General features: G+C 36.8%; 1 pseudogene; it reads right to left on the bottom strand.

Annotated features, from left to right (window-relative positions):
- Positions 1–27,017: 27,017 nt before the first annotated feature.
- LOC141419504 (thymosin beta-15A pseudogene) lies at positions 27,018–60,970 on the bottom strand (annotated as a pseudogene).
- Positions 60,971–72,089: the final 11,119 nt, after the last annotated feature.

Genomic DNA, 72,089 nt, shown 5'->3' with positions numbered 1-72,089 from the left:
CTTTTTTAGTGTTTTTCCTAGTTCTTCTTGCTTCATTTTTCACATTGACTCTGTAAATAAAAAGTAATTATTAGTATTTTATGAGGATTATATTAAGTGTATAGAGTGTTGTAGGACAATTGATATATTTATAATGCTGAGACTTCCTTTCCAAGAACATGGTATAACTTTCCATTTCCTAAGCCTGTCTCTTCACATTATTTCAAAGTTCTTCTCATATAGGTTTTGCACATTTCTTAAGTTTATTTCCAGGCATTTTATTCTCTTTGCTGCCCTTGTATACAGATTCTTATCTTCCATTATATTGGTTTTTGGTTGTTGTTTATTTGCAGAATGACTATTGGCTTCCATGTATTAATTTTTATACTCTCTTTTTTCTATTTGTTTTCCAGTGGATTCTTTTAGGTTATTCAGGTATACTATCATATCAACTGCTAATAGGGACAATTTTGCCTTTCTTTTCTAGTGTTTGTACCTCAAATATCTTTCTGATATCTACTTTCATTGTTTAATGGATAATTTAAATTTGTATAAATATGATAATGCCTAGAACTAAGTTGTGAATCAAAAGTTTTCAATTTCAGATTTTTCTTTTTAATACCATAGTGAGGCTCTAAATGACAGAGATTTTAAGTGCCATGTTGCTGGGTTTAGATTCAGATTTAGGCTTGAGGTCTACTTAAGGAACTTGGGAACTTTGGGCTGGTGGGAGAATAGAGGGACTCTCAAGGCAGGATGAATGTCAGAGACCCTGAAATGAGGCAGGGATGAATTTGGAGCCCTGCCTGGGCAGGCAAGGCACAGGCAGAATTACAGTGCTCTTAGGATCACATTTCTCTCTGACTTATTCCAGCTATTTGCATTATTCTGTTGAATATAACTCTCTTTTTTTCTTCTTATTTTTGCCCTTCTGCTTGCCTCTTTTCCTCCTCCTTTTCTTTCTTATTTTGTAATTAACAAAGTTTATGGAGGGTTTCTGACATTGAGAGTAGACTTAAATCTTATGCCATTTTGAGGAACATTTAAAGTAAGCACCTTTAAAGGGAAACCCATAAGATAGTGGGGGAAAGTTTTTAAAACTACAAATTTTAAATACAGGTGTCATAACACCCAGTATATGACCCATGAGCATGAAGCCTTCATATTGGACCTAGGTCAGGAAGTTACTTTTCCTTGGATAAAACCAGAACCACAACACATCCCTCCCACAGTGGGATGCCAGGTACAATACTGAGGATGTGGAAGTTAGAGGACCCAGGGGGAAACCATGATGGGCAAGGTGGTGAGGATTTATTAATTAGTGAGTAGACATTTTTGCAGAGTACATTGAAGGTGTATGACTGGTAAAAATTCAGTACTTTAAGTGATCTTTGTGCAACCCTAGATAGAGATCAAGTACACTTGCAATTCTTACTGCAGGTCCACATAGAACAAAATCTCATTACAGTGAAGACTTGTCTGGGAACAGAAGTATACAAGCTACACAGAAAGAGGTCCACATAACCTAGACTACATGGGAAAGATTAAGGCAGAGACAATTTCTGGAGACTTGGCTCAAGAAGTAGAGCACTTGGCCCTGGATTAAATCCCTAGTACTCCCTACCCCTCCAAAAAAGGACAATTTTCCCAACTATATTTGCTTATGCTTTTGGAGGAGTGAAAGTGAAATAATAAGTATGATAAATTCTACTTGTGGTTGTTACATAATTTTGCTTGATCAACTGATTTTTTTTTGGTGGGGATACTGAGGTTTGAACTCAGGGCTTCATGCTTGCTAGACAGGTGCTCTACTACTTGAGCCACTCCTCCAGCCCTTTCTTGTATTGGGTATTTTCAAGATAGGGTCTTGTGAGCTATTTACCTGGGCTGGCCTTAAGCAGTGATCCTCCTGATTTCTGCCACCTGAGTAGCTAGGATTACAGGCATGAGTCACCAACACCCAGCTGATCACTGATTATTGATCAATTGTTTTATTCCATAGTGGAGGTCCAGCTTTTGTTGTTTCCAACAAAATGCTGCTTCATCAAGTCCCCCATAAATGTTTTAAGTAGTCATTGAGACTAGGTTGAATAACAGACTACATAAGCTGGGATATCTGGGCCTCAAATAGATAAAAATAGGCAGCAAGGACACTCTGCCTTACAGATTGTTGCTTTAGTAGGTTCACAGTAGTTCCCCTTTATCCATGAGAGATATATTCCATTTCCCCAGTGAATGCCTGAAACCATGAATAGTACTGAATGTTGTATGTACATACATACCTATGATAGTTTAATTTATAAAAGGCACAGTAAAACTTTAACAATAACTAATAAAATGGGCAATTATGCTATGCTGTAACAAGTTATTTAAAACTTATGAATCATTTATTTCTGGAATTTTCCATTTAATATTTTTGGACTAAAGTTGATCATAGGTAACTGAAACCACAGAAAGCAAAAGCATGGATAAAGGGACTGCTTACTTAATTGTTATGGTCTTATACCCTTTCATTTGTAAAAAAGAAATAGTAACATATATCTCCTAGGAATTTTATGAAGGAAGAGATAAATGATGCATGCAGAAGATTTAGCCAAATGCATCTAAAACACACTAAATGTTCTATAAGTGGTAATTAGTATTATTATTGCATCTGCATTTTAAAATTATTCATTTATTCACATATGCATACATTGTTTCAGTCATTTCTCCCCTCTGCCCCCCTCCTCCACCCTCTTCCTCCTCCCCCCTCAGTTCCTGGCAGAACCTGTTCTACCCTTATCTCTAATTTTGTTGATGAAAAGACATAAACATAATAAGGAAGACAAAGCGTTTTTGCTAGTTGAGTTAAGGATAGCTATACAGAAATATTCCTAGCATTGCTTTCGTGTACACATGTTATGACCCATGTTGATTCATCTCTAACTGATCTTTACCCTAGTGACTGATCCCCTTCTCATGTTAACCTCTGTTGCTTTAAGGTTTCTGTATTAGTTCCTCTGGAGTGGGGACATCGAACACTTTCATGTTTTGCATTTACAGTAAAATTTGCCTTTATTTTTCTCAATCATTTAGACTAAGACCTGGAGAACAGTTAATTACAAGCCTAGGTTTCTCAAATTCCTACAGGATTTCAGAACAAAACTGCAATATCAAACTTCTTGAGCTACTCCTGTTTGGGTGTTTAACATTGTGGGATAGCCTTTCTGCCTGGGCCTAAATTGAAGGAAGAGTAATTGTCATTGTCTTTTCTTGCAGCTGTGAAACCTGTAGATTGTAGTCTTGCCTGTGAGAATTTTAAAATATGGCAGTTTTGGGATGTCCTTGTCTTTTTTTGGTAGCACTGGGGTTTGAACTCAAGGCTTCATGCTTACTAGGCAGGAGCTCTACTGCTTGAGTCACTCCACCAGCAAGAATATGGCAATTTTGGGGACAGAGGAATCCTTATAAAGCTCACATTATGATGAAACCAACTCATTCTCTTAAATGTGCTCTTTCTCTCTGTGTTATGTTTTGCTGATTTTCCACCCCCTCCTTCAGGCTGTTTAGAGCTGAGAACTCTTTACCCAACTGGTTAGGGTATTCTTTTCTCTAGAGAGCTGATAGTTGAGACTTTTAACCCTAAGACATAATTACCTAACCTATTAATTATTTTTCTTCTTACTCATTTTATGTAGCCCTCTATTTTCTTGGTCCCTAGTTCTGTTATCAGAAATCTATGATTCTTGGTTTTCTTCTTCTCGCAACAGCATTAGAAGCCATAAAGTACACTGTCTTCAGGGTGATTAATTTAGTGGGAGATTCTTCAGATCAATTTAATCAGCATTGAGCAGGAAGAAGCAAAACTTTCCTGATGTTTCTACTGGTACCACATAAATTAAATTAGAAATAGTTAAACAACTATGTAAATATATTCTCTCATCTCACTGACTTTTAGCAAAATTTACAACATATAATATCTGCTCTCTTTGCCTGAGTAAATCAAATTTACCCTCTTTTATCTTCAAGTTTATCAATAGAAAGTAGAGGAAAAGTAACAAGCAATTAAAATACTTCAAGCTCCTTGCCTCAAGGCTAATCAGACACCTAATCTATACTCTTATAATAATACCTTGTAATTTGGTGACTAGAAACCTTTTATTATATGCCTTTAGTCACTTGTAATATGACTATATTGAGTTTCATTTATCAAAAAAGGTTAAAGATCTAATTTACTTTAGGTAATTTCTTAACTCAAAAAAGAACTCTCACTATTTTAAAATGTTTTTATTATTTGTTCATGTAGTTTTGAGATTTTTAAAAATGAATTTTAGATGACCTTGATGACAGTGGAGCAAATAATGATGGCAAAATTGGCCTCAATAAATCCTGATTCTGATGGAAGTTACTCAATGAAAAAATAACAATAGTTAGCATTTGGTTTCTACTATGTTTCACATGCTGTTCTAAATGCTTTATATTCTTTAACACTTAATTGTGCCCTTATGACTATACATTTATGTCCTTAATTTGCACAAAAATAAATGGAGGCTCAGAATAAGTGACTCATCAAGGTCTCACTGGAATTAAGTGCTAGAGCTGTGATGTGAATTCATGCCTAACTTCCCATCCTATCTTCTTTCAAATACACTTATCTACTTGTGCAGAATCTAGCAGATTAGAATGATTTTGATGTTGAATTGAAAATGTTATTTTTAAAATGTAACTCATAAAAGTAGTCATATAATTGAATTGAAAACTGATTTAGTCTAGGTGCAGTTTGGTTTATATTTCTAAAATGTCACCACTTTTGTTTTGGTAAAATTAGTACTTATTCATTATAAAGAATTTAATCCATAAAGAAAGGAAAAGAAACCACCCTAAATCTCACAACTTAAAAATAATCAATATTGACATTAATAACCTTTGTTCAACATTTTATAGCCAAAAGAATAAAGGATACTACTACACAAATAGGATTTTCTGTAAAATAGCATTATACTTTAGAAATAGGGTTTACTATACAAGCTATTTTATTAATGATTTTAATTTCACCTAAATAAAACCTAAAATAATTGTTATAATTTAAACCAGTGTTTCTTCATCACCAGAGTGGTTATACCCTAAACATGATACATGTTTTGATTGAATAGATTGTATACTCAAGTCTGGTTCTCAATGACGGGCTTATATGTTTTATAGTCCCAGAGTTTTGCATGGTTGGGAATGTCTGCCTACTGCCTTTTTAAGTTCCTTGAGACAGGGTTTCACTGTGTATCCCATGTTGGCCTCAAAGTTGGGATCCTCTTACCTCAACCTCACAAGTGTTAGGATTATATATGTGTGTTATCATGCTCATTTATTGCTTTTTTTTGAATATCATCATGACTAGGTATAATGTTCTTGAACAGACTTTCCTTTAGAATGTTGCCCACATGTTTGCATCATCATATCATTTAATCTTATTGTGACCAATCACAGCCCACACTTCCCCACTCACCCCACCATCCACTATGCCAATTTACTTTTTTCCTCTCTAAATGCCTGAAGAATTTTTTCCTTATCTGTGAAGCTGCATAACTAAACCACAATATATTGAGTGTTCTACAACAGTTTTTCTTGGACCTGTGTGCTTTTTTATTTTGCATGTCCATGTTTTTCTTAACTTTAGGAATTTTTTTCTTTTATTATATCTTTGAATACCTTTTGCTTTATTTGAGTTTTCTGCATTAGCGGTATTGTCTTTCCATTAAATTGTTTTTGTCTTTCCTTCATTACTATATCTTTTCCAGATAACTTTGATTGTTATTTGTGATCACTATGAGTATTTCAAGTTTAATTTTTCACTGTCTCTTATGATGAATCATTTCTGTGCCTTCCTCTTCATTTTATTTGTTAATTCTCTGTTGGCCTAGTTTTTATTTTTTATTTTATCCATATGTGCCTAAAATGTTTGGGTCATTTCTCTCCCCTTGCCCCCATCCTCCCCCCTCCCCACTCCCTCCTTTATGCCCACTTACCCCTCGATACCTGGCAGAAACTATTTTGCCCTTATCTCTAATTTTGTTGAAGAGAGAGTATAAGCAGTAATAGGAAGGACCAAGGGTTTTTGCTAGTTGAGATAAGGATAGCTATACAGCGAGTTGACTCACATTAATTTCCTGTACATGTGTGTTACCTTCTAAGATAATTCTTCTCGAACTAACCTTTTCTCTAGTTCCTGGTCCCCTTCTCCTATTGGCCTCAGTTGCTTTAAAGTATCTGCTTTAGTTTCTCTGCATTGAGGACAGCAAATACTATCTAGTTTTTTGGGTGTCTTACCTATCCTCATACCTCCCTTGTGTGCTCTTGTTTTATCATGTGATCAAAGTCCAATCACCTTGTTGTGTTTACCCTTGATCTAATGTCCACATATGAGGGAGAACATACAATTTTTGGTCTTTTGGGCAAGGCTAACCTCACTCAGAATAATGTTCTCCAATTCCCTCCATTTACCTGCGATAGATAACATTTCATTCTTCTTCATGGCTGCATAAAATTCCATTGTGTATAGATACCACATTTTCTTGATCCATTCGTCAGTAGTGGGGCATCTTGGCTGTTTCCATATCTACGCTATTGTGAATAGTGCTGCAATAAACATGGGTGTGCAGGTGCCTCTGGAGTAACCTGTATCACAGTCTTTTGGGTATATCCCCAAGAGTGGTATTGCTGAATCATATGGTAGATCAATGTTTAGATTTTCAAGTAGCCTCCAAAATTTTTCCAGAGTGGTTATACTAGTTTACATTCCCACCAACAGTGTAAGAGGGTTCCTTTTTTCCCGCATCCTCACCAACACCTGTTGTTGGTGGTGTTGCTAATGATGGCTATTCTAATAGGGGTGAGGTGGAATCTTTGTGTGGTTTTAATTTGCATTTCCTTTATTGCTAGAGATGGTGAGCATTTTTTCATGTGTTTTTTGGCCATTTGAATTTCTTCTTTTGAGAAAGTTCTGTTTAGTTCACTTGCCCATTTCTTTATTGGTTCATTAATTTTGGGAGAATTTATTATTTTGAGTTCCCTATATATTCTGGTTATAAGTCCTGTGTCTGATGTGTAGCTGGCAAATATTTTCTCCCACTCTGTGGATGGTCTCCTCAGTTTAGAGACCATTTCTTTTGTTGAGCAGAAGCTTTTTAGTTTTATGAAGTCCCGTTTATCTATGCTATCCGTTAGTTGCTGAGCTGCTGGGATTCCATTGAGAAAGTTCTTTCCTATACCTATTAATTCCAGAGTATTTCCTACTATTTCCTGTACCAACTTTAGAGTTTGTGGTCTGATACTAAAATCTTTGATCTATTTTGAGTTAATGTTGGTATAGGGTGATAAACATGGATCTAGTTTCAGTTTTTTTGCAGACTGCTAACCAGATTTCCCAGCAGTTTTTGTTGAAGAGGCTGTCTTTTCTCCATCGTATATTTTGAGTGCCTTTGTCAAAGACAAGTTGGTTATAGTTGTGTGGCTTCATATCTGAGTCCTCTATTCCGTTCCACTGGTCTTCACGTCTGTTTTTGTGCCAGTACCATGCAGTTTTTATTGTTATTGCCTTGTAATATAGTTTGAAGTCGTGTATCGTGATACCTCCAGCATTGTTCTTTTTTTTTTGGCTTATTTATTTATTTATTGATATGTGTATACAATGTTTGGGTCATTTCTCCCCCCTCCCCTCACCCCCTCCCTTACACTCCCTGCACCCTCCCTCTCCCCCCCACCCCGTTGATACCTGGCAGAAACTATTCTGCCCTAGAAGAGAGAGTATAAGCAGTAATAGGAAGGACCAAGGGTTTTTGCTAGTTGAGGTAAGGATAGCTATACAGAGAGTTGACTCACATTGATTTCCTGTGCATGTGTGTTACCTTCTAGGTTTATTCTTCTTGATCTAACCTTTTCTCTAGTTTCTGGTCCCCTTCTCCTATTGTCCTCAGTTGCTTTAAAGTATCTGCTTTAGTTTCTCTGCATTGAGTGCAACAAATGCTATCTAGTTTTTGAGGTATCTTACCTATATTCATACCTCCCTTGTGTGCTCTCACTTTATCATGTGATCTAAGTGGGACTGGCACTTTTACATGTCTATTCAGTGAGGTTGATTATTAGCACCTGTATATATCCTTAACATTATGGTCTTGGGTGCTCGAGGCCTACACACAAGCTCTTAAAAATAGTATCTACCTGTTTATTGGACTGTTGTAAGAGGCAAGTGCTTGCTTTCAGAAAGGAGATGTCTAGAATTCATTAAAACAAATGCATATATCCTTTTAGCATATATTCTTTTTTTTGTTTTAGTTTACACCCCCCATTTTAAATTTTTTATTTATTTTTTAATTTTTAATTTTTTTATTCATATGTGCATACAATGTTTGGGTCATTTCTCCCCCCTCCCCCCACGCCCTCCCTTACCATCCACCCTTCCCCCTCCCTCTCCCCCCCACCCCCTCAATACCCAGCAGAAACTATTTTGCCCTTATCTCTAATTTTGTTGAAGAGAGAGTATAAGCAATAATAAGAAGGAACAAGGGTTTTTGCTAGTTGAGATAAGGATAGCTATACAGGGAGTTGACTCACATTGATTTCCTGTGCATGTGTGTTACCTTCAAGGTTAATTCTTCTTGATCTAACCTTTTGTCTAGTTCCTGGTCCCCTTTTCCTATTGGCCTCAGTTGCTTTAAAATATCTGCTTTAGTTTCTCTGCATTGAGGGCAACAAATGCTATCTAGTTTTTTAGGTGTCTTACCTATCCTCATATCTCCCTTGTGTGCTCTCGCTTTTATCTTGTAATCAAAGTCCAATCCCCTTGTTCGGCTTGCCCTTGATCTAATGTCCGCATATGAGGGAGAACATACGATTTATGTTCTTTTGGGCCAGGCTAACCTCACTCAGAATGATGTTCTCCAATTCCATCCATTTACCAGCGAATGATAACATTTCGTTCTTCTTCATGGCTGCATAAAATTCCATTGTGTATAGATACCACATTTTTTCATGTGTTTTTTGGCCATTTGAATTTCTTCTTTTGAGAAAGTTCTGTTTAGTTCACTTGCCCATTTCCTTATTGCTTCATTAATTTTGGGAGAATTTAGTTTATAAAGTTCCCTATATATTCTGGTTATCAGTCCTTAGTCTGATGGGTAGCTGGCAAATATTTTCTCCCACTCTGTGGGTGTTCTCTTCAGTTTAGAGACCATTTCTTTTGTTGAGCAGAAGCTTTTAAGTTTTATGAAGTCCCATTTATCTATGCTATCTCTTAGTTGCTGTGCTGCTGGGGTTCCATTGGGAAAGTTCTTACCTAAACCTACTAATTGCAGAGTATTTGCTACTCTTTCCTGTATCAACTTTAGAGTTTGGGGTCTGATATTAAGATCCTTGATTTATTTTGAGTCAATATTGGTATAGGGTGATATACATGGATCTAGTTTCAGTTTTTTGCAGACTGCTAACCAGTTTTCCCAGCAGTTTTTGTTGAAGAGGCTGTCTTTTCTCCATAGTATATTTTGAGCGCCTTTGTCAAAGACAAGTTGGTTATAGTTGTGTGGCTTCATATCCGGGTCCTCTATTCTGTTCCACTGGTCTTCATGTCTGTTTTTGTGCCAGTACCATGCTGTTTTTATTGTTATTGCTTTGTAATATAGTTTGAAGTTGTGTATCGTGATACCTCCAACATTGTTCTTTATACTGAGTATTGCCTTGGCTATTCATGGCCTCTTGTATTTCCATATAAATTTAATGGTAGAGTTTTCAATCTCTTTAATTAATGCCATTGGAATTTTGATGGGAATTGCATTAAACATGTAGATTACTTTTGGGAGTATAGACATTTTTACTATGTTGATTCTACCAATCCGTGAGCATGGGAGATCTCTCCACTTTCTATAGTCTTCCTCAATCTCTTTCTTCAGAAGTGTATAGTTTCCTTGTAGAGGTCATTCACATCCCTTTAAGGTTTCACCTAGGTATTTGATTTTTTTGAGGCTATTGTAAATGGAATTGTTTTCATATATTCTTTTTCAGTTTGTTCATTATTACTGTATAGAAATGCTAATGATTTCTCTATGTTGATTTTATATCCTGCTACCTTGCTATAGCTATTGATGGTGTCTAGAAGCTTCTGAGTAGAGTTTTTTGGGTCTTTAAGGTATAGGATCATATCGTCTGCAAATAGGGATATTTTGACAGTTTCTTTACCTATTTGTATTCCTTTTATTCCTTCTTCTTGCCTAATTGCTCTGGCTAGGAATTCCAGTACTATGTTGAATAGGAGTGGAGATAGTGGGCATCCTTGTCTCATTCCTGATTTTAGAGGGAATGGTTTCAGTTTTTCTCCGTTAAGTATAATGCTGGCTATAAGTTTGTCATATATAACCTTTACAATGTTGAGGTACATTCTTTCTTCTCCTAGTTTTCTTAGACCTTTTATCATGAAGTGATATTGAATCTTATCAAAGGCATTTTCTGCATCTATTGAGATGATCAAGTGGTTTTTGTCTTTGCTTCTGTTAATGTGGTTTATTACATTTATTGCATCCTGCATTCCTGGGATGAATCCTACTTGGTTGTGGTGAATAATCTTTTTGATGCGTTGTTGAATTTGGTTTGCCATTATTTTGTTGAGGATTTTTGTGTCAATGTTCACTAAGGAGATTGGCCTATAGTTCTCCTTTGTGGAGGTGTCTTTGCCTGGTTTTGGGATAAGTGTAATACTGGCTTCATAAAATGTGTTAGGCAGTTTTCCTTCCCTTTCTATTTCATGGGACAGTTTAAGGAGGGTTGGTATGAGTTCTTCTTTAAAGGTCTGATAGAATTCAGCAGAGAATCTATCAGGTCCTGGACTTTTCTGTTTGGGGAGACTCTTTATTGCTGCTTCAATTTCATTTTGAGTTGTAGATCTATTCAGGTAATTAATATCCTCTTGGTTCAATTTTGGGTTGTCATAAGTTCTAGAAATCTTTCCATTTCTTTAAGATTTTCAAATTTATTTGAAAATAAGTTTTTGAAGTAGTCTCTGATGATTTCTCGGACTTCGATGGTGTTTGTTGTTATCTCCCCTTTTGCATTCCTGATTCTACTAATTTGGGTTTTTTTCTTTCCTCCTTTTAGTCAGGTTTGCTAGGGCTCTGTTGATCTTGTTTATTTTTTCAAAGAACCAACTTTTTGTTTCATTAATTCTTTGTATTTTTTTTTTGTTTCTATTTCATTGATTTCAGCTCTTATTTTTATTATTTCTCTGCTTCTATTTGTTTTGGGATTTGCTTGTTCTTGTTTTTCTAGGAGTTTGAGATGTATCATTAGGTCATTGATTTGGGATCTTTCAGTCTTTATAATATATGCACTCATGGCTATAAACTTTCCTCTCAGGACTGCCTTTGCTGTGTCCCATAGGTTCTGGTAGGTTGTGTTTTCATTTTCATTGACTTCTAGGAACTTTTTAATTTCCTCTTTTATTTCATCAATGACCCATTGTTCATTAAGCAATGAGTTACTCAGTTTCCAGCTGTTTGCATGTTTTTGTCTTTAGTTTTGTTGTTGAGTTCTTGTTTTATTGCATTGTGATCAGATAGAATGCATGGTATAATTTCTATTTTCTTATTGTGCAGTGGCTTGCTTTGTGCCCTAGGATATGATCTATTTTGGACCAGGTTCCGTGTGCTGCTGAGAAGAATGTATATTGTGTAGAAGTTGGATGAAATGTTCTGTAGACATCAAGTAGGTCCATTTGGTCTATGGTATATTTTAGATCTAGGATGTCTTTATTGCTTTTGTTTGAATGAACTATCTATTGATGATAGTGTGGTGTTAAAGTCTCCCATGACTACTGTGTTAGAGTTAATGTATGCTTTTAGGTCCTTCAGGGTATGTTTGATGTATTCGGGTACATTGACATTGGGTGCATATAGGTTGATAATTGTTATTTCCTTTTGGTCTATTTCCCCTCTTATTAGTATGGAATGTCCTTCTTTATCTTGTTTGATCAATGTAGGTTTGAAGTCTACTTTGTCAGAGATAAGTATTGCTACTCCTGCCTGTTTTGGGGGGCCTTTGTCTTGGTGAATTTTCTTCCAGACTTTTATACTAAGCCTATGCTTATTTCTATTGGTGAGATGGGTCTCCTGTAAGCAACAAATTGTTGGGTTTTCCTTTTTAATCCAGTTCATCAAATGGTGATGAATTTTGATGGGGTATTAAGTCCATTAACATTAAGTGTTAGTACTGATAGGTATGTGGTGATTCATGTCATTTAGTTGTCTTAGTTGTTTGAAGGTTTGATTGTGTGTACCTATGTTGAGGTTACTCTCTACTTTCTTGCTTTTTATTTTCCTGTAGTTTGGTGCTGCCTGCCCTTTCATGGTTATGTTGGGTTTCACTTTCTGTGTACAGAATCCCTTGGAGAATCTTTTGTAGTGGTGTCTTTGTGGTCACATATTGTTTTAGTTTCTGTTTATCATGGAAGACTTTTATTCCTCCATCTATCTTGAATGATAGTTTTGCGGGTAGAGTATCCTAGGGTTGAAGTTATTTTCATTCTGTGTGTTGGCCTGGTTTTGATCCTCAGTTTTTCTTATATCTGAAGTACACTTTTGAGATTCTGTTCTTTTTTGTTACCCAGTTATTTTATATTTAGTTTAAAAAATAGTGCAATTATATAGTTCAAAATTAAGGAAAAGCTGTATGTGAAAATATACTCATCTTCTATCCATACAGATCACCTTTCCCATACATAACCAGTGGTGTTAGTGAGTTCTTTTCCATTTTGGAGCTCATAAATATTTAAATGAAGCAAGTCTTTAAAAAGGTTTTGTTAAGTGGGACCCATATTATTTTTATATAGATTGTTAGTAGTTTTATAGTTATTATTTTTTATTATATTATATAATATAACATACATTATCTTTGTATTTTAGTTTCACATATAATTATTATTTGTGAGGTAATTTCTGTTCCTTAATGTGTTTGCTTGGATTTCTTTCTTTGTCTTTTCCTTTCTTTCCTTTTCTCTGACTTTTTGCTGTGATGTGATTACATATTTTCCTTGATATTTTTAATGTTCTTATACTTTACTTGGACAGCTGTATCTATTTGGATTTTTCTCGTATGTTAAAGACAACTATCTTATCATTTCTCACTTTATCTGAGGTCAATGTTATTTGTAATGTAAGCCACAGTTGAAAATTGGACATTTAATGCTTCACTTGTTTTTATGAACTGTGAATGTAGCAGGAGATAGTGCTTCAGTTAAGGGAATATACATTTTAGATAAAATCTCTAGGCTTCTGCTACTCTGTTAAGGGCCTGAGCCAGGTTTGTTATACCTAGATAGGAATTATATCCCATTTTCATGGTGGCAGTTGGGCAAGAAGGAGTGATGCTATAGGCTTTGGGCCTATTGCCCAATTCATCAAAAAGTTAACCTCTTTTTCTTATTTTAATTCACTACAGCAGCCATTGCATTGTGCCCCTGTTAAAAGTGAGGAAATTTACTAGCTTAATTAGATACTCTACAAGCTTGTAGATATGTATAAAAATTCCCATTGTGGCTTTTGATGGGAAACTTAAGTGGAAAGCCATGCCACACCATGCTGATTGGTTTCAGAATTCTAACTCTTTCCTGTGTTATCAGTTTATAAAGTTCATGGCATTGAAATGTAATATTTTCATCAATTTTTGTTATGTAGTAGAGAAATAATTTCCCTGAAATTTTTATTTTATGGGAAGATATTTTGCTTATGTAACTGAATTTCCCTACCTGTAACTGAATTTCAACATTACATGGAGACAATTGTCATAATATTTGCAAAATAAATTCCCTTAAGATAAGGAAATATGAGGAAGTATTACTTTGTTTAAATCTAGCCTGCTTATTTTAATTTGAATTTAAAATTTTTGTTAGGTTGAGATGATAGTTTGAAATTTCCTTCGGTCTAAGGCTGTTCTAGAGTAGTAAAGTCTTCAAAATAATCAAATCCATCAATTGAACTATGTTTCTCAGTGTGTTGTTTGTGTGGTCCATCACTCAAAATGGTCAGGGCCAAGTAGAAACTAAAATATATGGTAAAAGTCCTGCTTGGAGGATGGAGAGAATGTTTTTTTAAAAGACCACACAATGTCATGTCATTTCAAACAGCCCTGTCTACTTTAGCTGCAGAAAGGACTGCCTGAATTCTCAGCTTTAATTTTTCCCCAGTCATGGCTGCAGCTGCCATATACCCATTATTTACAGAGGAACAAGCTGTTGCTGCTGCTGAGATGAAGCCAGGGTGGTTGACAGAAGATGGATAAACAACCAATAGCCAGTGGAGTGAGAATTGGAAGCATTGTGGAAAGGGATTGGAGGAATGCAGGGCTTTTCCCAGAGTCCTTCCAAGCCATCTGCTGCTGCAGGCCCCACTGCAGACTGCTGTTATATGCCAAATTTTACCAACTATGAAATTAATATTTCTATATCATATAACTTTTTCCCTCAGGAGGATTATTATAATAAATATAAGTTCTACAAACTCCCTAAACAAATCCAACTGAGCTAGAGGTTCATAGTGTTTCGGGCCAGTATTTAAACATTTTCGGTTTTATGTGCCAGGTGCAGTATTGGAGAAGTAGATTGAAATTCCCTCTTCCTCTTTTTTCAGTTCCTGAATTTTGCTGGCAGAAGTTTGAATGTTGTTATTCAGCATGTGAGGCTCTTCACACCCAAATCAAATAAGCTTTCCCTGTGTGATGAATTTGAAAGCTCCTCTAATGTTCCTGTCCACAGATAAAGTGGACCTTATTGAATTTAGGTACTATTCCACTGTGATAGGGTTACCAAGGGTGCATAGCTAATAAGGTTTACTGTAGATAGAACTTGGGAGTGATGGTAACTGCTGTTCATCTTTTCCTCTTCCCTTGGAAATTAAGATGACTTAAGGGGTTAAATCATAAAAGGAATAACATATTCTAGAATAGTTATGCAGAAACTCCCCAAAGGAATAGAGTGTTGCCTTTTCACCTAAGCTGGACATTATCCCATCTAACGAAAAACTGGAATAGAGAGTGTGGAGAGCTAATAGCTCACATAGCATAGAAACAGAGAGATATAATGACTGTGCATCTCTAGCATGATACCAAAGAGAAGTTGCTCTGGCTCACTTACTTCTGTGAGAAATGGGTATATCTCAATTTTATAATATTGATTTGTCTTGTTGTGAATAATGGTTTATCATCCAAACTAGAACATTATTACAGAGAATGAAATGGGGTGATATTAATCATTCAGGATATCAGTGCAGGCCTGTTCTGGGCAAACCCTAACCTAATTCCCCTCTCATGATGTGTTTACTAAGCAAGTTTTTGATTACAATTGACCATCCTAAAGAGTTTGTCTATAGAGAGAATGCAATGATAGTTCATGAACATATTGACTATAACAAGCTACTAAAAAGACCACAAGAAAACATTCTATCATATCATTCATATCATTCTATGTACTGATATGAAATAACCTCTAGCATATATTAAGTGAAGAAAGCAAGATATGAAATGTGTTTGTAGCATGCTCTGTAAGGAAGGAAAGTCTTCACCCATCTATAGGTCCATAGCTAAGGTACCTATAACAAAAGACAGATTAACAAGAGAAAAGCATGCACATTTATTTAGGTTTCACATGACATGGAGCCACCACAGAGAAATGATAACCAAAGAAATAAGTAAAATTGTGTATTTCATGATTTTTAATAGTTTCACCAAATTCCATCATTGGACCAAAATTTGTTAGTTGTTATCCATTAATGAATGTTTAGATATTTATACTGTTATTAGTCATTTTGCAGTTGCAAACAATGTTATAGTGAATAGTCTGTATGTATATATGCTAATTAGCACAATGGGAGCATCAATAAGGGCTTGAACTAAGGAAGTGGTAACCTGAAGGAAGTGGTGGAGATTAGAGGACCTGAGAGAACAAACATGCAATGCAATGAGGCAGAATTTATAAAATTGTGTACCATAGGTGAGAGAGAGGAAGAAGTTTGTATTGCTGTGTTTTTCCAGTCCCTAGCAGGGTGCATGTGCTCAACAAATATTTTCTGGATGCAACCACAATAATTGCCTACATTTTTCTAATATAAATTATGAGTTCTAGTAAATAAACCATTCTCACATCATACTTGTTTTGGTTTTCCTGACTTTTCTCCCTTTGCATTTCCAGAGGACTTTGGCTTGACGGTTTATAGACAAGTAGTCAATGATGCTTACTGAGCTGACCATTCTGTGACTCCAGGCTTTTTTCATATTGTAGATTGTGAGCAGTACAGTGGTTAATAAATAATTGCAAATGTGATTGTGGCATGGCAGTGCTCTTAAGAAGAGTGTTTTATGAATCACAACAAACATAATATTTAGGTTTCCAGTTAATTTTAAGGTTAATGATATTTAACAAAGTTGAAATTTATAGTAGGTGGTGCTTTTAATTAATGGTTAGAAGACTTGCTGCTTTCATCATCTCTTTACACCGTGGCATATTTCTTTGTCTTGTTTCCCTTTAGAAGCTTAAATTTGTCTCTGCTCAGAAGTCTCTGGAAATCTCCTTTCCTCCTTAATTAAACTATGATTTAAAGGTATGATAAGAGTATAGTTAAACTGGTTTTGATCCCCCATGTAATAAGCACTCAGAATCTGAGTATATTCCTTATTTATGATATGGTTTCACTACATTAGTGATACAATCAAATCATCATGCTACCACATATGTGTTTAAGAAAATTTGTAACTACAAACTCAAAAATTGTGGAGACACTATTTAATTTTTATTTGTGATTCTTCATACTTTATATTGGTAGTCAGAAACAATTTTGATTAGTGCTTGGTTGATGTTAACTTGTCTGTTAGAATCTAAATCTATCAATTGATCAATCTATCATCTCTTTCTATATATATGTATATATATGTGCTTATACACACATGTGTGTGTATATATATATGTATATATAAAATCATCTTCTTTTAGCAACAAAGTATAAAACTTCTACTTGTGTAGTTTTTGTTAAACTTACCTAGGCCTTTTGAAATTTTTTGATGTAGATATGGTGATCCAGATTCAGTCTTATGAAAAATTGTCCTACAGCAATCTAGCAATACTTTGGCTGCTTTGTAAGTAGAAATGTACATGTTAGAGATTTTATAGGCAAAACATATGTTTCAGGAGATTTCCTGTTAAAACTTTTTTATTTCCATGTTATATTTTTTTCCTTTATTATTGTGCTAAGTGGGGGTACATTGTAGCATTTACAAAGGTTCTTAAAATGTATCAAATATGTCATCCTTGAATTCAGTCCCTCCACTGCTCTCCTTCACCCCCCTGCATTCCTGCAATAGTTTCAACAGATATCATTTTTGCATTTAAATACATGTGTACACATTATTTGCACTGTATTCATCCTCATATCCCTTTTCCTCACCACGTCCACCCTCCTGACAGTGCCAAACCTTCCCCCCACCAGAACCTATTCCACCCTTCTGTTCTCCAATTTTGTAGAAGAAAAAAAACATAAAGAATATGTTCTACATAGTAGGACCCTCTGTCAATGGCTCCTCCAAAGGAAAAAAACCCTTGAAAAAAGAATGAATGAAGAAATAGGAAAAGAAAGAAAGAAAAGAAACAAAAAGATTGGGGTGTAGTTCGGTGGTAGAGCACTTGCCTAGCAATTTCAAGGCCCTGGGTATGATCCCCAGCACTAACAAAACATATGATTGCCTTACCTCCTGTCATATTGACCAGAAAATTAAGCATTTGATGTGCCCAAAAGCCTTTATGAGAAGCTCAAACAGTTCCTCAGGAAACTTTATCAAAATCCCTAGTTAACTGACTCAGGCTACTTCCCACCTTTCTTTTCTCATTTCCCTTAAATAGGCATCATCAAGTTCTTACATAAATTATAGAAACTTATAGCCCTCCCTGCAGTTTAAGAGTTGTTACTCCACTGTCCCAGCAACACATGGCCCTGTCACTGTTTCAGTTGCTTTTCTGAACCTTCCTTTGCTTAATTATGTGTTTCCTGAAGTCTGGAGATGAGCTCTTCATGATTATTCTGGCATAGACAAGTAGTCATGGAACCATCTTAAATGTACTGAATGAAGTTGGAGAAGGAAGATAAGAAAGTTTTTAAACATTATGTTATATAATATATGCAGATATATTTTATTATAAAAAATTAGAACATTCTTGTACAACACCACTCTGTTTTGTTCTACTTTATCTTTTTTGCGACAATTACTTTAGATCCTTTTTTAGAAGTGAACTATTACATGCAGATTTGAAGCAGCCTCTGTACTCTTCCTGACATCATTTACCTTCCTCTTTCTTCAAAAACATTATTTCCAAGCATAGTTGTACTTCTACAGTAAATGTTACTGTTTTGTGTATTTCAATGACACTGAATTTTCCTCAGTATCACATGTTTGAGATTTATTCACACTGATATGTCATTTATTTTATTGCCTTATAGTTTTATACAAATATATCATAATTTGATTATACATTGTCCTGTGGACATACATTTAATTTGTTGCCAGCTTGTTACTAATGCACACAATGTCATGATGAATGTCCCCTAGTAATGCATCTCTCTTTCAACTTGGATAAGAATATATGTAATTTGAAGAGTTACTGCATCCATCTAGGGATATTCTTGGGTCATAGGGAAAGCAGCTCTAAGAGGGTAGTATGGTATAGGAAACAGTTTAGTGCTCCTGGAACAAAAAGATTCTTACTATTTCTGGGTGTGAATGATGCAGATAGGAAGACCATATAATGAGTTTAGACAGGTATATTGGAAGCTTAGAGTGATTTTAAGAGAGGAGTTATTTGATCATTTTTTCACTTTGAAAATATTGCTCTGGTGAGTTATGTGATGGATATCTGGCATTTTATGCTACAAGTAGAATATGGTGATTCCTATGCTTCTGGCCTGAGTGATTGATTGTTGATGATACCATCAAATATGTTAGGGATTATAAGAGAAGGAATTAAAGGATGTGTGTGTGTGTGGGGGGGTAGATAAAGAGATCAGATGTAAATATCTTGAATTTGATTGCATAGGAGCCATACAAGTGGAAATATACAATTGGAAGATGGCTGTACAAGTCTGGTTTCATGAACAGAGGTCAGGAATAGACGTATTTGAAAATCATCCATTATTAGATGGTTGATTCTTTGGGAGTAATGTTTGCTTAAAAGCATTACCTGGCACTTACCTTAAAGCCCATCTGCCTCTTTTCTGCTGCCCACTCCTTCAATCAGATGACATTTTTAGGCAGTTTATCCCCAACTGGTTTGACAGCTCAGTACTTGGAACAGCTAAATTTATTCTTCAAATCTGAAGATGTCTTTGTCTCACAGATTGTTTATAAAAATGTCAAAATAATATCAGTGCTACATGATGGCTAGGGGATTCCATTGTTAGCATGACTCCAACTAGATAAGTGCTTTATAATCACTGCCTTTGATTGCCTGTCTTTAATTCAGCTCTCTAAGCTTGACAAAACAATTAAGATTTTAAACAAATTATCTGCGGGTTGCCCCTTATTCATATGCTTATTTATGTTAGCTGTGTATGCTTTTTCCTTAGAGAAATTATGTTCCCATTCTTTTAAAAAGTTGTAAGTGGTAGTATTTCCTATGATCCTAGATTAGCAATTGAGTTCAAGAACTTTCTGTGTAGGAAATGGGACTCACAGTTGTTAGGGTTATCTCTACTGCACTTGCTATGTCAATGTCCTTCTTGTGTACTGAGAAAACTCTATCAGAAAGAGGAAATACTGTTGCTTTTTTGGCCTTGGCAAATATTTGCTTTGGAAGTAAAGAACTACAGTGTATTTTGAAGACATGTTCTTCTATTTATTGCATGGATTCTTAGGGTTAAAAGAGATCTTGGAGATTAATCCCCTGTTCACTGGGGTAACCCTTCTTATAACCTGTCAAATAACCCTGTAGATTCTTTCAGTATGGGGCCTCTCAATACTTTTCTGGGAAGATTGCGCCCTGAATGAAACAATAAGGTTATTTGATTGGTTGAGCTCAAATCTGCCTGTTTCTAATTCTACTCATTAGTTCTACAGTTGCAGATGTTAGTCCTTTTGTATTCTTGTATTTTAGCCTTAGGGAGATGGCTGGCAAATGTATGGGAATATAGATAATATAGGTAACTGGCTATACGTGTAACTATACCTTTGGATAATTCAAGAAAGTATCAAACTGCAAATGAAAGAGTAGCTTGGTAACAGTGACCCCTTTCTGGTTTGTATAAAAGTAAGTCATTTGCAAATGTCCATACTTTAATCATTGTAAGTAACAAATTATGTGTCATCCATCTCCAGAGTAAACACAAGAATCTGTCAAATGTTTGGAGATAGTTGTAATATTCTACCCTTAGTCTTCTCACCATGGGCCACCCATGTCCTTTTATCACACCTATTTCTTGTAAACTATGATTTCTGGACCCTTCCTGTTCTGGTCACTCTTCTGTGTACAAATGATTACTTGTCAATGTCTTCTTAAATTGTAACATGTCTAGAAATTGCTATTATATTCCATGTATGGTCTGTAAAATGTATTGTATTGTATATTGCTTAGTGGGAACAGTATATACTAAAGTACTAGAAGAAAGGGGAATAAGATGGTGGAAATAAATATATTTTCTCCCAGTCCCTTGCAATCATAGGATGCTGTCATCCCATGATTGCCTTTGTCAATGTGGCAAGGTTTTTTTAGTCTGTTTCTCTTCACTTATTAATGAGGTTAAACTCTTTTTCATGTGCCTGTTGGCCATTTGTGTTTATTTTGTAAACTGTTTATTTTTAAAACTCTTTTGTTCATTCTCTACCATGACATTTTATCATTTCCTTGATGTTTTGTAAGGAATTTTTTCTTTCTATGTTACAGATAAAATAATGATTTTTTTCTGACAACTTAGCTGCTAATGTTTCTCAAATTTACACTTAAAAGGGTTTAAATATATGGAAGTTTCCAGTGTTACATTTTGTGATGGCACTGGGGTTTGAACTCAGGGCCTTGAGATCAGTAGGCAGTACTCTACCACTTGAGGTGTCCCAAGCCCCTCAAATGTTATATTTCTGAAAATATTTCCTACCTATAGTATCTTATTTGCTGTATGTTCACTGTGGGTGGATATAAATTGGTTAAACATGTGGTGAGAGGAAAAAGGACACTGAAGCCCTAGAAAATGGCATATGAATGGAAAACCATGAGTCCTGCTTGAAAGCAGAAAGGAATAAGGGTGACGAGGGCAAAGGGAAAGGTGAAGGAGGAGAACGTAAGGGATAGAGGAACCAAATTACAACTAGCCTTATGTGGTTTTATTCTTTTTTAGTTTTTAAAATTATTATATATTAATTGTTCAAAACAATTGGCTTCATTGTGACATTTTCATACATGTACATCATGTACTTTGATGTTTTAGCTTTATTGTCTTAAGTTCAAAATGTGGTTCTTGGACTACCTGCAAAAGAATTACTTAGGAATGGTAGAGGTGTGTATGTTAAAATGCTGATTCCTAGGCTCTAGCCTAGATCTCCTAGTGGAGGTTTTGTTGAAAAGATTCTAGGACTGAACTTCACAAGGACAGCTATCCAAACAACTCCTACCAATGCCAGTTGTGTGTTACCCACAAGGAAGAAGAATTCAGAGCAGTGCTTCTCAATTTTGTCTGCATATTGGAAGTATAATCATTGGGGATGGATTAATAAATACCGATGCTTGTACCCCATCCCAAATGATTTGCTTTAATTGTTCTGGAGTGTCACCTAGAAATTGGAATTTAAAATTCTTTGATGTTCAGCAGTGTTGAGAATTACTGCTGTAGACTAGTGGTGGTTTTGTAAGCATGAGCCTCAGACCAACAACATCATCATTACCTGCAAAGTTGTTAGAGATGTAAATTCTAATACACAGAAGTGCTGAATTAGAAGTTGGGGTGGAATAGCCATCAGTGCTTAAGAAGCCCTTCAGGAGGTTCTGATATATGCTACACAGTTTGAGGACCACTGCTTTAGAGTGATCGAGAATGTCACTTCGTGGTCCCTCAGTTTTTTTTTTTTTTTTTAACCACATGCCTACTATTGTTCCTTTGGCTAGTGTGGCCCTATGAGTTGGAGGAAACTGGGCAATATGGATACCATTCACCAAGCTCTCCTTTTGTTTGCCTGATGATGCTTGCCTGTATGTGATCACTGATGGGATACCAGCTTATATATGGTGTGGTTGCATTGAATTAAAATAATTTAAAGTCTTTAGCTTTAAATTATGAGTTAGATTGATATTTTTACCAGGTGGTTTTTAAGGAGTGACACAAAGTTAATTTTAAGACTGAAAACTGTCTTAAAACTTGTCCTCAGTGGAAGGATCACTGGGGACAAAAGACCCTTGCCCATTCCTTCTCCATTGGATCATTTCCTCTTGACCTATGAATGTGCCCCCCATATGTTTTCTTTAAGTATTTCCCCTCTTTTTTTCCTTTCCCAATCAATGACCTTTAAAACATAGTGTACTTACCTACAGGTTATGGGGGTGGCAGACCTGGAGGCTCACTGTAGAGATTGGGTTGAACACAGCTGTCATTATTATATCTAAGGGCTTTAGTAAATCAAAGTCAAATTAGGGTACCTGACAGGTAGCAATTAGGGGTCATTTGTTAACAGGATCACAAAGTGCAACAGCTTAAATTCAGGTTATTCAGGAAAATGTGAGAGGAATGTAATTTGTAATCCATAAACACACCAAGGAATAGAAAAGGAGCAACCCACAACAATTTGCTTGCATGGATACTCCTCTGAAGCTTTCTGGATTGCTTGCTGGAGGTGTCACTTGCCTTAAAGGCAAAGTGCACTGCCTTGGTTTTCAAAACTCTGACTTTCACCACCAACTACTGAACATTAATATCTACTTCCTAACTATCAAGTCCAAGGAACATTTTTCAGTCTTCATGTTACCTAAACTCTCTAATTATATCTGCTACTTGTAACCACTCATTTATTCTGGAACTATTTCTCTTGCCTTCAGAGATACTCCCTTTTTCTGGATCACATTTCTCCTACCTGTTTCGTGATTTCACTCCTTTTCCTTGTAGTCTAGGAAGGGTGGAATTTTAATAGGCTAAATTTATTCAGGATTCTTCACAACATTGAAAATATACCTTTTAAACCAAATTTAATAATCTCCAAGTTGTTACTAGGCCCCCATTATGCATACAACACTGTAAGGAATCACACAATTTTTTTGTTTTGGCAGTACTGGGGTTTGAACTCAAAGCCTTGAACTTGGCACTCTACCACTTGAATCATGCCCCCAGCCCTTTTTGCATTAGTTTATTTTTCAAGTAGGGTTTTGCTTTTGCCCAGGGCCAACCTCAGACTAGGATCCTCCTACTTCTGCCTTCTGTGTAGCTAGGATTACAAGTGTGTATCACCATGCCCAATTTAGTTTTGGAGATATGGTCTTGGTATCACTAAGATATTTGCCCAGGCTAGCCTTGAATCATGATCCTCCCATCTCTGCCTCCCACATAGCTGGGAATCCAGGTGTGGCCACCATATCTGGCCTTGGAAGCATAACTTTAACAATGCTACATTTTACTGCTTCAACATAGTTTGTGTAACATGTATCTTACCTCTGCTTTTTTCACAGTAGGCTTAACGCTTGCTTATCTTTCAAAGCCTTATGTGACCTTTCTCTCTTTCATAGACTTTGAATTGAAAGGGACCTTAGAAATCATTTAGATTTAGTTCAACTTTGTCTCTTTTTCCAGAAAATCTTATAGAAGTCCTTTCTACAATTATTCCAGTAAATGATCTTTCTTTTTTTTTTCTTTTATTATTCATATGTGCATACAAGGCTTGGGTCATTTCTCCCCCCTGCCCCCACCCCCTCCCTTACCACCTACTCCGCCCCCCTCCCTCTCCCCCCACCCCCTCAATACCCAGCAGAAACTATTTTGCCCTTATTTCTAATTTTGTTGTAGAGAGAGTATAAGCAATAATAGGAAGGAACAAGGGTTTTTGCTGGTTGAGATAAGGATAGCTATACAGGGCATTGACTCACATTGATTTCCTGTGCGTGTGTGTTACCTTCTAGGTTAATTCTTTTTGATCTCACCTTTTCTCTAGTTCCTGGTCTCCTTTTCCTATTGGCCTCAGTTGCTTTTAAGGTATCTGCTTTAGTTTCTCTGCATTGAGGGCAACAAATGCTAGCTAGTTTTTTAGGTGTCTTACCTATCCTCACCCCTCCCTTGTGTGCTCTTGCTTTTATCATGTGCTCAAAGTCCAATCCCATTGTTGTGTTTGCCCTTGATCTAATGTCCACATATGAGGGAGAACAAACGATTTTTGGTCTTTTGGGCCAGGCTAACCTCACTCAGAATGATGTTCTCCAATTCCATCCATTTACCAGCGAATGATAACATTTTGTTCTTCTTCATGGCTGCATAAAATTCCATTGTGTATAGATACCACATTTTCTTAATCCATTCGTCAGTGGTGGGGCATCTTGGCTGTTTCCATAACTTGGCTATTGTGAATAGTGCTGCAGTAAACATGGGTGTGCAGGTTCCTCTGGAATAACCTGTGTCACAGTCTTTTGGGTATATCCCCAAGAGTGGTATTGCTGGATCAAATGGTAGATCAATGTCTAGCTTTTTAAGTAGCCTCCAAATTTTTTTCCAGAGTGGTTGTACTAGTTTACAAGTAAATGATCTTTCATACTAAGTTTAATCTCTCTTTCCTAGTCAACCTGCCTGATGTTTGGGCAATTCTAAATGTTAGGTTTTATTCACTGTAACTTCCATGGAACCTTGTTCTGACCTCTAAAGAAATATAGAACAAATTTATTATCTCTACAGGGTATAACTTTTCTATTATTTGAAGATAACTTAATATCCTTTTTCCCACGTTAAACATCTCAATTTCCTCAAATTCCCTAACAGGCTAGAGTTTTCAGACTTCCACCTACCTTCTAGTAGGCCAAGTCCTATGTAAGCTGGCTATAATACTACTGTTATTGTCTGACCATATAAGAGTACACTGTAACTATTCCCTTTCTTGATATCATATTCTCAGATTCTATTAACTTTATGAGCAGTCATACAACCCAGATGAACTTTGTGACAGTTATCAATTTATTGACTCTCAATTCTGAATCCTTTCTTTGCCTACTTCATAAAAAATTAGATTTTTTCTTTTTTATTAGTATATATGATTTGTACAAAATAGTAGCTTTCATTGTGACATTTTCATTCATGATTATAACATATTGTGATCATATAGACCATTTCATAGAGCAGTTTTAGGTTTATAGAAAAACTGAACAGAAAGTGGAGATTTCCTATGTATTCTTCCTCCACCACAGTTTCCCCTATGATTATTGTTGTTTCTCATTGGTGGATATATTTGCTATAATAAATGTACCAATGTTGAAATACTACTAACTAAAGTCCATGGTTTACATTTGGGTTCACTCTTGGTGTTGTGCAATTAATTGGATTTTGACAAATGCATAATATCATATATCCACCATTACAGTTTCATACAAAATAATTTTGTTGCCCTAAAAATTCCCTGTTGTCCTACTATTCATCCATCCTTCTTTTCCCCTCTTGCTTGTACTCTGGACAACCACTGCTTTAAAAAAATTATTTGCTGTTTTTATGGTTTTGCCTTTTCTAGAACTTCATATATTTGGAATCATAATATATAACCTTTCAGACTGCCTTCTTTGCCTACTTAGTGATATGCATCAAAGTTTCTCTATGTCTAGAGCTAGGAATATAGCTCAGAGGCAGAGTGCTTGCCTAGCATGTATGCGGCCCTGAGTTCAATTCCCAGTGCTGCAAAAAGGCTTCATGGCTTCATATTTCATTTTTTTAAATTACTGAAGAATATTTCATTGCATGGATATACCACAGTTTGTTTATACATTCACCTAGCAGAAGAATATTGGTTGCTTCCAAATTTTGACAGTTGTTAATAAAGCTGCTATAAACATTTATGTGCAGGTGTTTATATAGACACAAGTTTTTGAACAATGAGCGTGATTGCCAGATCATGCAGTAAGATTGTTTACCTTTGTAAGAAACTGCCACACTGTTTTCCAAAGTGACTGCATTATTTTTCATTCCCACTAGCAATGAATTTGAATTCCTTTTCCTTCACATCCTTGTCAGTATTTGGTTTTGTCAGCGTTCTGAATTTTAGCCATTCTAATAGGTATGTACTGGTATCTCATTTGAACATAATTCCTTAATGATATGTGATATTGAACACCCTTTCATATGATTTTTTGCCATTTATATATCATTTTAGTTAGGAGTCTGTTCAGATATTTTGTCCATGTAAATATTGGGCTATTTGTTTTCTTGCTGTTGAGTTTAAGAGTTATTTGCATATTATATATGCATATATATTATTTGCATATAATATATTTGCATATTATATATATCTTTGTCACATTATATGTATACTTGTATAAACACACATACATAGATATCCTTGTCGGATATGTATGTTGTAAGCATTCCCTCACAGTCTATGACTTATCTTTTCATTCTCATCACAGTATCTTTTGCCGAGGTTTAAAAAATTTTCAAGATAATGACTATGTATTTGTTATTTTATTGCTACATTAGAAATGAGAATAAACTGTGAGAAGTTGCAAAAGCATGCAACTTCATAAAGATTATGAAACAATGGAGGCACCCATTGCAGTAAAAACTGGCTTGCTCTGTAGGGGACAATAGGACCAGGCAGACAATGGTCATCAGTGGGGAGCTTATGGACAGCATTTGCCATCTGGAATTTATGCACCAATGGGAGGTTTAAAAATGAATTTTAAGGGAACATTGGCTTCTGCTGACCTCTGAGACTGAGAGTTTAGGTGAGAAGCCATTAGTAGATGGCTCAAGTCTCTACCAACACATTGTCTTATAAAAACAAGCCCAAAACCATGACTTTTAGGCAGCACTGAATTTTGCTCTTGATTGATCTCCATTTTAGGATGTTTGAATGTACTCTTTCTCCTGCTAGATGGTTTCCTTGTAGGAAGAGTATTTTTCTTCAGTATTAATTTTCTTCAGATTTGATCTGTCAAATTTCCACACTTCTGATAAGTCTGGATTATCACTCACCTTGGCTGAAAGGACATTTGAAGGCTTATGTAAAGCTGTCACTGGACAGAGACTGCTACTCACTCTTGACCAGGTTGGACTTAAATTTTAATGAAGTCTAACTTACCAATTTTTTCTTTCATGAATCATACTTTTAGTATTGTATTTAAAACTCTTTTCCAAACCCAAGGTCACCTAGATTTTTAAATATATTATCTTCTAGAAATTTAACTCTTTTTTTATTTTGTAATTTAGGGCTATGATCCATTTTGAGTTAATTTTTGAAAGGTGTAAAGTCAGGATATAGATTTATTTTCTTGCATGTGTAAATCTAATTGTTTTAGCACTGTTGATTGGGAACAGGACTATCTTTTCTCCATTGAATAACCTTTTCTCCTTTGCCACAGATCAGTTGACTATACTTGTATAGGTGTATTTCTCTAGTTCAATAGTCCAATCTTCTGATTTCTATCTGTTCTTTCACCAATATCAGACAATATTGCTGTAGATTTACAGTAACTGTTGAAGTAGGGTTGTGTCAGTACTCCAACTTCCTTTTTCTTCAATATTTCATGAGCTCTTCTGTTTCTTTTGCTTCTCTATATAAATGTTAGAATCAGTTTACCAGTATCTACCAAGTAACTTGCTGGGATTTTGATTTGGTTGGTGTTGAATCTGTAGATTAAGTTGGGCAGAACAGACATCTGGACGATAGTGAGTCTTTCTATCCATGAACATGGAATATCTCTATTTATTTACATTGTCCTTGACTTGGTTCATCAGAGTTTTATAGTTTGCCTTATTTGGATCCCATATATATTTTGTTAGACTTAAGCCTAAGTATTTAATTTTTAGGTACTAATATAAATGCTCTTATGTTTTGAATTTCAAATTCCAATTTTTTATTGTGATATAGAGGAAAGAAATTGTTTTTTCCATATTAATGTGGTAACTTGCACCTTCATATAATTTTCCAGGAGGTTTTTTTTTGGGAGGGATGTTGCTTTTGAGTTGATATTTTGGGGTTTTCTACATAGAAAAATATGTCATATGAGAACAAAGACTTTTATTTTTTGCCCCAATATGTATGCATTTTATTTACTTATTATCTAGGACATTTGATGTGGTATTGAATAGGAGTAGTGAGAAGGTATACCCTTTTTTTGATCTTGTAAACATTTCTTTCCCCAGATGGCACAATATTAAACATTGTCAGTAGAGGGCACTGTAGGTATATTTCAAGGTGTAACAGAGGCAGGAGATTGTCTTGCTGGTTGTTGGGGTGCTTACTTTTTGTTGTCCTCATATTGTTGCCAGTGGTGTATGAGAGACTCAATGGTCCTCATTTTCCAGGGTGTTTCTCCAGGGTGCTAGTGAGTGGGTTCTAACTCACAGCCTGTGAACCAGTTCTGCCTATGACACCCCTGTGATTTCTCCACTATCCAGTGGGCTACTGTCAAAACTTCTCTGAAGGGAACAAAAGTTCAGTCTTGGATAATCACCTACAGACCTAGAGGGAATATCTGGTCCCTACATTTACTATTCCTGTATTCCTTAGAGTTTTATTTTGTCACTTTAGTAATAATCTTTTGCTAGTTAACAATATTTGATATTACATTTTCCATTGTTCAAAATTACTGATTTGGTTTCTGTCCTGAGTAAAATGATACTGTTTCTTTTGAGTTTATGACTAACTTTAATTCTTGAGTAAATTTTTGTTCCCCACTTTAACTGATATGATTGAGTTAGAGGAGAGGAGGAGCAGAGTATAGGAAAGGGAGGCCTAGCCATGCTGTGGGGTAAAGTGGTTTATGAATCTGTGAGAGGTCCAGGTGTTTTCACTGGCTAGGGAGGTGAGATGTGGGCAAGAATAACTGGAATAGGGAGTGACTGAGACCTGGTAGTCTTAAAAATCCATCCTTTTGGACTCTATTTTAGAGACATGGCTGGGGTAGACAGTTTGTTGCACTATTTGAGATGTTGTGGGCTAGAAGTAATCAATGAAGAACAGTCTATTTAATTACTGTCTCAAACAAAATAGAACAGATTAGTGAATCCAAGCTGAGTTGGGTGCCTCTGGTTAAATCCTAGAAGCAGGCAGAGAAACCCTGATATTCCATCTGCTTTGGCCTTTAAGCCACTGGTAGCCAGAAAAAGAGAAGCTCCTAAAGAAATTTTATCCTTCTGCTGAACATACAAGGTAAAGATATTTATATAATATTGGCTAAATATTGTAATAAAATACAATGTGTTAAGAAATGGTTTGCCTAAACTCTACATATTGATTTGAGTATAAATATTTGCATTATGAATTTGTTTTCCTTGGTATGTATTCTCTCTCATCCCTGGGGATGTGGATGAGCAAAGTGTTATGTTACACTGCCTCATTGCTGCTGGAAGTGGCACAGGTGCAGAACTGTGGGCATGATGAATTAAATGCCAATTGCATCACTGCCGCCTGTGCTCAGCTCGGATTGCCGTCAGTGGAGGAAATAGAATTCATTAGTTTTCTTTCAGGGCACATGCAAACACATGGGTTTCAAAGAATGTGTAATGGCAGCAAGGAGAAATGGGCAAGCCCAGCCTTTTCCTTTTCCTGAGCAGTTCCTGTAACAGATGAATTGATGAGCATTTGGAAGCACTCTCTTTGCTAGTAGATATTTGGGAAGACAATATCACTGTGACAGAAGGCTCTGTTGATAACTGATCACATTTTTTATTCTCTCCTAGGGCTATTGAGAAAATAATATTGATTTGTTAAGGAATCCTAAAGGCTCTAAATGCTTACAGGAAATATTACCAAATACTCAAACAACCATTTTAAGGGACTCAGATAAAAATAAAATGTGTAAACATCACTTTCCTGACATATGTGATGAATTTTCTAGTGTGATGAGCTCAGTGTCTCTGTTCATATCTATTTTCCTTTTGGCATTGGCTGTGTTGATACCATTTGACAAGTTTGGGGCTCTGGTGTTTGGAGAAAAATACAGGCTCTTAAAAAACCCTGAATTTCTCAGGGTTTTTGAGGTTGATAGGGGCTAGGAGCAAGCTTGAGGCAGGTCATAGCTTCATATTTCCCAAAAGAGATTGATCTTAGAGGTTCCAATTGGAATTCTGTGATGAGAGTCAGGAATATGTGTTTTTAGCAAGTACCCAAGTTGTAAACTTGATTCTGCCAGTTTGGAAAGCATCACTCTTGTGTATGTATTCAAAAGTGAAATTTATTTTTAATACACTTAGATTTCCCATATGTCCACCTAGATCAGATCAGGATGACATGACACGGAAATACAAATGTCAGCATTTGGAACAAAACAAAAAACAAAAGCTGTATGTGTTGAATTGAATTGAGCAACTGACAGGCAACACTTAGCTTTTTTCTTTCCGGTTATGCTGCTTGGGCTGGTAGACTGGGATAAAAAAGTATTCACATAAAAATAATCTTCTTGCTCCTTCCTAATGTATATCTCTTTTTTCACCCTTTAAAAATATAACATTTATTCTTTTTTTAACTACAAAATAACTCACACTTAATGCCAAAAATCCCAAGAAAAAAACAAAACAAAGTCTATAATTTCACCACCCAGAGATAACCTTGCTATGTGTTTTCTAAAGATGCAGTGATATGTGGTTCTCAAGACTTATAATTACAATATATCATGACTGCTTGGTAAGAAAAAGTAATTATAAGTTAAAAAAGGATTCATTAAAGGTAACCTATACAAACTAGAAATTCACTCCTGCTATATTTTTATATCTTAAGAAATACTGATATATCAAACTACCTTTAGAATTGAGAGAATCCATACTTTTAGAATTTATAGATACTGTCTTCTAAAGTTGTCATACCTTAGTTATATAATGTTTTTATTCTTTAAAGAGTTTAAACTTTCATCATTTTAACTCCTGTACAGTTGTTGAGCATTTATTATGAGGATGTAGTATCTAATAAGTCCAATTGGATCCCTGCTTCCAGTGACCTTATTTTCTGGGACAGGGGCTGAAACAAGGAAGTAAACAAATTGACAGGACATTTTGAGTGGACTGGGTAGTAAAGGAAGTATACTTTTGAGGATTTAACATCAGGATTGACACATAAAAGACTAAAAGGATCCTAGCCTTGGGAAGATGAGGTCTGTTTCTTACAATTTCATCAATAGTATACACTACTAAGTTGTTTTGTTTTTGAATAGCAAATTTACCCTTGCAGTTAAAAAATTTGTAATGATAGTTCGACTAGGATATATCTTGGAGTTGATCATTCTGGGTCAATTTTCCATGGTACCCATGAACCCTTTCAGTGGTACTTTTAGCATTGTGTTCGTTGCCTTCTTTTGCAAGCTTGTATTTTTGTTTTTTCATTCTTAAGTTCTATTTATTTCCCTTCTAGGCTATAGATCTTGGCATCTACTTTCATGACATTGGTGTCAGCTTCTTTCATTCCATTCTGAGTGGGCAATCTGACCTGTTCTGTCAGGCTGGCTCTGTGTGTGGGCAGAACAGGCAACTGCACAGGCAGAGTGATCCAAAGGTTCCCCAGGAACCCTGATTGCTGTACCTCCCCAACCCATCTTGTAGACAACCAAAATCCCATTGTTTAAATTTTTTTCTTTAATCCTGAAGATGTTTCTGTTTTAAAAATCTTATTGCAAATGCAAATAGCACTGAAAACAGTAATTTGGTGTCATCATTGGTATGAAATTCAATGAAGAGAGGAGGCTAAGCAGGGAGTGGGAAGCTGGCATAGTAGGAGGGAAAACTGAAATGAAAAAAGAAGAGGTGTCTCACTTCACTTGCTTGAAATCTGTCTTGAGTGGCTGATGTTGTATTTTGGTTCCAGGATACCATTTTTCAGCCTGACCCAATCTTCATCAGTCTTTCATCAAGGGGAAAGTCATCCCATATTCAATGCTACAAACTCATAATGTTTAGACAGAGTAAAGTATCCTTAATTATTGGTTATTCTTCCTTATTATCCTAGTCCAAACAGGGCAAAGATATCTTTATGAGAATAACTTGGATAATAGTATTACTTCTATTCCTGTTTCCTTTAAGTAATATTGATGATATAGCTGTTCACATAAAGATCATTATAAAGAAATATAGAACCTTTAGATCCAAAGAATGATCAAACTAGTTTTGTTACTAACTCATATCCCCAAGTTTCACAAACAATTGTTTAAGGTAAAAGTAACAATATTTTGGAGTAGAAATTATTACTGTTGACACATATGTGTTTTTAAATAAGTGAAAACATTTGTAGATTTACTTTCTAAATAATGGCTGAATGTTCTGACCCTGGCCCCAAATTAAAACCTCATAATGATAAAAACTACAACAATCAAGATAAAGAGTCCCTGGAAATTCTACAGTAATTAATATACTCTGTGTCTTGGTTCAAGCTTAACTCAATAATGGATTGTCTGTCATTCTAGGAAAACAGTAACCATGTAATGATATGATTATAAAAATAATCCTTTCTACCAGGAACACATTTAAGATGTTTGAGAAAAAAATCCAAACAATGAGTTAGCTAGCTGTAGATAGTACTTCAAAATCTGAAATTAATAATTTTCAGTTTGGTTTGGGAAGGGAAAGTAAGGAGCTAATTATTGAGTGCTTACTAGAATAGGAATTTACAATACAGATTAGTTCAAGTCTCACAATATACTCATTAGATAGAACATATTAATTCTTATGGATGAAAAAAATTATTGTTCAGAGAAATTACATAAGTTACTCCTTGTCACATAGCTTGTGGACACAGTCACTCAGATCTGTCAGCTTTCAAAGTTTGAGCCCATTCTGCCAGCAAGCTTGTATTTTTAAGAGAGAATTTTCATCAGTTAAAATATTTTGGCTTGAATCTGAATTGCTTCTTAATATCTTTGAACAGATGAAACTACTTGTGTACATTTTACATACATAGTTCATGGTCAGGTTTGCCAGTGTGAAGCAATTTACAAGGTTCATGGTTTAAGAGTGCCCTCATCTCTCAGTATAGGAAAATGCAGTTTATTTAATGGATAGCTTTTTGGGGGAGGTTGGCAAGGATTTTGTGCCATTTTCAGTTTTTTGTCCTGCAGAATTCTGAATTTGACTTTTTTTTAAACCTCTTCTTCAAAGGATATTTCTCATTTCAGTTTTACTCTTCTCTCCTAGAAGCATTGACTTTCTGAGACAACAACCTTATGTCCCATGAATTTTTCAGTCCCTTACCTGCAGGCACTGTTATAACCCATGTGGTGTCTCTCTCTCGATCTTTCTCTGGTTCTCTCTTATAATTTGGTGAACTTTATCTTTCTGAGAATGATTTTTGCTCAATATTAAGTCCTTTATTTTTTTCTTCTCTCTTCTCCATGGGTTTTCTGGATCACCCTGCTTTCTGAAAATGCTTGTTGGGGAAGCTTGGAAGATGGCTTTGCTGGAAATTAGTGCTATTGTTGCTTTACATACAGGTAATTTGAAATCTAAACTAATTTCTCACCTAATTATAATTACAGTATAACATTTTTGTGGTTTTCTGTTTTCTTCTTGCTGATCTGTGTAGTTTTTGGAGGATATGTAACCAAATTCTAGTAAAGGCAGTTAACATTATCTCATAGTATTGCCATTTTTTTCTTTTATTATTCATATGTGCATACAAGGCTTGGTTCATTTCTCCCCCCTGCCCCCACCCCCTCCCTTACCACCCACTCCACACCCTCCCTCTCCCCCCCTCAATACCCAGCAGAAACTATTTTGCCCTTATCTCTAATTTTGTTGTAGAGAGAGTATAAGCAATAATAGGAAGGAACAAGGGGTTTTGCTGGTTGAGATAAGGATAGCTATACAGGGCATTGACTCACATTGATTTCCTGTGCGTGGGTGTTACCTTCTAGGTTAATTCTTTTTGATCTAACCTTTTCTCTAGTTCCTGGTCCCCTTTTCCTATTGGCCTCAGTTGCTTTTAAGATATCTGCTTAGGTTTCTCTGCATTAAGGGCAACAAATGCTAGGTAGTTTTTTAGGTGTCTTACCTATCCTCACCCCTTCCTTGTGTGCTCCCGTTTTTATCATGTGCTCATAGTCCAATCCCCTTGTTGTGTTTGCCCTTGATCTAATGTCCACATATGAGGGAGAACATACGATTTTTGGTCTTTTGGGCCAGGCTAACCTCACTCAGAATGATGTTCTCCAATTCCATCCATTTACCTGCGAATAATAACATTTCGTTCTTCTTCATGGCTGCATAAAATTCCATTGTGTATAGGTACCACATTTTCTTAATCCATTCGTCAGTGGTGGGGCATCTTGGCTGTTTCCATAACTTGGCTATTGTGAATAGTGCCGCAATAAACATGGATGTGCAGGTGCCTCTGGAGTAACAGTCTTTTGGGTATATCCCCAAGAGTGGTATTGCTGGATCAAATGGTAGATCAATGTCTAGCTTTTTAAGTAGCCTCCAAATTTTTTTTCAGAGTGGTTGTACTAGTTTACATTCCCACCAACAGTGTAAGAGGGTTCCTTTTTCCCCGCATCCTCGCCAACACCTGTTGGTGGTGGTGTTGCTGATGATGGCTATTCTAACAGGGGTGAGGTGGAATCTTAGCATGATTTTAATTTGCATTTCCTTTATTGCTAGGGATGGTGAGCATTTTTTCATGTCTTTTTTGGCCATTTGAATTTCTTCTTTTGAGAAAGTTCTGTTTAGTTCACTTGCCCATTTCTTTATTGGTTCATTAGTTTTGGGAGAATTTAGTTTTTTAAGTTCCCTATATATTCTGGTTATCAGTCCTTTGTCTGATGTGTAGTTGGCAAATATTTTCTCCCACTCTGTGGGTGTTCTCTTCAGTTTAGGGACCATTTCTTTTGATGAACAGAAGCTTTTTAGCTTTATGAGGTCCCATTTATCTATGCTATCTCTTAGTTGCTGTGCTGCTGGGGTTTCATTGAGAAAGTTCTTACCTACACCTACTAACTCCAAAGTATTTCCTACTGTTTCCTGTATCAACTTTAGAGTTTGTGGTCTGATATTAATATCCTTGATCCATTTTGACTTAATCTTGGTATAGGGTGATATACATGGATCTAGTTTCAGTTTTTTGCAGACTGCTAACCAGTTTTCCCAGCAGTTTTTGTTGAAGAGGCTGCTATTTCTCCATCGTATATTTTTAGCTCCTTTGTCTAGGACAAGTTGGTTATAGTTGTGTGGCTTCATATCTGGGTCCTCTATTCTGTTCCTCTGGTCTTCATGTCTGTTTTTGTGCCAGTACCATGCTGTTTTTATTGTTATTGCTTTGTAATATAGTTTGAAGTCAGGTATCGTGATACCTCCTGCATTGTTCTTTTGACTGAGTATTGCCTTGGCTATTCGTGGCCTCTTGTGTTTCCATATAAATTTAACAGTAGATTTTTCAATGTCTTTAATGAATGTCATTGGAATTTTGATGGGAATTGCATTAAACATGTAGATTACTTTTTGGAGTATCGACATTTTTACTATGTTGATTCTACCAATCCATGAGCATGGGAGATCTCTCCACTTTCTATAGTCTTCCTCAATCTCTTTCTTCAGAAGTGTATAGTTTTCCTTGTAGAGGTCTTTCACATCTTTTGTTAGGTTTACACCTAGGTATTTGATTTTGTTTGAGGCTATTGTAAATGGAATTGTTTTCATACATTCTTTTTCAGTTTGCCCATTGTTAGTGTGGAGAAATGCTAATGATTTTTCTATGTTGATTTTATATCCTGTTACCTTGCTATAGCTATTGATGATGTCTAGAAGCTTCTGAGTAGAGTTTTTTGCGTCTTTAAGATATAGGATCATGTCGTCTGCAAATAGGGATATTTTGACAGTTTCTTTACCTATTTGTATTCCTTTTATTCCTTCTTCTTGCCTAATTGCTCTGGGTAGGAATTCCAGTACTATGTTGAATAGGAGTGGAGATAGTGGGCATCCTTGTCTGGTTCCTGATTTTAGAGGGAATGGTTTCAGTTTTTCTCCATTAAGTATAATGCTGGCTGTAGGTTTGTCATATATAGCTTTTATAATGTTGAGGTACTTTCCTTCTATTCCTAGTTTTCTTAGAGCTTTTATCATGAAATGATGTTGGATCTTATCAAAGGCTTTTTCTTCATCTATTGAGATGATCAAATGGTTTTTGTCTTTGCTTCTGTTAATGTGGTTTATTACATTTATTGATTTTCATATGTTGAACCACCCCTGCATCCCTGGGATGAAGGCTACTTGGTCGTGGTGAATGATCTTTTTGATGTGCTGTTGAATTCGGTTTGCCATTATTTTGTTGAGGATTTTTGCGTCAATGTTCATAAAGGAGATTGGCCTATAGTTCTCTTTTTTGGAGGTGTCTTTGCCTGGTTTTGGGATAAGTGTAATACTGGCTTCATAAAATGTGTTTGGCAGTTTTCCTTCCCTTATTATTTAGTGGAACAGTTTAAGGAGGGTTGGTATCAGTTCTTCTTTAAAGGTCTGATAGAATTCAGCAGAGAATCCATCAGGTCCTGGACTTTTCTTTTTGGGGAGACTCTTGATTGCTGCTTCAATTTCATTTTGTGTTATAGGTCTATTCAGGTGATTAATTTCCTCTGGTTCAGTTTTGGATGATCATATGTATCTAGAAATCTGTCCATTTCTTTAAAATTTTCAAATTATTTTGAATATAGGTTCTCAAAGTAGTCTCTGATGATTTCCTGGACTTCCATGGTGTTTGTTGTTATTTCCCCTTTTGCATTCCTGATTCTACTAATTTGGGTTTTTTCTCTCCTCATTTTAGTCAGGTTTGCCAGGGGTCTGTCGATCTTGTTTATTTTTTCAAAGAACCAACTTTTTGTTTCATTAATTCTTTTTTTTTTTTTTTTAAATTCTTTTTTTTTTTTTTTTTCATTTTTCTTTTATTATTCATATGTGCATACAAGGCTTGGTTCATTTCTCCCCCCTGCCCCCACCCCCTCCCTTACCACCCACTCCACCCCCTCCCGCTCCCCCCCTCAATACCCAGCAGAAACTATTTTGCCCTTATCTCTAATTTTGTTGTAGAGAGAGTATAAGCAATAATAGGAAGGAACAAGGGGTTTTGCTGGTTGAGATAAGGATAGCTATACAGGGCGTTGACTCACATTGATTTCCTGTGTGTGGGTGTTACCTTCTAGGTTAATTCTTTTTGATCTAACCTTTTCTCTAGTTCCTGGTCCCCTTTTCCTATTGGCCTCAGTTGCTTTAAGGTATCTGCTTTAGTTTCTCTGCGTTAAGGGCAACAAATGCTAGCTAGTTTTTTAGGTGTCTTACCTATCCTCACCCCTCCCTTGTGTGCTCTCGCTTTTATCATGTGCTCATAGTCCAATCCCCTTGTTGTGTTTGCCCTTGATCTAATGTCCACATATGAGGGAGAACATACGATTTTTGGTCTTTTGAGCCAGGCTAACCTCACTCAGAATGATGTTCTCCAATTCCATCCATTTACCAGCGAATGATAACATTTCGTTCTTCTTCATGGCTGCATAAAATTCCATTGTGTATAGATACCACATTTTCTTAATCCATTCGTCAGTGCTGGGACATCTTGGCTGTTTCCATAACTTGGCTATTGTGAATAGTGCCGCAATAAACATGGATGTGCAGGTGCCTCTGGAGTAACAGTCTTTTGGGTATATCCCCAAGAGTGGTATTGCTGGATCAAATGGTAGATCGATGTCCATCTTTTTAAGTAGCCTCCAAATTTTTTTCCAGAGTGGTTGTACTAGTCTACATTCCCACCAACAGTGTAAAAGGGTTCCTTTTTCCCCGCATCCTCGCCAACACCTGTTGTTGGTGGTGTTGCTGATGATGGCTATTCTAACAGGGGTGAGGTGGAATCTTAGTGTGGTTTTAATTTGCATTTCCTTTATTGCTAGAGATGGTGAGCATTTTTTCATGTGTTTTCTGGCCATTTGAATTTCTTCTTTTGAGAAAGTTCTGTTTAGTTCACATGCCCATTTCTTTATTGGTTCATTAGTTTTGGGAGAATTTAGTTTTTTAAGTTCCCTGTATATTCTGGTTATCAGTCCTTTGTCTGATGTATAATTGGCAAATATTTTCTCCCACTCTGTGGTTGTTCTCTTCAGTTTAGAGACCATTTCTTTTGATGAACAGAAGCTTTTTAGTTTTATGAGGTCCCATTTATCTATGCTATCTCTTAGTTGCTGTGCTGCTGGGGTTTCATTGAGAAAGTTCTTACCTATACCTACTAACTCCAGAGTATTTCCTACTCTTTCTTGTATCAACTTAAGAGTTTGGGGTCTGATATTAAGATCCTCAAACCATTTTGAGTTAATCTTGGTATAGGGTGATATACATGGATCTAGTTTCAGTTTTTTGCAGACTGCTAACCAGTTTTCCCAGCAGTTTTTGTTGAAGAGGCTGCTATTTCTCCATCGTATATTTTTAGCTCCTTTGTCAAAGATAAGTTGCTCATAGTTGTGTGGCTTCATATCTGGATCCTCTATTCTGTTCCACTGGTCTTCATGTCTGTTTTTGTGCCAGTACCATGCTGTTTTTATTGTTATTGCTTTGTAATATAGTTTGAAGTCAGGTATTGTGATACCTCCTGCATTGTTCTTTTGACTGAGTATTGCCTTGGCTATTCGTGGCCTCTTGTGTTTCCATATAAATTTCACAGTAGATTTTTCAATCTCTTTAATGAATGTCATTGGAATTTTGATGGGAATTGCATTAAACATGTAGATTACTTTGGGGAGTATCGACATTTTTACTATGTTGATTCTACCAATCCATGAGCATGGGAGATCTCTCCACTTTCTATAGTCTTCCTCAATCTCTTTCTTCAGAAGTGTATAGTTTTCCTTGTAGAGGTCTTTCACATCTTTTGTTAGGTTTACACCTAGGTATTTGATTTTTTTTGAGGCTATTGTAAATGGAATTGTTTTCATACATTCTTTTTCCGTTTGCTCATTGTTAGTGTATAGAAATGCTAATGATTTTTCTATGTTGATTTTATATCCTGCTACTTTGCTATAGCTATTGATGATGTCTAGAAGCTTCTGAGTAGAGTTTTTTGGGTCTTTAAGGTATAGGATCATGTCGTCTGCAAATAGGGATATTTTGACAGTTTCTTTACCTATTTGTATTCCTTTTATTCCTTCTTCTTGCCTAATTGCTCTGGCTAGGAATTCCAGTACTATGTTGAATAGGAGTGGAGATAGTGGGCATCCTTGTCTGGTTCCTGATTTTAGAGGGTACGGTTTTAATTTTTCTCCGTTAAGTATAATGCTGGCTGTAGGTTTGTCATATATAGCTTTTATAATGTTGAGGAACTTTCCTTTTATTCCTAGTTTTCTTAGAGCTTTTATCATGAAATGATGTTGGATCTTATCAAAGGCTTTTTCTGCATCTATTGAGATGATCAAGTGGTTTTTGTCTTTGCTTCTGTTAATGTGGTTTATTACATTTATTGATTTTCGTATGTTGAACCACCCCTGCATCCCTGGGATGAAGCCTACCTGGTCGTGGTGGATAATCTTTTTGATGTGTTGCTGAATTCGGTTTGCCATTATTTTGTTGAGGATTTTTGCATCAATGTTCATTAAGGAGATTGGCCTATAGTTCTCCTTTTTGGAGGTGTCTTTGCCTGGTTTTGGGATAAGTGTAATACTGGCTTCATAAAATGTGTTTGGCAGTTTTCCTTCCCTTTCTATTTCATGGAACAGTTTAAGGAGGGTTGGTATCAGTTCTTCTTTAAAGGTCTGATAGAATTCAGCAGAGAATCCATCAGGTCCTGGGCTTTTCTTTTTGGGGAGACTCTTGATTGCTGCTTCAATTTCATTTTGTGTTATAGGTCTATTCAGGTGATTAATTTCCTCTTGGTTCAGTTTTGGATGATCATATGTATCTAGAAATCTGTCCATTTCTTTTAGATTTTCAAATTTATTTGAATATAGGTTCTCAAAGTAGTCTCTGATGATTTCCTGGACTTCCATGGTGTTTGTTGTTATCTCCCCTTTTGCATTCCTGATTCTACTAATTTGGGTTTTTTCTCTCCTCATTTTAGTCAGGTTTGCCAGGGGTCTATCGATCTTGTTTATTTTTTCAAAGAACCAACTTTTTGTTTCATTAATTCTTTGTATGGTTTTTTTGGTTTCTATTTCGTTGATTTCAGCTCTTATTTTTATTATTTCTCTCCTTCTATTTGTTTTGGGATTTGCTTGTTCTTGTTTTTCTAGGAGTTTGAGATGTATCATTAGGTCATTGATTTGGGATCTTTCAATCTTTTTAATATATGCACTCATGGCTATAAACTTTCCTCTCAAGACTGCCTTAGCTGTGTCCCATAGGTTCCGGTAGGTTGTGTTTTCATTTTCATTGACTTCTAGGAACTTTTTAATTTCCTCTTTTATTGCATCGATGATCCATTCTTCATTAAGTAATGAGTTATTTAGTTTCCAGCTGTTTGCATGTTTTTTGTCTTTACTTTTGTTGTTGAGTTCTACTTTTACTGCATTGTGGTCAGATAGTATGCACGGTATTATTTCTATTTTCTTATATTTGCTGAGGCTTGCTTTGTGCCCTAGGATATGATCTATTTTGGAGAAGGTTCCATGGGCTGCTGAGAAGAATGTATATTGTGTAGAGGTTGGATGAAATGTTCTATAGACATCTACTAGGTCCACTTGATCTATTGCATATTTTAGATCTTGGATTTCTTTATTGAGTTTTTGTTTGGATGACCTATCTATTGATGATAATGGAGTGTTAAAGTCTCCCACAACCACTGTGTTGGCGTTTATATATGCTTTTAGGTCTTTCAGGGTATGTTTGATGAAATTGGGTGCGTTGACATTGGGTGCGTACAGATTGATGATTATTATTTCCTTTTGGTCTATTTCCCCTTTTATTAGTATGGAATGTCCTTCTTTGTCTCGTTTGATCAATGTAGGTTTGAAGTCTACTTTGTCAGAGATAAGTATTGCTACTCCTGCTTGTTTTCGGGGGCCATTAGCTTGGTAAATCTTCTTCCAGCCTTTCATCCTAAGCATATGCTTATTTCTGTCGGTGAGATGAGTCTCCTGTAAGCAACAAATTGTTGGATCTTCTTTTTTAATCCATTTTGTCAAACGGTGTCTTTTGATGGGTGAATTAAGTCCATTGACATTAAGTGTTAGTACTGATAGGTATGTGGTGATTCCTGCCATTTAGTTATCTTAGTTGTTTGAAGGTTTGATTGTGTGTACCTAACTTGATGTTACTCTCTACTGTCTTGCTTTTTCTTATCCTGTGGTTTGGTGCTGCCTGCCTTTTCATGGTTAAGTTGGGTGTCACTTTCTGTGTGCAGGATCCCTTGCAGAATCTTTTGTAATGGTGGCTTTGTGGTCACATATTGTTTTAGTTTCTGCTTATCATGGAAGACTTTTATTGCTCCATCTATTTTGAATGATAGCTTTGCTGGGTAGAGTATCCTGGGGTTGAAGTTATTTTCATTCAGTGCCCGGAAGATCTCACCCCACGCTCTTCTTGCTTTTAATGTTTCTGTTGAGAAGTCTGCTGTGATTTTGATGGGTTTACCTTTGTATGTTACTTGTTTTTTCTCTCTTGCAGCCTTCAATATTCTTTCCTTAGTTTCTGAACTTGTTGTTTTAATGATGATATGTCGTGGAGTAGTTCTATTTTGATCTGGTCTGTTTGGTGTCCTGGAGGCCTCTTGCATTTGTATGGGAATATCTTTCTCTAGATTTGGGAAATTTTCCATTATTATTTTGTTGAATATATTACGCATTCCCTTCGCTTGCACCTCTTCTCCTTCTTCGATGCCCATGATTCTCAAGTTTGGTCTTTTGATGGAGTCGGTGAGTTCTTGCATTTTCTTTTCACAGGTCTTGAGTTGTTTAATTAATAGTTCTTCGGTTTTTCCTTTAATTACCATTTCATCTTCAAGTTCTGAGATTCTGTCTTCTGTTTGTTCTATTCTGCTGGATTGGCTTTCCGTTTTGTTTTGCAGTTCTGTTTCGTTCTTTTTTCTGAGGTTTTCCATATCCTGGCTGTTTTCTTCTTTATTGTTGTCTATTTTTGTCCTGAGTTCATTTATCCATTTATTCATTGTGTTCTCTCTTTCACTTTGGTGTTTATACAGTGCTTCTATGGTTTCCTTTATTTCTTCTTTTGCTTTTTCAAATTCTCTATTTTTATTGTCTTGGAATTTCTTGAGTGTCTCCTGTACATTTTGGTTGACCCTATCCAGTATCATCTCTATAAAATTCTCATTGAGTACTTGTAGTATGTCTTCTTTTAAATTATTCTTGTAGGCTTCATTGGGTCCTTTGGCATAGTTTATCTTCATTTTGTTGGAGTCTGGCTCTGAGTTTCTATTCTCTTCATTCCCCTCTGGTTCCTGTACTAATTTTTTGCTGTGGGGAAACTGGTTTCCTTGTTTTTTCTGTCTTCCTGTCATTGTCCTTGGTGTTGTTACTGTCCCTGTACTGTGTGTAATTAAGTATTTTCTAGCTTGTAATAATAACAATGGTAATATTGAGAACGGAAGAGTGAGCTGAGATGGAAAGCAAGAAGTTAAAGAAAAGGGGAAAACAAATATACAGACAAGAGGGAGAAAGCAGAACAAGGTATCAGAGAAGAGAGTTTCAAAGGTATAAACAGGGAGTGTTAGTGTACTAATCGACAGTAAGCTGAACAGACAATAGAGTGACAGAGAGAGGATTGAAAATCAAAGATAAAAAAAATAAAAAATAAGTATATGAAAGTAATATCTATTTATAAAAATGAATTAAAATAAAATGGAAAATAGGAAATTAAAAAAAAAAAAAAAAACCAAAAAACTTCCAAGTTTATATGCAATGCAATTTCAGTCTTAATAATTTGGATGTCCGTCTTAATCTCCAGTCCTGGAGTTGGTGCCTCAGATGTTGTTCTGTAGTTGTCTCATCAAAGGGGATGCATAAAGTAGAACAAAACTACACTCACACACACACAGAAGAAAAAATATAAAAAAAAAGCCCCACCAAGTGTCCCCAGTTCAAATGCAATAGTTTCAGTAAGTTTTTCGGCTTGCAGGTGTAATTCGGTTGTTCTCTCATCAAAGGTAGGGAGAAAAAGAAAAAAAAGCGTCTGGAGGCAGTTCTGAGAGTGGTATCTGCAACTGTGTCTTGCCTGCCTGCTGCTCTCAGCCTGTAGCTGGCGGCGTTATTTATGCAGATCTCTGGGGTGAGCTTAGCACTCACCTGGTCCCACAGGCTTTGTTTGCTCAGAGTTCTCCTGTGCGGGGGAGGGGGGCCTCTGCTACAGGCTTTTCCCTTTCCAAGCACTGGGAAAGGCGACACTGCCCCGCGTTGTCAGGCCTGCGTGTTTATTTACAGTTCACGTGGGAAGTGGGTCTTCCCTCCTCTCACAAGCGTCCCCGCTCCTGGTTGCTGGGCGCCCCGCTCCTGCCAGAGCCTCTCCGGCCCGCCCGGCTCGTTTCTTTACAGTCCCGGGAAGGATTCCCTTCCCCCAATCTTCAGCGCTCAGGGCGCCCCACCCTCTTTCCAGCGTGTCTTAACTGTTCTTATTGCTTGGTACTCAGTTTCTCTTTTTTTCCCGGGTGGAGGTCAGTCTGTCCAGGGGGCTATGCTGCTCTGGCCCAGGCTTGTCTGTGGGGGAACCGCGGTACCGCGAAGCTCACCTGGTCCGCGTCTTCCCGAGCCGTATGGGCGCCGGCCACTGGCGGCCCGGGGGCCTCCTCGGTTCTCCGTTTAACGTGAAGTGGAGATTCTCTGCGCTGGCTGGAGATGTGGAGGAGTCAAAGTTATGCCTTTTCTCGGTGATTATGCCTGCAAAGTGTGTCTCCAGCGTCTCTCCAAGATTTCACTATAGGAGGCTCGCTTTCTGCTTCCTACCTCTAGCCGCCATCTTGGAATCTTCATTAATTCTTTGTATGGTTTTTTTGGCTTCTATTTCATTGATTTCAGCTCTTATTTTTATTATTTCTCTCCTTCTATTTGTTTTGGGATTTGCTTGTTCTTGTTTTTCTAGGAGTTTGAGATGTATCATTAGGTCATTTATTTGGGATCTTTCAGTCTTTTTAATATATGCACTCATGGCTATAAACTTTCCTCTAAGGACTGCCTTAGCTGTGTCCCATAGGTTCCGGTAGGTTGTGTTTTCATTTTCATTAACTTCTAGGAACTTTTTAATTTCCTCTTTTATTTCATCAATGATCCATTCTTCATTAAGTAATGAGTTATTTAGTTTCCAGCTGTTTGCATGTTTTTTGTCTTTACTTTTGTTGTTGAGTTCTACTTTTACTGCATTGTGATCACATAGTATGCACGGTATAATTTCTATTTTCTTATTTTTGCTGAGACTTGCTTTGTGCCCTAGGATATGATCTATTTTGCAGAAGGTTCCATGGGCTGCTGAGAAGAATGTATATTGTGTAGAGGTTGGATGAAATGTTCTGTAGACATCAACTAGGTCCATTTGATCTATTGCATATCTTAGATCTTGGATTTCTTTATTGATTTTTTGTTTGGATGACCTATCTATTGATGATAATGGGGTGTTAAAGTCTCCCACAACCACTGTGTTGGCGTTTATATATGCTTTTAGGTCTTTCAGGGTATGTTTGATGAAATTGGGTGCGTTGACATTGGGTGCATACAGATTGATGATTATTATTTCCTTTTGGTCTATTTCCCCTTTTATTAGTATGGAATGTCCTTCTTTATCTTGTTTGATCAATGTAGGTTTGAAGTCTACTTTGTCAGAGATAAATATTGCTACTCCTGCCTGTTTTCGGGGGCCATTGGCTTGGTAAATCTTCTTCCAGCCTTTCATCCTAAGCCTATGCTTATTTCTGTCAGTGAGATGAGTCTCCTGTAAGCAACAAATTGTTGGATCTTCCTTTTTAATCCATTTCATCAAGCGGTGCCTTTTGATGGGTGAATTAAGTCCGTTAACATTAAGCATTAGTACTGATAGGTATGTGGTGATTTCTGTCATTTAGTTGTCTTAGTTGTTTGAAGGTTTGATTGTGTATACCTAAGTTGAGGTTACTCTCTACTGTCTTGCTTTTTCTTTTCCTGTGGTTTGGTGCTGCCTGTCTTTTCATGGTTAAGTTGGGTTTCACTTTCTGTGTGCAGGATCCCTTGAAGAATCTTTTGTAGTGGTGGCTTTGTGGTTACATATTGTTTTAGTTTCTGCTTATCATGGAAGACTTTTATTGCTCCATCTATTTTGAATGATAGTTTTGCCGGGTAGAGTATCCTGGGGTTGAAGTTATTTTCATTCAGTGCCCGGAAGATCTCACCCCACGCTCTTCTTGCTTTTAATGTTTCTGTTGAGAAGTCTGCTGTGATTTTGATGGGTTTACCTTTGTATGTTACTTGTTTTTTCTCTCTTACAGCCTTCAATGTTCTTTCCTTAGTTTCTGAACTTGTTGTTTTAATGATGATATGTCGTAGATTAGTTCTATTTTGATCTGGTCTGTTTGATGTCCTGGAGGCCTCTTGCATCTGTATGGGAATATCTTTCTCTAGATTTGGGAAATTTTCAGTTATTATTTTGTTGAATAGATTACGCATTCCCTTCGCTTATACCTCTTCTCCTTCTTCGATGCCCATGATTCTCAAGTTTGGTCTTTTGATGGAGTCAGTGAGTTCTTGCATTTTCTTTTCACAGGTCTTGAGTTGTTTAATTGATAGTTCTTCAGTTTTTCCTTTAATTACCATTTCATCTTCAAGTTCTGAGATTCTGTCTTCTGTTTGTTCTATTCTTCTGGGTTCGCCTTCCATTTTGTTTTGCAGTAATGTTTCGTTCTTTTTTCTGAGGTTTTCCATATCCTGGCTGTTTTCCTCTTTAATGTTGTGTATTTTTGTCCTGAGTTCATTTATCTATTTATTCATCCTGTTCTCTCTTTCACTTTGGTGTTTATACAGTGCTTCTATGGTTTCCTTTATTTCTTCTTTTGCTTTTTCAAATTCTCTATTTTTGTTGTCTTGGAATTTCTTGAGTGTCTCCTGTACATTTTGGTTGACCCTACCCAGTATCATCTCTATAAAATTCTCATTGAGTACTTGTAGTATGTCTTCTTTTAAATTATTCTTGTGGGCTTCATTGGGTCCTTTGGCATAGTTTATCTTCATTTTGTTGGAGTCTGGATCTGAGTTTCTGTTCTCTTCATTCCCCTCTGGTTCCTGTACTAATTTTTTGCTGTGGGGAAACTGGTTTCCCTGTTTTTTTTGTCTTCCTGTCATTGTCTTTGGTGTTGTTACTGTTCCTGTACTGTGTGCAATTAAGTATTTTCTAGCTTGTAATAATAACAATGGTAATATTTAGAATGGAAGAGTGAGTGGAGATGGAAAGCAAGAAGTTAAAGAAAAGGGGAAAACAAATACACAGACAAGAGGGAGAAAGCAGAACAAGGTTTCAGACAAGAAAGTTTCAAAGGTATAAACAGGGAGCGTTAGTGTACTAATTGACAGTAAGCTGAACAGACATTAGAGGGACAGAGATAGGATTGAAAATCAAAAATAAAAAAAAATTAAGATGGGAATAAAAATAAAAAATAAGTAAATGAAAGAAATATCTATATATTAAAAATGAATTAAAATAAAATGGAAAATAGAAAATTAAAAAAAAAACCAAAAAACCAAAAAACCCTCTAAGTTCAAATGCAATGAAATTTCTGTCTTAATAATTTGGGTGTCTGTCTCAGTCTCCAATCCTGGAGATGGTGCCTCAGATGTTGTTCTGTAGTTGTCTCATCAAAGGGGACGCTTAAAGTAGAACAAAACTACACACACACACACACACACACACACACACACACACACACACACACAAAACCCCACCTAGTTTCCCAAGTTCAAATGCAATACAGTTTCAATAAGTTTTTCCACTTGCAGGTGTAATTCGGTTGTTCTCTCATCAAAGGTAGGGAGAAAAAGAAAAAAAAGAGTCTGGAGACAGTTCTGAGAATGGTATCTGCAGCTGTGGCTTGCCTGCCCGCTGCTGTCAGCCTGCTGTTGCTGAAGGCATTGTTTATGCAGATCTCTGGGGTGATCTTAGCATTCACCTGGCCCCGCAGGCTTTGTTTGTTCAGATTTCTCCTGTGCGGGAGCCTCTGCTACAGGCTTTCCCCTTTCCAAACACTGGGAAAGGTGCCACTGCACCTGCGTTGTCAGGCCTGCATGTTTATTTACAGTTCATGTGGGAGGTGGGTCTTCCCCCCTCTCTTGTGAAGTTTTCCTCCCACTGCCACTTTCACATGCTTTCCTGCTCCTGCTTACTGGGCGGTGCTGCTGCTCCTTCCAGCCGCCATGTTTGTTTACAGCTCACGTGGGAAGTGGGTCTTCCCTCCTCTCCTGTGGAGTTTTCCTCCCTCCGGCACTCTCACAAGCTTCCCTGCTCCTGGTTGCTGGGTGTGCGCCCCGCCCCTGCTCCCGCCAGAGCCTCTCTAGCCCGCCCAGCTTGTTTATTTACAGTCCCGGGAAGGATTCCCTTCCCCCAATCTTCAGCGCTCAGGGCGCCCCACCCTCTTTCCAGCGTGTCTTTATTGCTCTTATTGCTTATTACTCAGTTTTTCTTTTTTCCCGGGTGGAGGTCAGTCTGTCCAGGGGGCTATGCTGCTCTGGCCCAGGCTTGTCTGTGGGAGTACCATGGTACTGCAAAGCTCTGCGTCTTCCCAAGCCATCTGGGCGCCGGCGACTGGCGGCCTGGGGGCCCTCCTTGTTTCTCTGTTTAACGTGAAGTGGAGATTCTCTGCGCCAGCTGGAGGTATGGAGGGGTCAAAGTTATGCCTTTTCTCAGTGATTATGCCTGCAAAGTGTGTCTCCAGCGTCTCTCCAAGATTTCACTATAGGAGGCTCGCTTTCTGCTTCCTCCCTCTAGCCGCCATCTTGGAATCCTCTTTATTGCCATTTTTTCAAGCAGAAACTTTAACTCACAACAGAAATGCTGTTGCTCTTACAGACAATCTCCTTCTAAAGTCTAAAATATTTTAAACTTTTTCTTAACCTGCTCAGAGCAGAACCTGGTAGCAAAACATAGGAGTAGAAAGAAGGGGTCTAAGACCAATACAAAGCTATTATAATTTCCCCGATGTGCATTACATTAATTTGTCAAAAATGAAAAATAGTAGTAAGTTTTTCCTGTAATGGGATTAGCATTTTCTAGCAGTCTTTTAATAACACTAATTTTTTATGTGCTTTCAAAGACTTTCCACATCAATTGAATTATTTACTTATGATTTAGGTATTGGTTCTTATAGGCTTTCTGGCTATCATTTAGTACAAAGATACAGCATAAAATTCGGGCAATAGTGTTCTATTATTAGAAACTTGTTTGCAGCCCCTGTAAACATGAGTAACAAATGATTTACCCTTCCTTATTTACCAATGCACCTTTAATATGCTTTTTAAATGGAAAATGTAATTGCTTGTCTATGGGGTATAATGTCTATGGGAAAATGACTTCATATTACCAGTTGTTTATGTGAATATAAGAATAATAGAAGGTATTGGCCTCTCAGCTCTTTAAAATTGTACTTCATTGTCATTAAAAGCAGTATTTTTGTAACATTTTTCTGATAATTTTGTGTCTTGGAACATGATTAGATAGACTAATTCTGTTCCTGAAGGATTAGTGTGGCATAATTATATTCTTGATGTGATGAACTTAACCATTTTAAAGTATAGTTTAGAAGTATTGAAAATATTCACATTGTTTGAAGAGCTCCAGATTTTTTTCATCTTTCAAATCTGAAATTCTATACACATTTGCAGTCATAGAAAAGGGGGTGGTCTCTTTTCTGCCTAATATAAGGGATCATGGAAAATGCTCCCATAGCAAAGTATAGGTAAACAAAAGAAAGCTACAACGAATTTATTTGATAACAGTTTTACATGCTATGGGAGTCTTTAGAATGAAGACACAAAGAAACATGGTGAACTATGTATCCTTATGCTTGGGTTTGTTGAAGCATGGACTAACTACCCTGTAGAGATATGATTGGACAAAATGGGTATGATCAAATAGTAATAGACTGTGGAGGGAAACCAAGCAAGGCCAGTCTGTTCAAATCCTTTTGGCCTCTCTGATCAGCATTCATTCCTTCTGAGTATGGGGAGGCACCTTTACTAGAATGGGGTCTTATGACATACAATCAAACAACATAGATCAGAGAATCAATTTATGGCCAACTCTTACACAGAAAAGTGGGAAAAAATAGAAAAACATTTTCAGGCTTTATGGCTGACTTTGGTGTAAAGTGGTTCTAGTTCTTACGACCTGCATTGAGGAAGAGGAATTCTAGTTTCCATGGATTGACTTGGGAAAGAATGAGGAGTGTCAGTCAGGAAGGCAGTAGAAAGTCAGAGATAAACTTTGCTTCTGAGGTTTCTTTTGAAGCCCTCATTTTGAGATATTTTCTGAACCCACCCTAACAGATCATTGCCCATTTTAAATTCGATTAATTTGCTCCTAAGGATTTTTAATTCCTTATATAATTCTGGCTATTAATCCCTTGTCAGATGAATAATTTACAAATATTTCCTCCCATTTTATATTTTATCTCTGTTGATAAAATACCAGTATATATTGCCATTGGATGAGAGATTATTTTATCCTTGGAATTTTGTTTTTTGAAGGTATTCTTTGTCAGATGTTTCTGATTTCTTGTTTATACATCTTATGGGGCCACTAAGGTTCTATTTCTGTGCAGAATCCTAGGGCATAATTTGAATTCATTAATCCCCTTAACAAATGAATTAAGAAGTACTGAGGTCAGTATGGTGTTGAGTTATTTACATGTAATATATATGCTTATTCTAGAAGTTATATTTAACTTTTAAATAGTTCTAGAACTTGGAAAAATGAAAATGGAAAATATAAATCCAAGAAAAATGGATTTAGTGGTTTAACAAATCCCCACTATGAGGAAATTGAATACATGGAAACCTTAAAAAATCTGCTTAGTAATTTTTCTTCAAAACCCCCTCTTTTCCTTTTATATTTTAAAAGAAGGACAAAGTGAGGAAGAAGAAATAAGGAAGACAGAATGCTTGTTCTCTCTTGCCCAATTGAAAAGGGAAATACATAATTTCAGAAATGTTAAATTATTTTTTCAGAGATCAAGGTATATCAGTCATTTTTAAATTAAATAAAATTTCCCAATTAGTATATATGGTTGCCACACACAGTAGCAGGATTGGACAAAGTTTTTTCTTTCCTATGCAATTGTTGGGCATTACTATTACTTAGTTAAGTATGTATTTCCAGTGAATTTTTAAAAAAATTTATCATTTTTACATTTACTTACATGTGCATACATTGTTTGGGCCACCTTCTCCCCCATCCCCTGCTTCCAGGCAGAACCTGTTTTGCCCTCTTGTTCTCTGATTTTATTGAAGAAAAAACATAAGAGATAATAAGAAAGACATAGCATTTTTGCTAGTTGAGATAAGGATACAGAGAGATTCCTAGCATTGCTTCCATGCACTGTGTATTGCAACCTACATCAGTTCATCTCTACCAGACCTCCTCACTACTTCCTGGTCATCTTCCCATAGTGGCCTCTGCCAGTTTAAGATTACTTTATTCTCTCCTCTACAAGGAGCATATCAACCACATTCAAGTTTTAGGTTTCCTTCCCTTTCCCTATTCCTCCCATGTGCGTACTCCTCTTAGTGTGTGACCCATGTACAATAATATTGCTGCATTTGTTTTAGGTCTATAATCCACATATGAAGGAGATCATGTGATCTTTGGCCTTCTGAGCCTGGCTAACTTCACTTAAGATGATGTTCTCCAGTTCCATCTGTTTACTTGTAAATGACAAAATTTCATTCTTCTTTGTGACTGAATAAAATTCCATTGTGTATAAATATCACATTTCTTAATCCACTTATCAGTAGTGGGGCATCTTGGCTGTTTCCATAACTTGGCTGTTGTGAATAGTGCTGCAATAAACATGGGTGTGCAGGTGCCTCTGGAGTAACCTGAGTCGCATTCCTTTGGGTATATCCCTAGGGGTGGGATTGCTGGATTATATGGCAGATCTAGGTTTAGTTTTTTAAGAAGCCTCCATATTGTTTTCCAAAGTGGTTGTACTAGCTTACTGTCCCACCAGCAGTGTATGAAGTTTCCTTTTTCCCTACATCCTCCCCAACATTTGTTGTTGGTGGTGTTCTTGATGATAGATATTCTAACAGGAGTGAGGTGGAATCTTAGTGTGTTTTTTTTTTTTCAAGAGGAGATTCACTCTTTTTTTTCTTTATTCATATATTCATATGTGCATACATTTTTGGTGCCATTTTCCCCTCTTTCCTGCCCCCTTCCTCTCCCCCCCGATCCCCCTCGCTTCCAGGCAGAACCTGTTCTGCCCTTTTCTCCAATTTTGTTGATGAGAAGGCATAAGCAATAATAAGAAAGACAAACCATTTTTGCTAGTTGAGATAAGGATAGCCATACAGAGATATTCCTAGCATTGCTTCCATACACAAATGTATTACAACCCGAATTGATTCATCTCTACCTGACCTCTTCACTACATCTTGGTCACCTTCCCATATTGACCTCTGTTGCTTTAAGGTTACTGTATTAGCTCCTCTGCAGTGGGAAAATCAAACACTTTCAAGTTTTGGGTTTCCTACCTATCCCCATTCCTCCCGTATGTGCTCTCCCCTTAGCGTGTGTCCCAAGTCCAACAACATTACTGCCTTTGACCTAGATCTAAAGTCCGCATATGAGGGAGAACATACAATTTTTGGTCTGAGCTTGGCTAACTTCGCTCAGGATGATGTTCTCCAGTTCCATCCATTTACTTGTGAATGATAAGATTTCATTCTTCTTCTTGGCTAAGTAAAATTCCATTGTGTATAAATACCACATTTTCTTGATCCATTCATCAGTAGTGGGGTACCTTGGCTGTTTCCATAACTTGGCTATTGTGAATAACGCTGCAATAAACATGGGTGTGCAGGTACCTCTGGAGTAACCTGAGTTGCAGTCCTTTGGGTATTTCCTTAGGAGTGGGATTGCTGGATCATATGGCAGATCACTGTTTTTAAGAAGCCTCCATATGGTTTTCCAGAGTGGTTGCACTAGTTTGCATTACCACCAGCAGTGTACAAGAGTTCCTTTTTCCCCATATCCTTGCCAATACCTGTTGTTGGTGGTGTTTTTGATGATAGCTATTTTAAAAGGGGTGAGGTGGAATCTTAGTGTGGTTTTGATTTGTATTTCCTTTATGGCCAGAGATGGTGAGCATTTTTTCATGTATTTTTTGGCCATTTAAATTTTTTCTTCTGAAAAATTTCTGTTTAGTTCACTTGCCCATTTCTTTATTGGTTTATTGATTTTGGGATAGTTTAGTTTTTTGAGCTCCCTGTATATTCTGGTTATCAGTCCTTTGTCTGATATATAGCTGGCAAATGTTTTTTCCACTCTGTGGGTGGTCTCTTCAATTTAAAGACCATTTCTTTTGTCGTGCAGAAGCTTTTAAATTTCATGTAGTCCCATTTGTCCATCCTTTCTCTTAGTTGCTGGGCTGCTTGAGTTCTACAGAGGAAGTCCTTGCCTATACCTATTTCAACTGGAGTATTTCCTGCTCTTTCCTGTACTAACTGCAAGGTTTTGGGTCTGATATTAAGGTCCTTAATCTATTTTGTGTTGATACTAATACAGGGTGACAGGCATGAATCTAGTTTCAGTTTTCTGCAGGCAGATAACCACTTTTCCCAGCAACATTTGTTGAAGAGACTGTTTTTCCTCTATTGTATGTTTTTGACACCTTTGTCAAAAATAAGTTGGGCACAGCTGTGTGGGTTCATATCCAGGTTCTCTATTCTGTTCCACTGGTCTTCATATCTGTTTTTGTGCCAGTACCATGCCATTTTTATTGCTATGGCTCTATAATATAGTTTGAAGTCCAGTATTGTGATACCTCCAGCATTGTTCTTTTTCTCAGTATTGCCTTGGATATTAGTGGTCTTTTGTATTTCCAAATGAACTATAGGGTAGGGTAGATTTTTCAATCTCTGTGATGAATGTTGTTGGGATTTTGATGGGAATTGCATTGAACATGTAGATTGCTTTTGGTAGTATAGCCATTTTTACTATGTTGATTGTACCAATCCATGAACATGGGAGATCTTTCCACCTTCTGTAGTCTTCTTTGATCTTTTTCTTTAGTGGTTTGTAGTTCTCCTTATAGAGATCATTTACATCCTTTGTTAAGTTTATTCCCAGGTATTTGATTTTTCTGAGGCTATCATAAATGGAACTGTTTTCCTGTATTCTTTCTCAATTTTTCATTGTTGGTGTATAGAAAGTCTACTGATTTTACATTACTGAAGCTGTTTTAAGGTATCTGGAAGTTTTTGGGTGGATTTTTTTGGATCTTTGATGTATAGGATCATGTCATCTGCAAATAGAGATAGTGTTTGTGTTCCTTTTATTTCTTCTCTTTGCCTTATTGCTCCAGGACTATGTTGAATAGGAGTGGGGAGAGTGGGCATCCTTGTCCCATTTCTGACTTTAGGGGAAATGGTTTCAATTTTTCCCCATTAAATATGATGTTGGCTATTAGTTTGTCATATATAGCCTTTATAATGTTGAGGTACCTTCTTCTATCCCTAGTTTTCTTAGCTAGCACTTTTATCATGAAGTGGTATTGAATCTTATCGAAGGCTTTTTCTGCATCTATTGAGATGATCAAGTGGTTTTTGTCTTTGCTTCTATAAATGTGCTATATTACATTCATTGATTTGTGTATGTTGAACCATCCTTGCATCCCTGGGATGAAGCTGACTTGGTCATGGTGAATGTTCTTTCTTATAAGTTGTTGGATTCGGTTTGCCATTATTTTATTGAGGATTTTTGCATTAATGGTCATTAATGAGATTGGCGAGTAGTTCTCCTTTTTGGATGTGTCCTTATCTGGTTTTGGGATAAGTATAATACTGGCTTCATAGAATGAGTCAGGCAGTGTTCCTACCCTTTCCATTTTTTGGAAAAGTTTAAGGAGTGTTGATATTAGTTCTTCTTTAAAGGTCTGGTAGAATTCAGCAGAGAATCTGTCAGGTCCTGGACTTTTATTTTTTGGGAGACCCTTTATTGCTGCCTCAATTTCATTATGTGTTATAGATCTGTTTAGGTGGTTAAAATCCTCTTGGTTCAGTTTTGGATGGTCATAAGTATCTAGAAATTTGTCCATTTCTTCAAGATTTTCCAATTTATCGGAATATAGGTTCTTAAAGTAGTCTCTGATGATTCCCTTGGTATTTGTTTTTATTTCCCCTTTTTTGTTTCTGATTTTACTAATTTGGGTCTTTTTCCTGCTCATTTTAGTCAGATTTGCCAGGGACTTGTCAATGTTGTTTACTTTTTCAAAGATCCAGCGTTTTGTTTCGTTGATTCTTTGTATGTTTTTGGGGGGCTCTATTTCATTAATTTTGGCCCTTATTTTTATTATTTCTCTCCTTCTGCTTGTTCTGGGTTTTGCATGTTCTTTTTTTCCTAGGAGTTTAAGATGTAGCTTTAGGTCATTTATTTGAGATCTTTCTGTCCTTTTAATGTGTGCAGTCATGGCTATAAACTTTCCTCTTAGGACTTTAAGGACTTTTTAAACTTTTTCCTCTTTAGGCCTTTGCTGTGTCCCACAGGTCCTGGTATGTGGTGTTTTCATTTTCATTAACTTCCAGGAGACTTTTGATTTCCTCTCTTATTTCTTCTTTGACCCACTGATTATTGAGCAATGTGTTATTTAGCCTCCAAATATTTGCATATTTTCTACTGCTGTTTTTGTTGTTGAGTTCTAGTTTTATTGCATTGTGATCAGATAGAATGCAGGGGGTTACTTCTATTTTCTTATATTTGCTAAGGCTTTGTTTGTGCTGTAGGATATGATCAATTTTGGAGAAAGTTCTATGGGCTGCTGAGAAGAATGTATATTGTGCTGTTGTCAGATGAAATATTCTGTAGACATTAGTTAGGTCCATTTGATCTGTGGTGTCATTTAGTTCTCATATTTCTTTGCTGATTTTTTTTTGGATGACCTATCTGTTGGTGATAGAGGGGTATAAAAGTCTCCCACTACCACTGTGTTGGATTCTATATGTGCTTTTTAAGTCCTTTAGTATATGTTTGATGAAATTGGGTGCACTGACATTGGGTGCATATAGGTTGATAATTGTTATTTCCTTTTAATGTGTTGCACCTTTTATTAGTATGAAGTGTCCTTCTTTATCTCATTTGACCAATGTAACTTTGAAGTCTACTTTGTGTAATTCCTACTCCTGCAATTTTCAGGGGCCATTGGCTTGGTAAATCTCCTTCAAACCTTTCACCTTAAGGCAGTGTTTATTTCCGTCAATAAAATGGGTCTCTTGTAAACAAAAGATTGTTGGATCTTCCTTTTTAATTCAGTTTGCCAAATGGTGTCTTTTAATTGGGGGGGGTGGTTGAGTCCATTGTCATTCACTGTTAATATTGATAGGTATGTGGTGATTCCTGCCATTTAGTTGTTTTTGTTTTTTAAGGATCTGATTGTGTGCAGCCAAATCAATGCTGCTCTCTGATTACTTGTCTTTTCTTCTCCTGAGGTTTGATACTTCCTGTCCTCTCATGGTTTTGTTTGCCTTCATCTTCTGTGTGCAGAATTCCTTGTAGAATCTTCTGTAGTGATGGCTTGGTGGTCATATATTATTTTAGTTTCTATTTATTGTGGAAGATTTTTATTGCTCTGTCAATTTTGAATGATAGTTTTGTGGGATACAGTATCCTAGGGTTTAAATTATTTTCATTTAGTGCCTGAAATACCTCACTCCATGCCCTTTTTGCTTTTAATGTTTCTGTTGAGAAGTCTGCTGTTATTTTGATGGGTTTACCTTTGTATGTTATTTGTTTTTTCTCTCTTACAGCCTTCAATATTCTTTCTCTGTTCTCTGTGCTTGTTGTTTTAATGATAACATGCCACAGGGAGGTTCTATTTTGGTCAAGTCTGTTTGGTGTACTGGAGGCTTTCTGTACCTGAATGGGCAAAACTTTCTTGAGATTTCAGAAACTTTCTGTTATTATTTTATTGAATATATTATGTATCCCTTTGGCTTGCACCACTTCTCCTTCTTCAGTGCCCATGATTCTCAGGTTTGTTCTTTTGATGGAATGGGTGAGTTCTTGACTATTCCTTTCACAACTCTTGAATTGTTTGACTAAGATTTCTTTGATTTTTTCTTTATTCTATTTTATCCTTGAGCTCTAAGGTTCTGTCTTCCACTTGTTCTAGTCTGCTGGAGTGGCCTTCTGCTGTGTTTTTTGTTTGACTAAAGGGACTATTCATTTCCAGAATTGCCATTTGATTCTTTTTTCTGAGGTTTTCAATATCTTTGTTCAACTCCTCCTCTATATTTTGTGTTGTTGTCTTTAATTCATATATCTCTCCTTTAAATTGTCCTTTGTTTCACTTTGATATTTGTTGAAGTCTTCTCTGAATTATTTGTTTCTGTTTCTGTGTCTTCTCATGTTCTTTATTTTTGGTGTCTTGAAATTTCTTGATTGCATCTTGTACATTCTGGTTAACCATGTCTATTATCTTCTCCATGAATTTCTCAGCGATTTCTTCTTTGTTTTTCTTTTTTTGTGGGTGTCACTGGGCTCCTTAGTGACATTTATCATTTTTTTGGGGGGAGGGGGTCAGGAACTAGGTCTCCATTTTCTTCATTTCCCACTGGATCTTGCATTGAATTACTTTTTCGAGGAAAGTGGTTTCCATCCCCTCTTCTTCCCATTGCTCCACTTGGTGCTGTGCGGCTATGTTCTCGATAGGCTAATTGGTGATTGAATTGCCTGTTTTCTTTCTCTTGATTTAATTTTTGTTTTGACTGACTTGGTTGTTAGCTTGGTTGATGTGTTCTTTCTGTCCCTGGCTTGGAGGTGTAATTTAGTAATAACAAATTCACAGGTTCATTGCCAGACCATTTTGCATTTTGTATAGAAAACCCCTTGGTGATAATATCTATAAACAGTGGGAGTTGGGGGGGGATTATGGTTATTAGGGTAGATATAGAAATTTGGGAAATTTGTGAAGGTGGCAGTAAAGGGGGGGTGGGAAAATGTGTGTGTGTATGTGTGGGAAGAGGCATGAGGGCTGCTGGGTTTTTTGGCCCTTGTGTGTATATTTCTGTTGTTGTAGTGGAGGGTGGTTATGTCAGGTTTTGCAGGGGGCTGGGGTTGTGTATAGTTTGTACAGTAGTCTAGTCAGCAGGTGGTGAATGTGTAGGAGGGAGGGGTAGGGTGGTGACTGGTTGTGGGGGATAGGAGGGAGAGGTTAAGATGAGGGAGAGAGTGGATGAGAAGGTGTAGAAAGAGTAGTTGGGTTGGAGAACAATGGATTGTATCACAGGAAAAGGAGGGAAAGTGAGGGATGTAAGACAGGATCGATAACACCAATGTTCATCACACCACTATTCACAATAGCCAAGCTTTGGAAACAACCCAGGTGCTCTGCAACTGTGAGTGGATCATGATTGTGATCTCACAATTTAATGTATATATATATATACACACACACAATTGAGTATTACTCAGCCATACAGAATAATGACATGTGGTTTGGAAATAAATGGATGCAATTGGAGGACATCATGTTAAGTGAAGTAAGCCAGGCTCAGAAACACAAAAGCCACATGTTTTCTCTCATACATGGAAGATAGATCAAAAGATAAAAACATACACAAAAATAAGTATCATCACATACAAACTCAGATGTAGAGCATGTTTGTAACAGTGGAATTACTCTGTGGAACTTGGGGAAAGAGGGAAAGGAACAGAGAATGATAGAGCGTCATGTTATGTAATATCACATAACATAAGATGTGAAGGTAGAGAATATAAGGATGTGCATTGAAAGTAGTTGAAATATGGGGGGGTGGGAGGTAAAGGGGTAAGGGAAAAATATGGAAGAGGCTGAATAGACCAAGGTAAAGTATACCCACAGTGGCTATACATTGAGACACCCCTTTGAACATCAACTAAATATTAATAAAGAAAAACAGGACTGTAAAATAGGTACGGTGTGTGTGTGTGGGATACTAGTGGGAGGGTGGAAGGTGGATGAAGGAGATTAAGTTGATGGTATATGGTTAATGGACTTCATATACCTATATGAAACATAACTAAGAAACCTCTTGCAATTGCTTTAAGCTGGACAGGGAGGAGGTTGGGGAGAGACGATGGGTGCAATGTAAATAACGTACAATATAAGTCTAATTGGAATTGTCACTATGAATCCCCCCATACAATGAATATATCCTAATAAAAATTTATTTAAAAAGAGTCAACTCACAGAAGCAAACAGTAAAATAGTGGTTACCAGTGTGTATGTGGAGGGGGAAATAGAAAGGTATTGGTCAAACAGTATAAAGTTTTAGTTATGTAAGTACATTTTGGGTATTTACTGTACAACATTGGGCTTTTAATTTTATGATACTGTATTATATACTTAAACATTTATTAGGAGAATAGGTCTTATGTTAGGTGTTCAACCCCAATGATGTTTTTGCACAAATAGAAAAACACATTCTAAAATCCACATGAAAATCAAGGTACCCCCATATAGCCAAAACAGTCTAGAAAAAGAAGAAGAAAGGAATATGGAACTGGCATAAAGGAAGACATATACACCAGTGTGCCAGTAGAGAGCCCCAAAATAAACCCCATCATAAATGGCCAAATGATTTTTTTGTTCATTTATTCACATGTGCATACATTGTTTGGGTCATTTCTTCACCCTCCCCCTTCCCCACACTTCCCCCCCTCACCCCCTTAGTTCCAGGCAGGTTCTGTTCTGCCCTTATCTCTAATTTTGTTGTAGAAAAGACATAAGCATAATAAGGAAGGCAAAGCATTTTTGCTAGTTGAGTTTGGGGACCATTGGCTTCGGAAATCTTCTTTCAGCCTTTCCCTCTCAGCCAGTGCTCATTTCTGTCGATGAGATGGGTCTCTGTAAACAATACATTGTTTGATATTCTTTTTTAATCCAGTTTGCCAATTGGTGTCTTTTGATGGGGGAATTTAGTGCATTAGCATTCAGTGTTAGTATTGATAGGTGTGTGGTGATTCCTGTCATTTAGTTTTCTTAATTGTTTAAGGGTTTGATTGTGTGTAGCTGAATCAATGTTACTCTCTACTTTCTTGCCTTTTCTTCTCCTGTGGTTTGGTATTGCCTGCCCTTTCATGGTTTTGTTTGCTTCCATTTTCTGTGTGCAGAATTCCTTGGAGAATCTTTTGTAGTGGTGGCTTGATGGTCATACATTGTTTTACTTTCTGCTTATCATGGAAGACTTTTATTGTTCCATCTATTTTGAATGGTAGTTTTGCTGGGTAGAGTATCCTAGGATTGAAGTTATTTTCATTCAGTGCTTGGAAGATCTCACTCCATTCTCTTCTTGCTTTTAATGTTTCTGTTGAGAAGTCTGCTGTGATTTTGATGGGTATACCTTTGTATGTTATTTGTTTATTCTCTCTCACAGCCTTCAATATTCTTTCTCTAGTCTCTGTACTTGTTGTTTTAATGATAATATGTTGTGGGTTAGTTCTATTTTGGTCAGGTCTGTTCGGTGTTCTGGAGGCTTCCTGTACCTGAATGCGTATAGTTTTCTCCAGATATGTGAAATTTTCTGTTATTATTTTGTTGAATATATTATGCATTCCTTTTGCTTGCACCTCTTCTCCTTCTTCAATGACCATGAATCTCAGGTTTGGTCTTTTGATGGAGTTAGTGAGTTCTTGCATTTTCTCTTCACAGGTCTTGAGTTGTTTAATTAATAGTTCTTCAGTTTTTCCTTTAAATGCCATTTCATTTTCAAGTTCTGAGATTCTGTCTTCTGTTTCTTCTATTCTGCTGGAATGGCCTTCCATTTTGTTTTGTATTTCTGTTTCATTCTTTTTTCTGAGGTTTTCTATATCGTGGGTTACTTCCTCTTTAACTTTGTCAATTTTTGCCCCTAACTCATTTATCTCTCTGTTTATGGTGGTCTCAGTTTCAGTTTGGTGTTTGTTTAGGGCTTCTATGATTTCATTTATTTGTTTCTGGGTTTTTTCATATTCTTTGTTTTTGTTGTCTTGGAATTTCTTGAGTGCCTCCTGTATATTTTGGTTGACCATGTCTAGTAACATCTCTATGAAATTCTCATTAATTACTTGTAGGACTTCTTCTTTCAGGTTGTTCTTATGGGCTTCATTGCATTCCTTGGTATAGTTTATCTTTGTTTTGTTGGAGTCTGGATCTGGGTATCCATTTTATTCATTTCTCTCTAAATCCTGTACTACTTTATTTTGGGGTGGGGAGAATGGTTTCCCTCCCTTTTTCTTCCCATATTTCCACTAGGTACCATTTCTATCCCTGGACTATGTGTAATTTAGTATTAGCTGGGTAACAATATTAATACTAACAAAACCAAGAGAGAAGGATAAAAAAGAGAAAAAAGTGGAAAGATAAAAGGAAGAGAGAAGAGAGGAAAAGAGGAAAAAAAAAGCAAAAAATGGGAGAGATGGTGGGTGATCAAACAGCAAACCAGGCAGCAAATCCCTTAAAGAAGAGAAAAAAAATCACCAGTTCTGGAACAGTAGAATTGCAGTCTTAGTTGTTCTGATGTTACTCCTTTAGCATCCGGACCTGTCTGTGTGTGTCTCTTAGGAAGGTTTGGGGCTCTCCTGTGATGGTTGGCAGGTGGGTGGGGTCCCATGGGCCTACAGGTGGAGGCCTTTAGTTGAGGCAACTTGTGGGCCTTTAGAGCATGGGCCTGGTGTGCCTGACGTGCCTGAAGTGCGTGGCCGGCTGTGTGGAGATTATGCATGTCTGTGGATTGCTGGCTTGGCAGGCTTTAGGGGCACATCTCAGTGGAGACCATGGAGGCCTTTGCAGGCCTGAGGGCATGGCCTGGCAGAGATTGTGAATGTCCATGGATCACTGGCTTGGCATTCCTTGGGGGCGTGGCTGACAGAGCAAAGTTTGTGCAGGACTGTGTAGGCCTGAGGGATGTGGCCAGATGGAGTGGATATCATGCAGACCTGTGCAGGCCTGGGGGCACTGCCCAGCAGAGCAGAGATCCTGCATGTGTGGATCGCCAGCTTGGCAGGTCTTGGGGGCGTGGCCTGGCAGAGTGGAGATTGTGCAGGCCTGTGCAGGCCTTAGGGCCTGGCCTGGCAGAGATCGTGAATGTCTGTGGATCGCTGGCTTGGCAGGTCTTAAGGGCTCGTCTTTCCAGATCCGTGCAGGTCTGAGGGGTGGGAGTTTGGGTTAGCACGGCCCTGGCAGGGTTGAGGAGCAGGGCCGGAGGATTGGAGATCCCATGGTGTGCAGAGCAGTGGCTCCGCACACCTGTGGGGCGGGGCTTGGTGTGCAGTGCTGGCTATTCTTTTATTATATGGTGGTGTGGAGAACCCTTCCATGAGCTAGGGTTAAGAGTGCTGATGTTTCAGCTCTCTCTGTGCTTTACCTCAGCCAAGTGTGTCTCCAGCCTCTCAGCAAAGTCTCTGGATCATGGAGCTCAGGAGTTCTGTGTCTGTGTCCTGGTCACCATCTTGGATCACCTTCTAATGATGTCTCTTTTTAATATAGCCATCCCTTTCTCCCTCTCTTTCTTGGTGAGAAGGGGTAAGAGGTTATTTTGTGCCCTCGCCCAATTTGGTCAAAACCCCACTGCACAGCTCAAACTGGGGGAAGTGAAATGATTTTTTTTGACAAGAGTGCTAAGACTATCCAATGGAGAAAGAATAGTATTTTCTATAAAAAAAAGAAGTGGGGTATTGTCCCATTTGAGTTGAATTTTGTTCAAGTTTGAGATAGATAAACATGAAAACATTTAAATACATATTAGAAAACCCCTGCAAAATAAATAATGATGAAAAACTGCATGTTTACTTGCAAAAAATGAAGTTGGACTATTGCCTAGTACCCTACACAAAGATTAAATTCAAAGTAATCCAAAACCTTAATGTAAAACTTAGAAGCATAAAAAACTTAGAAAAAAAAATAGGACAGATCTTCATGATGTTGAATTTGGCAATTACTTCTTTTTTTTTTTCTTTTTGGTGGAACTAGAGTTTGAACGCAGGGCCTCACACTTTGTAAGCAGGTGCTATACAACTTGAGCAACTCCATCAGCTGGCAATTACTTCTTGGGTATGACATCAAAGGCACAGGTGACAAAAGAATAAACAGACAAATTAAGCTTAATGAAAAATTTGAAAATTGTGCATTGATATCAACAATATCAACAGCATAAAAGGTCAACTCAAAGAATTAGAGATATATTTTCAAATCATTTATCTGATAAGGGATTCATACTCAAAATATACAGAGAATTCTTAAAACTGAACAACAAAACTAAACAACCTTATTCAAAAATGGGCAAAGGACTTAAGTGGACATTTCCCCAGAGAAGATATACAAATGGTCAAAAAGCATATGAAAAAATGCTCAGTATCACTAATGGTTAGAGAAATGCAAATCACAACTACAATGCATGCCACTTCATACCCATTGGAATGGCTAATATCTAAACAAAAAAAACCCACGACATGTTGAGAAGGACATGGAGAAACTGGAACAATTGTGCACTATTGGTGGGAATGTAAACTGACAGAGTCACTGTGGGAAACAGTATAATTCCCTTATATAAGGTACTTCAGGTAGTCAAAGTCATAGAATGGTGGTTGCCAGGGGCTGGGTGGGGTGGGGAGGTGGAGAAATGTTGGGTTATTCTTTAATGAGCATAGAGTTTCAGTCTTACAAGATAAAAAGAGTTATAGAGATGATTGGCGGTGATGGCTACACAATATTATGACTTATTTAATGTCATTGAGCTGTGCCCATAAAATAGTTATGATGTTAACGATTTATGTGCATTTTTCCACAGATATGCAAAAATACATAAATAAAAATATGCACTTTTGTGAGTATGATAGCAGAGAATAAAATTCTACTAGAAATCCCTTAGGCTAAGGAACATTTAAGCTTTGAAATATTTCCAATCTTCAGAACCAACATGATGAGACAGTAATGGTTTGGAAAAATAATTTTTTTTAAATCAAACAAATATGTATCTTAGTATGACCAAGTTTGGTCTAAAGAAGAAAAAGACCTCCATTTTTTGTTACTGCTAAATAGAAACCCAAAATAATGAAATATATCCAAAAACTACTGTGAGATTTAAGCTACTTTTCCCTGAACATATTCCCCTTACACTCATGTGGAAGGACTGATACGTATTACACGGTTAGGATAATTATAGCATTTTATCAAGTTGGCAGATGCTCAGTAATCATTTTTGCCCCCATTAGGCAACAATAGGTACAAAATGAAAGGACACATATTGGTGTTCTTACAGCTTACAATTGGAAGGCACTAGCACTTATCATTTCAGACAGTAGATGACCCAGAGGAACTCTGACATTTTTCATGATGATAACTGCATATAAATACTTGGATCATTCCGAATACTCCTACTGCCCAGTCCAGTGTTTCTATTTAGGTAATTCCTTCTCCTGTTTTATTTGTAAGCACCAGAGATTATTTATAAAGCTACAGTACAAAAATTAAATTCAGGGATCACAACTCATTCTAGTCTTATTTCTGCAGTTATAAGACAAGGCAAAATAAGCAAATGTTTTAAACTTAAGAATGTGTCATTTTAGCATTAGTATATACACCTGCACAATATACTAAGTGGCTGATTCAGGCCAGTAGTTAATTATCCAGTTACCCAATTGTGAGAATGGATTTGTGAGGAAATGCAAGAAGCCTTATCTTTGTGAGGGTTGATTTGTCATTGAACTTTGCATGGATTTATGTATCCACATGGTAGAGATGATAAAAAGCAGAAATATTCCATTTCATTTTTGTTAGAGTTTATCACATGAAATGTAATTGTAAAGAAATAAGGTGTTCAAAAATACTTTTTCTTAGATATCCAAATAATTTTATTGTTCAAATATTTCATCCTATGGAAAGGTACTATTATATGAATGTTAATATTGCTCAAACATTTTGGAAAGTAATTTTCTGGAATTTCATTGAAATTATTTTTTGTATGATGTGAAAAGTCATAGTAATATCTTGTATATCAGAGAACTTGTGAATGGATATACTTACCTCTTTTATGAAACTCAATCACAGTTTTCCAATCCTTAGGCATAAAAACAAAGTCATGTGAAACAATTTTGTATCTTAAACACAGTAAGAATAAGTTGAAAGTGGTAAGATCATATTTAGCTAGAAATTTCTATTCTGAACTAACTTCAGTGGATGTATGTAAATTGCTGTAATTTATAAAAACACAATTAAGAATACTGACATATTCTGAACATAAGACAAAAATAGCAATGTAATATATGTCTTAATGAAGTTTTTGTCTTGGTTAATACATAATTACCTTGTATGTTAATGTAAACTTAGAAATTTCTTGAATAAATTAATTTAAAGAAGGATTCACTTACGTTTTTCTGATCAGTTTAGCCCCTGCCCAAATGATCAAAATATATGGAATGCAGACTAGATGATGCAAATTTTCATCATTATCTATTCTTGTCTTGGTTTGAAGAATTGCATATATATTCATCTATCAGTTGTCTACTATGTATCTACATGTAATTTTGCTCTTTCTCCCTCCATCCCTTTCTCCCCCAATCCCTCTCTTTCTCACTAGTTGTGGGCACATGCAGAAGTTAGAAAATAGTGGTCTGCAGGGTAGACTTGCTTTTGTTTGTTCTTCAGAATACTGGCTTATATAGTATTTTAAATTTGAATTATTTAAAAGTTAGCTTTAAAAAAATCCATCTTTATGCCTTCTCTTAAACACCTAGAAATTCTAGCAATATTGTCCTTGTCCACGTGCAACAAATCAGAACAGAGGGGAGGCTACCCCTATGATACAGACCTTGAGACCTGACATTCATTACAGCCCACACCACCTTTCTATTGTTTCCTGACATATGGGCCTAGAGTCTGTTGTCATTTATCATCTAATACCAGGCCTCAGTTTGAAATCCTTGATATAAGTCACAATAAAGATTTTTGTTTTAATCATAAGGTCAGTAGGGATGGTTTTGAAGCAGAGAAGTGACATGGTGTAGGCTCATGAAAATGTGACTGGCTTATTTTGGGAAGCCTATTCAGCTCCTGTAAGGATACTATGTTTATTTGCACATGGTTGCTTCTTTCAAGCTAGATGTAGTGGGCATTTATTATCTGGCAGATCTGTGATTCTCCTCCTTTACTTTTTAGGTCACACTGTCTCTGAGTTCTCTTAATCAGCCTGTTTTGTGTATTTGTCTACTGAGTGTGATTTTCCTGTCTCTTGGAGCTGTACCATGCTGTGGAAAACTGTACTATTGGGTTCCTATGGCTGTATAAGCACCGCAAAGAGCTTAGTGCAGGGAGTCCCTCAGATTGCCAACAAGTATGAATTGAATGATGATACTATTCCCAACATCTTCCTCACTGTTCTCTTGCATGGCCAAGCATCCTGCTTTTTAGACTCATTAAATGTGAAAGTGACAGAAATAAAATTAATATGACAGAATGACAGTGTTGCTTTTGCTAGAATTAAATGATGCAAATGTCCTTAATTAGACTCGATTCCATATGCCTAGAGAGTAAACTCTTTAAAAAGATAGAATACTAATGTCTTGACTTGATAAGGGGCCTTTCATCCAGTTGTTTTCCCACATGGTTTAAAAAGCAATATGGCACAGTAAAAGCAAAGCAAAGACATTGTCAACCACAAATGTAATGTAACAATTGCTTAATGGTCTATAACAAAATAATAGACCAGGAGCTATAAAAAGCTGTTAAAACATCATTAATATTTATCTCAAATAGAAAGCATTATTTAACACATGAAGTTGAATTTTTTAAAGTAAGTTTCTGGAATGTGAGAGCTATCCATTTTAAGCTCTGAGGGCAGAACAAGAAGCAATCTTCCATGTGTTAGGATATCGTTATCCTCAAAGGTGATTGGAGAGTTTATATTGATCTCTAAAGAATGCAAATGGAGGAGGGGAGGACCCTGCTATGTTTGATACTTCAGCATGTCTGCATTTACAATGATATCATGATATATTATTAGGGACATTATAGAGATAGGAAAACTGAAGCTCAGGGAAGGTGAGAAATTTATCTAATTATGGAGAAACTTTTCACTTTTCACTCGTGCTAAAAAATAGACACTCTGTTTTCTATGTAACAGATCTTTTGTCTCCTCCATCAGAAATTTAGATTAAATTCCCTGGAAGTGTATGGAGGAGCTGGTCCTGTCCCACCTTCATATGCTTCCTTAACGAACACTGGCTTGTGCTCCCCAAGTAGTATATGTATGGTTTCTGACTTATTCTTACAGTAGGGTAAATTTCTTGCCTTATCAAGGATACTTTTCCTAAATTGTTCAAATGCTCGTGAATGTGGATTATTGACTTGGATTGTGATTTACAGTTCTAACCTTGTTATTTTTCTTACATAGGCTCTAAGTCCTACTGCAAATGGTTTCCTGCCTTTGTATCCCAGAGTCAAAGAAGTTTTTTGCTATGATTTACTAGTTGTTTTTCACAAGTAACATTAAGTTAGGTAATAACATCTTTTTACATCTCCACCTTCTTCCAGAATGTCTATTCTAAAATAATTTCCTTTTATCTATTTAAGGCAACTAACAAACTTATTTTGTTTTTCTTACAGTGTCCTCTTCTTCCTCCTCCAATTCTAACAGCTGTATTATAGCTATGTTACAAGAGCATATAATAATTGCATGCTAGCCTGTCACTTTACATTAAAATGAGAACAAATTATATTTCTGCATATCAAGTTGAATCTGCTCCTTTTTTGCTACTCAAGTTTGCTTTTGGTTGTACTCGGGTTTGAACTCAGGGCTTTTTTCTTGCTAGGCAGGTGCTCTACCACCTAAGCCACACTCCCAGCCCCCTACTCATATTTAAGTGAGACATGTGTACCTGTGTTTTACTGGGGGTTGGATCACAGTGGTTTTCCAAGCTTCAGAGCTCTTGGACTCTCTTTTTTATAGTTATTTGGAAGTACTGAAAAAATATAGTCCTTTGGTATACATACTCTTCTGCCACTACTCCTTGAATCTGGATGGGCTATTTATTTCCCTCTCTTTTTTCTTTTTTTACCTCTTTAACCTGGTATTATTCCCCAGGGTATGTCCTTAGCATGGGCCTTTACTTTCTCAGAGGACCTATGGGACCAATTTGTCCAGCATCTGAGACCTCCCTGCAGCCCTCCTGCACTCACTTCAAATGGGAGACTGAGACTATTTCTCATGTTTCAACTGTTTTTTTCAGATTGGCCCATTGAACCCTTCATTCCTAAGAGTGACTTCTTTTCATGGTGATGATTTACTGGCAAGTTCTGGGTCTCCTGGTTCTTAGAACTACCAGAAGCCCTTTTATCTTCCCTCCTTTTCTTCAGAGCTTTTTTTTCTCACGTTCCCCTTGCATCCAAACTGTATTCTGAGTTTATGGAGATTTATTTATCATCCTTATGTTAATAATATTGTCCCTGAATTAATATTTTTCTTTTCTCATATGCTACCCTAGTTGTTTTTGCTATTATTGAGAGGAGCTCAGGGAGATTTAAAATCAATGATGTTTCTACCAACATATTGCTAAAGGATGATAATCTCTTAAATTGTCTCCCTCTCTTGCCTTCACGCCAGTGGTCCATTCTGGGCTATGAATGAGTCAGCTAAAATTAAGTTAGATCAAGGGTGCTGAAAACTCTTCAATAGTTCCCAATCTAGTTTAGAGAAAAGTCAGTGTCCTCACCAGGATCAACAAGGTCCTCCATGATCTTCTCCCTTGTTACCTCTTACTCCTCTCCTTCTACTCTCCTTGTTGCTCTCTCTGCCACAAAAAACATACTTCCACAAAAAAACATAACATGTCTCAAACTTGGAGACTTTGCATTTACTGTTTCCTTTGTCTTAAATGATAGGCACTTGGTCTACTCCCTCACTTGCTTCTGGTCTTTCCTAAAATGTCACATTTTCTGTAAAGCCTGTGGTGCCTATTGTATCTGAAATGGCACACTCCATGACATTTTCCAGCCTCTATTCTATTTACTTTTTCTTTTTTATATGGTACTGGGGTTCGAATTCAGAGCCCTGTGCTTGCTAGGCAAGTGCTCTACCACTTGAGCTGTGCCACCCCCAACCCCTCTATTTACTTTTTCTTCCTTAGCACCTATCATTATTTAACCTACTATGCATTTTACTTACTACCAGACAAAGATTGATGTCCATTTTATTTATTGCTGTATTTCCAGGAATAGTGGTTAAACAATAAGCATTAGTTGAATGCATTAATAAGGGCAGGGAAATTGGGCTATAAAATTCAGAATGGGACATGGATATATTTGTCAAGGCTTTGGAGACAAAGCAAAGGCAAGAGCTGACCTTGAACTAGTTTTAAAAGATGCACATGATTTAAACAGGTTTATCTTCTGTGAGTTCACAGAAGTCTGCATTAATTTCAGACAGGTGTGACATGTTAAAGAGGTGGAAATGACAAGAGGTAAGGCAGATGAAGTTGTTAAAATGATGTCAAGTTTGAGTGTTAATGATTTGGAAGGTGATGAATCTACCTGTGTTGAAGGCAGATGTTAAGTTTAGATTGGGCTTTGAATCTTTCAGGGTTCTTAGTTGCAAGAAACACAAACCAGGTCATATGAAAAAAGGAAATTTGATGAAGGGATTTGGGCTCACAAAATTGATGGGAGTATGTACATTTAAGTGCTGGCCAAAAGCTGGGCATGCTGGCTCACACCTGTAATCCCAACTCTCGGGAGATAGAGGTTGTAGTATATAATGAGAGCTTGAGGCCAGCCTAAGATGTATAGTGAAAACCTATCTCAAAAAACAAAAACAGGATAAACCAAAAACAAAAAAGAGCTGAGCAAAAGAAACTACTACAAAGATCAGCTTGTCATCACTTCCTGTGAACTGAGTCGTATTCCTCAATGTGTCACATATATATAGCTATTTTCTTTCTAAAGGACATTTGGATTGTTTACAGATCTTTTTGCTATTATAAACAGTGTTGTTATATGCATTGATATGTAAGGTTTCTGATGCAGATGCACATGCTTCTCTATGGGATCAAGTTGCCAATTCATCAGATATGTCCATATTCAATTCTTCAAAATGATACCTAACATTTCTCAAAGTGATTATACCAATTTACCTCCCTATAAGACTATGAAAATGTTTCTTTGCTCCACATCCTCACCTATACTTCATATTTTAAAAAAGTTTACTTTAAAATGGACATATTTACTCTTGTAAATTACTACTCTGGTATGGGTTTTAACAAATGCATAGCTGTGTATAAGCTACCACAATCAGGATATAGAATGATTCCACCACTCCAAAATATTACCTCTAGTTTCATTTTGAAGTCAATCTCTAGCCTATCCCCAGGCTCTGGAAATCACTAATATCATTTTGCTTTCCAGAGCGTCATATAAATGGAATTATACAAAGCCTATGGTTCTATTTCTTTTTTTTTTTTTTATTGCTCATCTCTTCTTTTTTTTTTTTCATTTTTCTTTTATTATTCATATGTGCATACAAGGCTTGGTTTATTTCTCCCCCCTGCCCCCACCCCCTCCCTTACCACCCACTCCACCCCCTCCCTCTCCCCCCCTCAATACCCAGCAGAAACTATTTTGCCCTTATCTCTAATTTTGTTGTAGAGAGAGTATAAGCAATAATAGGAAGGAACAAGGGGTTTTGCTGGTTGAGATAAGGATAGCTATACAGGGCATTGACTCACATTGATTTCCTGTGCGTGGGTGTTACCTTCTAGGTTAATTCTTTTTAATCTAACCTTTTCTCTAGTTCCTGGTCCCCTTCTCCTATTGACCTCAGTTGCTTTTAAGGTATCTGCTTTAGTTTCTCTGCATTAAGGGCAACAAATGCTAGCTAGTTTTTTAGGTGTCTTACCTATCCTCACCCCTCCCTTGTGTGCTCTCGCTTTTATCATGTGCTCATAGTCCAATCCCCTTGTTGTGTTTGCCCTTGATCTAATGTCCACATATGAGGGAGAACATACGATTTTTGGTCTTTTGAGCCAGGCTAACCTCACTCAGAATGATGTTCTCCAATTCCATCCATTTACCAGCGAATGATAACATTTCGTTCTTCTTCATGGCTGCATAAAATTCCATTGTGTATAGATACCACATTTTCTTAATCCATTCGTCAGTGCTGGGGCATCTTGGCTGTTTCCATAACTTGGCTATTGTGAATAGTGCCGCAATAAACATGGATGTGCAGGTGCCTCTGGAGTAACAGTCTTTTGGGTATATCCCCAAGAGTGGTATTGCTGGATCAAATGGTAGATCGATGTCCAGCTTTTTAAGTAGCCTCCAAATTTTTTTCCAGAGTGGTTGTACTAGTCTACATTCCCACCAACAGTGTAAGAGGGTTCCTTTTTCCCCGCATCCTCGCCAACACCTGTTGTTGGTGGTGTTGCTGATGATGGCTATTCTAACAGGGGTGAGGTGGAATCTTAGTGTGGTTTTAATTTGCATTTCCTTTATTGCTAGAGATGGTGAGCATTTTTTCATGTGTTTTCTGGCCATTTGAATTTCTTCTTTTGAGAAAGTTCTGTTTAGTTCACCTGCCCATTTCTTTATTGGTTCATTAGTTTTGGGAGAATTTAGTTTTTTAAGTTCCCTGTATATTCTGGTTATCAGTCCTTTGTCTGATGTATAGTTGGCAAATATTTTCTCCCATTCTGTGGGTGTTCTCTTCAGTTTAGAGACCATTTCTTTTGATGAACAGAAGCTTTTTAGTTTTATGAAGTCCCATTTATCTATGCTATCTCTTAGTTGCTGTGCTGCTGGGGTTTCATTGAGAAAGTTCTTACCTATACCTACTAACTCCAGAGTATTTCCTACTCTTTCTTGTATCAACTTAAGAGTTTGGGGTCTGATATTAAGATCCTTGATCCATTTTGAGTTAATCTTGGTATAGGGTGATATACATGGATCTAGTTTCAGTTTTTTGCAGACTGCTAACCAGTTTTCCCAGCAGTTTTTGTTGAAGAGGCTGCTATTTCTCCATCGTATATTTTTAGCTCCTTTGTCAAAGATAAGTTGCTTATAGTTGTGTGGCTTCATATCTGGATCCTCTATTCTGTTCCACTGGTCTTCATGTCTGTTTTTGTGCCAGTACCATGCTGTTTTTATTATTATTGCTTTGTAATATAGTTTGAAGTCAGGTATTGTGTTACCTCCTGCATTGTTCTTTTGACTGAGTATTGCCTTGGCTATTCGTGGCCTCTTGTGTTTCCATATAAATTTAACAGTAGATTTTTCAATCTCTTTGATGAATGTCATTGGAATTTTGATGGGAATTGCATTAAACATGTAGATTACTTTTGGGAGTATAGACATTTTTACTATGTTGATTCTACCAATCCATGAGCATGGGAGATCTCTCCACTTTCTATAGTCTTCCTCAATCTCTTTCTTCAGAAGTGTATAGTTTTCCTTGTAGAGGTCTTTCACATCTTTTGTTAGGTTTACACCTAGGTATTTGATTTTTTTTGAGGCTATTGTAAATGGAATTGTTTTCATACATTCTTTTTCCGTTTGCTCATTGTTAGTGTATAGAAATGCTAATGATTTTTCTATGTTGATTTTATATCCTGCTACTTTGCTATAGCTATTGATGATGTCTAGAAGCTTCTGAGTAGAGTTTTTTGGGTCTTTAAGGTATAGGATCATGTCGTCTGCAAATAGGGATATTTTGACAGTTTCTTTACCTATTTGTATTCCTTTTATTCCTTCTTCTTGCCTAATTGCTCTGGCTAGGAATTCCAGTACTATGTTGAATAGGAGTGGAGATAGTGGGCATCCTTGTCTGGTTCCTGATTTTAGAGGGAATGGTTTTAATT

The sequence above is a fragment of the Castor canadensis genome, chromosome X (genome assembly GCF_047511655.1).
Source record: "Castor canadensis chromosome X, mCasCan1.hap1v2, whole genome shotgun sequence".
Classification (NCBI taxonomy): Eukaryota; Metazoa; Chordata; class Mammalia; order Rodentia; family Castoridae; genus Castor; species Castor canadensis.
This window is presented reverse-complemented; position numbering and strand designations above follow the sequence as displayed.